Source organism: Pinus tabuliformis, chromosome 6 (genome assembly GCF_031772625.1).
Source record: "Pinus tabuliformis cultivar Carrire ecotype Pingquan chromosome 6, CPIR1, whole genome shotgun sequence".
In the NCBI taxonomy this organism is placed as follows: Eukaryota; Viridiplantae; Streptophyta; class Pinopsida; order Pinales; family Pinaceae; genus Pinus; species Pinus tabuliformis.
The window spans coordinates 223767261-223839349 of record NC_142292.1 but is presented as its reverse complement, the minus strand read 5'-3'; positions in this window follow the sequence as shown (position 1 = coordinate 223839349).

Genomic DNA, 72089 nt, shown 5'->3' with positions numbered 1-72089 from the left:
AAAAACATAGTAAAGGATCATTAATTCACTATGATGATAGGCACAGTGGAGATAGCCATGGAAACTGTTGAGACAGACAGTACGGAAGAAGGACATCCACTGAAAGATGTTAAGAAGGAGGAACCCTATGTAAAGGATTTAACCTTGGGAAAAGGAATACTAACAAAGGAGTTTTTTACAGAGGATGGACAGTCTTTTGAAGATGTCAAAAGTCTAGAGGAGTACTCTAGGAGAATAGAGCATGATGAAGAAGACCTCTTGAATGAGGGAAGTAGTGATTTGCTGTAGCAGAAAGACCTTGAGATTACAAGGGTCAAATGAAGACAGTGTTTTAATATTGTAGCACAGCATGTAAAGGATGAAGCTAGAAGAAGAGAGCATTGTGATGAAATGCTTACTAAGTGTGAAGAAGAGATTAAACTGCTGGAGAAACTAATGAGAGAACTTGACGATAGAACAGAAGCTGCAGTTATAGTTTCTGAAGAAGAAGATCTATCTCAAGTAGACATGGAGACATGAAGATTCAATAATTTGTTTGCAGGTTCATTAAAAAGCATGAATAAGTATGAGTATGTGATCAAAGAGATTGAGTAGAGGTTGTTTGAAGATGGTAAAGAGGTAGTAGGAATCAAACAATTTCAAAGTGAAGATAACTAGCAGCAGGTTAAGGAAGAAGAAATTCACTACTGTGAACCCAAGCAGGAAGATATCATTAGAATAGATGGTGTGGAAGAGAGACTAACTGATAGTCTCATGAATTCTACTGAGAATTTGAATCATCATACTAATGTGCTAACAAAGGAGAAGGAGAAAACAGAGTAGCAAACTAAATTGTTGCCAAAGGAAGATAAGGCAAAATAGCCATATGTCTTTAATTTTAACAAGTGTTTTATGAATTCAGGTTTTGTTGCAAATGATGGAGGAGATTTGGCACAAGTGAACAAACAAAGAAAGGTGAAAGAAGATAATTTTGTGGAAGAATTCAATCCATGGAATGGAGAAATTAATTTGCTGGAAAGAATACTGAATAGTCATGATTTAATCATGAAAGAGGGTAAGGATGATAGGGAGACCACAAGTAAACCAAAGAATGAAGCAAGCAAAAGAGAAGTCAGCATAGAAGATAGCAATAGTAACCTGAAACAAAAACAAAGAGGAAGAAGTAAGGAGCAGAATATGGACCAGCCCAAAGATATGCTGGACATATAAATTGAAGAAATGTGGGAGCTGATGATGAAGCAGTCCAAATGGAGTAAAATGGTAATAGCAGCAAGCAAGATCAATTAGAAGTTGAACCTGATTGATAGGAAGAAGAAAATGGAGCAAAAGACAGCAAAAGTGCAACAACAACAAGGGAACAAAGCATGTGGACAGTTACAGAACAAAGTGTGGGATTTAGGAAGACCAAGACCAAAAGACACATGATCAGGAGATCATGAATATTTTCTACTTTGGGAGTCTCATGCAGGAGAATTCAACCCAAGAGAATATCTTTGTAATTAGTAGACATAGGGTGTCATGTGTTTTAGGGGAATTAGTCTCCTAAGTTCCAAGTTAATGTAATATTTAGGCCTTTAAGTGTGGTTTAATTAGATAATGGGAGAATATGTAAATGCTCTCAAAATAAATAAATGAGAACATGAGTGGTAGAAGTCAAATCGAACTCTTAAATAGTTCCATGATTCTAGGACCAAGAGAGAGCTTTTAGGAATTAAATGGGAAGCTAATAAGAAGACTTTTCTATTTTAAAAATAGAGGAAAAGATGGTATGGATAAAGTCTCAAGGAGACTTATCTGCCACATATGTATGCATGTAGAGAGCTTTAGGGATTTTTTTAGAGGAGTGATCAGATCCTTCAATGATTCAATCCAATGTGTTCTCATAAATAAGTGAACCTGCACGTCCAATGGAAGAGGCCACTAATGTTGAGAATCGATCCTGTGCGTGACCGAGGTGTCTCAAATGTAATCTTGCTTTTACATTAATATATATTTAGAGTTATTCATGATTGTGTCAAAGAATTGAATGCATGTTTTAAGTGTTGCTTGTATGTGAATTCATAGGCTCTGTGATAGGAGGTTACTGACAGAGTTCTGCAGAACATGCAGGAAGAGGAGTGATTCAGAGGAAGATATCGAGGAATGGTGTAGCAAGGATGTGCTCATGAGTTAAGCTTACAGAAGCTAAACTGTGGAAAGCAGAGTTCTGAAGAACAAGCAGAGAAAGAGGAGCACGATTTAGAAGAATCGAAAGGAATCATCGAGTCCAATTGGAGCATCAGAGTGGAGCTTTGAAGAGAAGGAGTAAAGTTAAGCCTTTGAAGAATCCAAACTACAAATAAGAAATTGGAGGAAACGCTGAAAAACTAAGTACAGAGAGTCGAGTGGAAAAGTGAAGGATGGATGCTCTACAACCATTGGATCATTAAGATCAACGGGCAAGATTAAGTCGCATCGGAAAAAACCCTTTTAAGATTATCGGAGCAACCCTTGGAAGGTTGAGATGAGCAAAAAATGGTTAATCATGGACTGTTGGATCATGATTAGATCAACGGTGCAATCAGTGATCGAAGGTCTAAAGGTTAGTGACGATGTTTAGCAGAATTGCAATATCGCTGATAGCGATTTATTGGCAATTGACGTCGGGGCTCCAAAGATTGGAAGTGGATGGTAAGGGTGGAACCAATGATAGCTATGAATGTGAATGTATAGAATTTTAAATCCGCTATAAGGTTTCAGGGTGGAGTCCTCCATGTATTTTCTGTGTATTCTTTGTAATTGCGATAAAGTGTTGTGAGCCTTTTAAGGCTTAAATGATTCGATAGTCGTATTGGAGTCGGAGGAGGGGTGATGGTTCATATGTGTATGACCTGTTTGATATTGCGATGAAGTCAACCTCGAGGTCTGAGCTAAGGCCATAAAAAGTGGAAAGATGTGTATCGCGTATAAAACCTTTATGTAAGGTTATGTAGGAAATTAAAAGCGCCAATTGAAGGTTATGAAGGGTTCATATATAATTCCGAGAGGAAGTTTCAGGTGGGGTGATTGGTTCTGATACAAAGGAATGGCTTATAAAGGGGCCTTGACCATTTATGGTCTGAAGATTTAACTCCATTGTAGAGTTAAATACCTGGGACAGTTGTGGATGCATTTTATGAATGCAAACTGTGGGTATGTGTGGGTGTTACCCTGCACCACCAACCATGGCCTCCCAAGGATGACAGGGTAACGAGTTAGCTTATCCTTATGCTGGAGAACTAGGAAATATGTTGGGTACTCCTAGGAATCAATAGAGACCATCACATCCTCCACAATTCCCTCGGGGTTGACTGTCAAACGGTCTGCAAGTTGCACTACTATTGTGGTCCTCCTTAATGACCCTTGGAGGTTAAGCTTGAGCATGGTTTCCTTGGTCATAACATTAATGGCAGCCCCAAGATCAATCAGAATGTGTGGGACAATGGTTCCATTGATGTGGACATTGACTACAGGGCTTCCAGAGTCTAAGTATTTCGGACATATTTCTTGCCCCAACATTAAGTTAGAGAACTGCCCAATGACATTAATGGTAGGGGCATCCATTTTTCTTCTCCCTGGATGCTTAAAGCACTTCTCCTTAACCAATTTATTGTAACTAGGCACATCTTTGATTGCCTAGAGAAGGGGAATCTTTACACATATGTTTTCCAATTCTCCTAGAAGTTCAGTTTCTTTTGGGGTAGGCTAGTGTGGTTGGGCTAATCTTTTAGGAAAGGGTGGATTTTATTTAAGGTTGCTTTCCTCTCTTCTTTCCTCAACCTCCTTATGTGGAGAGGGAGGTTGGTTATCTAGGAGAATTCTCCCAAATCTCAGGTTGATCTCTTGAATTTCAACAACATAAGCTAGGTATGATGTCTCTCCACTGTATGTTTGTTGGGATTGCCTGTTGTTTGGGTTTGGATTTGGCTGGGTAGGCATCTGGGGTTGCCTAGGTGGAGCAGAGTGTAGGAGTTGTGGTTGGGTAGGTGATGGAGGAAATAGAGCTGGAACATTGTTGAATTGGTGCCTTCACCCCTGGGGTGGGGTATTCCACTAATGTTGTGGCCGATTGTAAGGTTGAAATGACTGGTTGGGTGGCTGGGAATGATATTGAGATGCATAGGACCAAGGAGGCGGTGTAGACTAGGAAGGATGAGCAAGGGGTCCCCAAGAAGGTGTAGATGTGGTTTGGTTGGGTCTGTAATATGCACGGGATGATCCTTGCATACCTTGATGGTATGGTCTAGGCCCAGGAGGTCTCCTTTGGTTAATGTAGCAAAGCTACTTAGTGACCCCTTCAACACCTTGATATACACCTTTCAGTCCAGGTAAGGAAGGGAACTTGTCTCTGGAGTGGTTTTCTTCACAGATTAAGAAAATCTCAATACAGTTTAATGGGCATTCATTCCTAGGATACCTCCTGGTGCACCTAGGACAAAAGATGGCCAAGGCTCTCTTTGCTCCCTCTTGCTTCCTTCTAATATTCATGGTATCCAATTGCATGCAAGGGTTTGCAACATCTCACTTTTGAAGTCCTCCAACATATTTCCAATTTCACCCTTGATGGGTGAGTTGGAAGACAAGGTACTGGCCATAGGTTAACTACTTCTACCCTTGTTTCTGGTTTCCCTAGAATGGTTTCGAAAGACATTCTTGATGTCCTCATAGGGTAGCTGGTAGATATCTCCTCCTGCTAACATATGTAAGGTGTCTAGGATATCCTCCCGTACTCCTCTAAGCAAGACCAACTTCAATGACTCAAGGTCAAGCGTGCACCTAGCCCTTTTGTAACTGAGTTGAAATCTCTCTTTGTAGTCTTCTAGGGATTCATCCTGGCCTACGGTCATCTTGAAAATCTCATCTTTAGTGTCCTTTGACCTACATTAGTCTCTATATTTGTTCTTAAAGGCCTACTACATCTGAGCCCATCTTATTATGCTATCTCCAGGTAAACCCATGAACCATTGCAATGCTACATCCTTCAGGGTAGATGGAAACAATTTCAACTTTTGCTCATCATTTGTATAATCATAGGTTCAGCAGACAACAAAAAACTAAAATAGGAAAGTGTCAGGGTCCTCTGTGGTCAATCCATGGAAATGAGGTAGAGCAGAGGGGCTTATATTCTTCATTTTAGTGTCCCCATTGGTTTCCCAAATGGGGAAGGCACTCACAATTCTCCCTCTATCTCCTCTGTCATTTAAGTGTTTAGGCATTAGTTTAGTAGGAATGAGTTCTTCCTCTTCTTCTTCCCCTATAGGTTCCTCAAATATGTCAGGGTGTTCACTCGAAGGGGCTTCCAATTCACCATCAGTGAAGAAGAAAGAAGGTTGACTATTGGATGAGGTGGGAGTATTTGGCAAAATTTTTCCTAAATTATCCCTAATCCTACAAGGCATGAAAGGAAATGTTTTTGGCTTTTTTTGTGAGATTGTCTTCAAAGTTGGAAAGTACTCTGCAAAAAGGAAATTGTTGATTAAATGAAAAACTACTAACAAAATGGAAACTACTTGTTGAATTAAAATTGTTGACTGAATGAAAAGAAACTACTAACAGAAAGAAAATTACTTGCAGAATGAAATTGCTGAATTGAATGGAAAACACTAACAAAAGGAAACTACTTGCAAAATGGAAAGGAAACTAGATTAACTTGTATAATGGAAAGGAAAGCAGATAAATGACAAAAATGAAGGAAAAAAACTAGATTAATTTTGAAGAAATAAACTAATGGAAGAAAGTTGGAAACTACAAAATAGAAGAAAAGAATAGTAATCACTACTACTCTGACACCTCCTCGGCAATGATGCCAAATAGTGATGAGCCCAGGTATTGCAGCAAGAATGCTACAACTCCCAGGGCTACCAGCTTTACTTATCAACCCGAGGTTCGTACAAACTTGGAGGTGACTGTGCTATATGCACAAGTAGAACTAAAGGTACTGCCTATTGTCACTACTCATTTGGCAAGAGACCCCAGGGTTACAAGCCAGACTTCTATAGGGTCAGAAGAAGCTTGATTTTGATGCAAGGAGAGCATACCTAGTCTAGGGGAGAGCTATTCTACTATAGAAATGAAGAAATAAATCATGTAATGCTAATTTCCTAAGTTGCAGAAGTAAAAGCATCAAAACGTAGACTAAGAGTTAAACAATGGAAACTAGGCTAGGTTTGTGTCTAAGTGGAAGAATGGTCGGAGATCAAAATGGTGGAAAGGGGAGTAATGAGCAACAATGCACAAGAAGCGTTGGATCGGGCGGGTGGAAAGTGAATGAATGGATGAGATCGAATTGTAGGAAGGTACATAGGCAGATGGTTGAACATGGTCAACTAACGGGACAAACAACTGAGATTATATCACAGAATAAATTGGAAGATGGACGACGGAGATTGCGGGCAAAAGGAACGTGTGGAAATGGTATTAGGTGAAGCGATAGCCAACAGATCAGGAGACAGATCGATAGCGGAGATGGAAGCAGGCAAAAGAAAACGTGCAAAAATGGGAGAGCGAGTTTAGAGGGCGGTAAGCGGAATATCATGCACCCTCAAAGCTGTAAACAGTTTTGTAGAATTTCATGCGATTAGCCTCCTCGTTCGACACATAGCATGGGGAAACCACTCATATTGTGTGCCCTCAGCTAGATAACGGTCGAACAGGAGATCCATGCGATTTCGCGGGAAGGCCTTCAGATCTGGCAAGGCAGATCTATGGTGGACAATGGATCGAGCAGGTTGGTGAGCGGGTGTGTGATAACTGTCAGATTATCTGAGGCAGATTGACGACAGGGATTTAAAGGGTGAAAAGTTAAATGCAAAAAGGAATTTGAGTAGTGATTATTCATTTGTGTTGTGTAAAGTGATTTACCGTCAAAAACCATTTAAGCATGAATTTAACAACTTCTACTCAGGAGTTTCGTGCTGAAGGGGAATGAAATGGGAATGTGAGTGAGGTTTGAATGACAGAAAGAGAGCAAATCAAGCTGATGACTATTAAAGGGGCAGAGTGACAATAAACTTAGTGATTGTGTTTAAATGGAAAACCATTTGTGAAAACCAAAACCCTGTGTTTTTGGGGTTGTTGCAGGGTTTCTTCTTCACATCATGGTCCCAGAGGGAGGAGGTGAGGCTGAAACACCCGTGAGTAGCCTTGTGGATCTTTTCTTTAATACCAAGCTAATTGAAAGCATAAATGAAGCAAACTAAATCACAACTAATATGTTTTGCACTACTGTAATGAGACTGAAACTATTCAAGCAAATGAATAGAAAACAAGAAGCTGCTTAAGTACATGAATAAGAAAGCCATAAATCTGTGTTGAACCACTGTAATGAAAATGCATCTATTTAACCAAACGAACAATCAAACCATGCATCTATGCTACTGCTGCAATGGAAATTAATTGCTTAAGTAAATGAACATAAAACAGTTGCCTAAGCTAGGATAAAAATACAATAAAGAGGAGCTTTGACTACTAGGGTTGGGCCCTAACCTAAGAGCTTTATCCCTCTAAGTTAACTCAGTGTTGGCTCAAATCAAAACCCATCTTCATTATAAAATAACTATATTACATCAAATTGTTACAAAGCAGAGTTACACAGTAAAAGTTCGAATCTTGACTAGCTGACCGACTACTGGCTAACTGACTAAAAGAAATTGAGGTCCTAACCCTCTCTATTTATACATTTTAAGTCTCAATGACTTCCATCAAAATTGCGGAGGTACAACACCCAACTTAATGGTAGCTTGTCCTTTCACTTTCACTAGCTCAACTGCCTTCTAGTAGGGAGGCTGTTTGTACTTCCACTTGCTTGGTCATCTTTTAGTACTCCTAATTTGGTTGTTTGTACTTTTAGTTGATGGAGGGATATTAAAATGGATGGGCAATAAATGTGGAGGATTTACATCCTATAATTCCTATCCCTTGTCCCATCTGAGTTTTTACTAAGGTATTTTACAATAGTTCCTTTCTTTTACCTTTTATCCCTGCATTTCCCTCGCTTTTATCCTTTATTCTTGAATTACATGCACATTAGACCACGAAGAAAAATATCCAACCCTAACTCATCTCATAAGAAAAATATAATCAAAAGTATGTAATAAGTTGTGAGAATAGTTGGGTTGACTAAGCTAGGAGGTGAATTAAGGCCAATTAAGGCCCATATAATTACTCAATGATGAGACTCATCATCTTGTATGGGTTTTTAAATAAAATAATGATAGGTGGGGCATTGATGAGTGAGATATATTTTTTGAGGTGACAATGATAAATGGAGGAAGGATGGAGATATATAGGTTTCCTTTCCTTTTTATAAATTTTTAGAAGTAGGGGAGTATTTTTGGACTTTGGGGAAGGTTGGATTCTTGAGAGAGAATCTGGAACATGCTTGTGTAGTTACAAATTTGGGAGGTCCTTGGACACCTTGACATTCTGCATACTACGTGTTGTGGTTTTAAGGCTTGGACATCCAGAGCTAGGGAAGTTGTAGAGGTTTGTTGGGGCTAGGTAGGTGGAGAGGATATACCTATTTAGTTAGGTGGTTTCAAGGAGCGGATACGAGAAGAAACTAGATTTAGATATCAAATTTAACTCAACTCAAGGGAAAATGTCTTTTCTAGTTCATTCCTAAGTTCATTCTTGTAAATTTGGCCTATACTTATGCTGATTTCTTAGTTAAATTAATTTGTGAATATATTTTGCATGGAACTTCCTATATGTATATGGGTTGATCTATAAAATGCTATGCATACTCCACTATACAATTCATCACAGTAGATATAATGAAATTATACTTAAAATCCAAAATATACACTATGAGGGTTAATTTATCCTCGGATTGTTGTTTTCATTATATACTATGTTATGATTATGCATGTAATGGATAAAATATTTAGAAAATAGAGAAAAATGAAATAAAATCACAAAAAAATAAAAAAATTAACACAAGATATAACATGGGAATCCCTTTAAGGAGAAAACCTAGTTAGAAGGTGATGTCACTCTTCTCTCTTTGTCTAAATGGAAATGGATGAAAGTACATACAAGTAAAACTTATGGCCCAGTAGTTTCTATAGTGCATAAACCATCTCTATTCTCTCTCTCTCTATCCAGTCTCAACTACTCTTCACATATATGTAATAAAATGCACTTGAATAGAATGGAACCACCTTTCCTCCTAGTGGCTTGATTATAACATAGATTAATAGGCTACTAGTGGTTAAGTTTTCCTCCTTAAACTCTAGTTTCAATATTGAATCTTATAGAGTATTCTTCATCATGATCATGTGGATGCTCCATTTTCCACGAATAATTGGTGTTGATATGACATCCTCTTGAATTATGGTAGTCAATTTTGATAGGTAAACTTGTGAGAGGCATAAATTTCTCATACAAGCTCCAATTGAGGTGATTCTTGTGTGACTGAAAATACCTCAACATGTAGATTATGTAATATAGGTTTGTAGTAAGCCAAGACCAAAATCAATGTTCATTTAAGTCCTATAAATGGCTCTTTAAGTTTTTGGACCGAAATTTTCTAAACTAGGATTGTCACCAAAAATGATCCTTTGCACCAATTCCTCCACTTTTTCCACTCTAAAAGCATTAATATGGATGAAAAATAAGACAATTATCCAATCCATATCATACCTTACCATTTTTGGAGGCTTTTGGACCTGATAATATTATACTTAATGGGTGAGAAAAAATTTCCTCCACCTTATCTTGGGAGTACCATTTAGCCTTGCTTAGAAGTTATCCTTTAAACTTAATTTTTGGAAGGTAATATTGGCCCTATCTTGTAGTTATGGACCTCTTCTACAAAACTATATATTCCATCAACTTTTCTTGAGAATCTATTCCCAAATTCTATATATAAGGGAGGTCTTATTCATCTTCTTGTTCAAGCATGGAAGGCTTACAGAGTTTCATATTGTCTACATTCACCTGTTAGCTCTGCTACATATTTCTGATACTCGAGGAGAAAAAGTAAGCTCGGTCCTTGGTTTTGCTCAAAGGAAGCCTCTACCGGTCATTCTCACCTTCTCCGTTACCTCTTGCACTCTCCTTTCATCTCCGTATCCTATGCTCTTTTATTAGAAAACCATATAAAACTCCATTTTTCTTAAGCCCCAGGCACTTAAACTCATGCCCCCATAAACCCGCACCCACGTGACCACATGCCTTCACAAACCCCTCGCTGCTATCGCAGTTGTTGATTGCCACACCCCAATTTAACAGTCCCCTGTCACATCCAATGAAGAACCTGTTCGACTGATTCCCCACCATCCGATCATCTCTGCCACGATTGGATGGCGTTCGCTCTTCCCGCGCCGACGAAGTGACAGCACAATAACACACGATGGAAAGTGGTTTCTACTGCCACACGTCATGCCCTGAGGAGATCGCACGACTTTATACCTTTACCGCCCATCGTCCGAAAGTGGTGTGATCAATACCGCTTACCACCGAAACTACTTTTCCCGCCTGTTAAATCCCGTGCACCTCCTCCGTTCGATGACCATTGGATCTACCCTCCCAAGATCCAACAGCCCGTGCTCATTACGCCTCTATATCTCCCGATACCCTTCACCGAGTTGATTCCCACCGTCTATCCGTTTGATCCAATGGCTGATGTCTTTCCTCCGCCCTGCTCGTACATTTTCCATGCAATCAGCTTGCCCTGACCATTCCATGCACTTGAAGGATGAAGACGACCGCCTACCAGTACCTGGTGCATTTCCTCCTCAACCACTGCATTCAACAGACTGTATACCCGAGAAGAAGAAGGACAAAGCTCGAGCAGATAACTCCATTCAATAGGTATGGGATTTCATCCTATACGACACTCTACCTGCCCGAGAGGACAACAGAGCATAGGAAAAGATCACATCCATCAACTACAGCAAGCAATCGCACTCAGAAGTTCTGCCAGGCAGTTAAAGTGGTTGGTGGTCAATTATGACCCCTCCACACCTAGAATGGCCAAGTGCCTCTGTAATGAAACTCTATATATACCCAAAAACAAGATGTAATTAAGGTTGATGGTTGTTGTTTTGATGTAAGGTTCAACTTCTGGAGACTGTAACTACTTTGATACTTGCAGTGTCTCGTCTTCATTTTCAGCTAATACAAGCTTCTTTGGTTGTTAGTTGCTCACTTTCCATTTCTATTCTGTTCTAGGCTGTGCATGATATGCAGCTTTCCTGAACTCTTGATGTTTAGCATTAGAGGAGCTGTCATCCTGCCTCTATTTTTAAATCTTGCATGTATCAGTGAATGTGTTATTCAGGTTTCTTTTCACTTAGTGACAGAGAGCTGCCATCCTGTCTGTACACTAGGGAATTAGATTTGGAGACCTCTTTACTGGTTGCAACCAACCATCACAAGGTCTTGTGCATCTGCTGGTGTGGTCAGTATTCTCCATATTCACCCAATCTCTTAACTGTGAGTAATTGGTGGTCTAAAGCCTTGTAGTCTGGGGATGTTCACACATGTCTGGAGTTAAGCATAGTAGAAGTGGTTATCTGGCTTGAATAAGCATCATCTCTTCCATTCATCCATTTGCAACAATAAGTTGAATTTGTAATGTTTTCAAGCATCTTTGAGCTACAACCTAGGAGAGTTTCTTGGGGTGATTTAATTGGCACCATTGCCGGGGAGAGGAGATTGAAGCTCAGCTTCCCTGGGAGAATGACAAAGATCCAAATTTGATGATAGACAAAGTCTGGACACATTTCTGGTTGTAATTATCTATCTGGTGACTCTACTGGAGAACCAACTGAGTGGCAGCTTCACATTACAGTTCTGGATTAGTTTGTGAGGCATACCCGGAGAAATCCTCAGAAATCACCATCTGACCCAGTTCCTGACCCTGAGAAGATTGCTAAGCAAAGGAAAACATCACAGAAAGGAGCATCAGGATCAGGTAAGCCTAAGAAATCTTATGCATCTTTGAAAGAAAATATTATAGCTGAGAATATAGAGCTTAAAGATATAGAGCCTAGCATTGTTAGTGAAGAAATACCCTCAGAGATTCATAAATCTCCTTGTTTAGTCATTTCCCCTTTAGATATCAGTCCAAAGAAAGCCTCTCATACAGTCCATCATATTCCTTTGTGTCTGTCATCTATTTCATTACTTCCTACCATTCAATCTGCCAGTATCCTTCCACCTATCCCAGTCATGGCAGGTCAACAAGCTCCCACAAAGATGGAAAGAATAATAGCTGCTAGGTATGAACCCCTGGTCTTTCCTGTTCCTTTGAATGCCATGCCTGTAGGAGAATATCAGAAATATATGTCCAAGTTCACTGGTACAAAGGGAGTAACAGTTGAAGAACACCTTGAGTCCTTTTATAGTTATGTTGATAACCTAGATATCAGTGAAGATGATGTGTGGATGAGATTGTCTGTCCAAAGCCTTGATGGAGAGGCTAGAAGTTGGTTCAAATAATTTCCCCCTAGGTCGATAGCAGACATTGAAGCATTGGATGATGCATTCCTGAAGCAATGGGGGGATAGGAAAGATTTTCTCTATTACCATACAGAGTTTGGAAACCTAAAGAGGGATAATGGGGAATCACTGCCTGATTTTAATAAAAGATTTAACCGTATGTATAGTAAGATACCAGCTAAAGTAAAGCCTACCCCCACCTTTGCCAAACTCACTTATGCCAATGCTTTTGACTCTGATTTTTGCCTGCTTTTGAGAGAAAGAAGATGTGCCACTCTAGCTGAAATGCAGGATGCAGCCCTAGAGGTGAAATCTAATATCATGGCTACAGAAAAGCTTAAAAGTCGTGCTGATAGAAGGAGGTAGAGAGGTGAGGCTTCTTCTTCCTCTACTTCATCTTCAGAACCTAAATAAGATAAAATGACTAAAATGATAGAGTCATTAGCTGCTAAGATATCTAAGCTGAAAGTTGAGCAGAGCTCTGGAAAAGCAAGGCTTCCAAACAAATTTGCTCCAAGAAATCAAAATCCATTCAGAAGAGCAAATGAACAATTTCAAATCATTCAAAGGGGTGAAGAGGCCCATGAAGAATAAAGAGTTAAGGCTTCTTTCCAAAATGTAGTCATGGAGGAGGAGTAGTTCAAAGAAGAGGATGAAATTCATTGCATGGAAGACAAAGGTAGTGTTGCGATTTTTACATTGGCTGCATATGAAAAATCATTACTATAGGACCAAACCAGCCAAGAGTGGGATAGAGAGGCTGTTCTGCAGACTGGTCAACAACAAAGATACAATCTAAGGTCAAAAGCAAACACTGTCAAGGAGAACCCTACCCAAAAAGCTGTTGTCCCAACAGAGCAACAAAACATCAGACAGAGAAGGCTAGTAGCTGATCTAGTCATCCTCAAAGCACCAACTCAAGAGGTAAGAGGTCTTGATAAGTCCCCTTCCCTTTTCAGTTTTGAAGCAGAAGTCCAGAAGTTAAAAATATCTATACCTCTGATAGAACTAGTAAAGAGTGAAGTTTTTAGAAACCCTATCCTTGATGCCCTTGAGCTGAAAGCCTCACAAAACCCCACTGACTACGTCAATTTGCAAGATGATAAGCCTGCAGTTGTGCTTAGCCCAATGATCAAACCTGCTGATAATAACTCCCCTTCATTCTATGTCTCCTTGACCATTCATGACAAAATCCTCCACAATTGCCTGTTAGACACAGGGGCTAGCCACAATTTGATGCCTAAAGCTGTCATGGAAGAGTTAGGCCTTGATATCACTAGACCATATCATGACTTATTCTCATTTGATTCAAGAAAGGTAAAATTCCTAGGAGTAATCAAATACCTAGCCATTACCCTAACTCAGCTGCCCATGAGGAGCATGATGATGGACATTGTGGTAGCAGATGTCCCTCCTATGTTTGGCATGCGGTTGTCTAGAGGGTGGATCAAGAGACTAGGTGGGAAAATACAAAATGATTTATCTTATGCCACTATCCTAGTCTTTGGAGGGGAAAACAGGAGATTTTATAGAGAAGCACAGCTAGCCTAAATCATTAGTGATGAGAAGAACCCTTGTAATCATCCCATATATGCCGTGGACACTGACTTTGGAGCTTGTATTCTCCAAATTGAAGAATCCCAGAAGGCCTCAATGTAGATCAAGAAACTAGTAGTCTAAGCCGAGGAACAACAAGGAAGTTTGGTTTGGGATATGTTCTTTGATGGAGCATGTTCTAGGGAGACCGCGGGAGCAGGGGTGGTGCTGATATCTCTAGAACAAGAAAGCACACATCTATCTTTTAAGCTGGCCTTTCAAGTTACCAACAATATAGCAGAGTATGAGGCTCTAATATTGGGTCTCAATGCAGCCAAAGGCAGAGGAATTAGGAACATAAAGGTGTTTGGAGATGCTGATCTTATCATTCAGCAAGTGAATAAAACATTTGAAGCAAAGCACCCAAGGCTGAAAGAATACAGAGATGAGGTATGGAGACTTAAAAATTCTTTTGATAATATTTGTATCTCATATATCCCTAGAGTAAAAAATAAGCTTGCCAATTCCTTTGCTATGTCTGCTAGCATGTTTATTCCTCCCATGCCTCCCAAACTAGTTCATGAAGTTCAGATGAAATACAGACCATCCTTGCCTGATCATGTCTAGCATTGGAAAGTTTTTGAAGATGATGCTGAAATAAATAGGTTCCTGCAAGTTATTGATGAATTCTCTGAAATGCAAATTGACCAAGAGACTGAAGCCTTGGAAGAAAATCCCCAATCCTAGCTTAGAAACATAATTGGTAAAGATAGAATCGTCCAATTGTCCAGCAATCATATACCCAAGGGTCTGGTTCCATTAGAAAAGTTGTTTGACCAAAATGATGTGCCTTATAAGGCTACCCAAAAAGAAGACCAATCTACAGTCTGTAAGCATAATATAGGGGTCCAAGACAACCAAGATATATAAATATGTCCACCCCTTTGTCTACTATCCAGAGTGCTGAATACTGCAATTTAATGGAGCAATTTGCTTATGTATTTGCCTGGGAATATAGTGACCTGAAAACATATGACAAAAAGATCATCCAGCATAAAATTCATTTCGAGAAAGACACCATCCTTTAAGCAGAAGCTGAGGCCCATAAATCATTTTCTCTTTCCTCTGATTGAAAAGGAAATCAAGAAGTTACTGGCTGCCAAAATCATAGTCCCTCTCAGATATTCAAAATGGGTAGCCAATTTGGTAGTGGTGAGGAAGAAAGTGGAGAAATCAGGCTCTGCATTGATTTCGGAAACTTAAACAAATGTTCTAAAAAGGACAATTATCCTTTACCCAAGATGGAACATTTGTTGTAGAAGGTCTCAGGGGCCAAAGTAATGTCTTTCCTGGATGGATTTTCAGGGTATAATCAAGTTGCTATACATCCAGATGACCAAGAAAAGATTGCATTCACCACTCCTTGGGGCACTTTTATGTATTCCAAGATGCCTTTTGGGTTGATGAATGTTGGAGCCACCTTTTAGAGAGCTATGGATATAGCATTTGTGGGAGAGAAGGATAAGTTTGTCCTTGTTTAACTTGATGATATAACAGTGTATTCCAGTAGCCATCATGACCATTTACACCATTTGAAGAAAGTGTTCCTGAATTGCAGAAGGTTTGGGATTTCAGTCAATCCTAAAAATTCACAGTTTTCTTTAGAAGAGGGCAAGCTGTTAGGACATATTGTTTCTGCTACATGTGTTAGAATTGACCCAGAAAGAATAAGAGCAATACAGACTTTGTCTGTCCTGAGATCAAAGAAAGACATCCAATCCTTTTTGGGCAAGATAAATTTTGTAAGGAGGTTTATCCCAAATTTTGCAGAACTTGTAAAGCATATTACCTCCATGTTGAGAAAGGGGTCGGAGATCAAATGGACTGATGCAGCAAGAAGATCCTTTGAGTCCATTAAGAAAGCTATTATGGAAGCTCCCACTTTAAGAAGTCTAGATTACAGCAAGGAGTTCCATATATTTTCATTTGCCTCTGAAGACACCCTTGCAGCAGTTTTATTGCAAGCAGATGAAGAAGGCTCAGAGCATCCAGTGGCTTTTTCAGTAAAACATTAAGGGATGATGAGCTAAAGTATGATATCATTGAGAAACACACATATGCTCTTATCAAATCTTTGAAGGCTTTCAGAATTTACATTTTTCACTCCAAGATAATTGCGTATGTACCCTCTGCTTCAATAAAAGATGTTCTAATGCATCCTGATGGTGATGGAAGAAGGGCTAAATGGATTGCAAATCTTATCGAAATTAACATAGAATTGAAGCCCACTAAGCTTGTCAGAGGTCAAGGCCTTGCCAGATTAATGGCTGAAGAAAATTGCAGAACACTAGACATAAATCTCATAAGCACAATTTCAGAAAATGGTCAGATAGAAGAAGAAACAGCTGAACCAGGGAAAAGACAGTCATTGGCAGAAAATTTAGCTTCTTGTGATTGGTACTCTGTAATAGCTCAATTTTTGCTGAAGTTAGAAATTCCTCCAGGTCTTAGTTCAAGCCAAGCTAGAACTATTACGCTTAGGGCAGCTAGATATTGCATCCATGAAAATATTCTCTACTGGAGGGACCCCTCTGGAATTCTTTTGAAGTGTCTCGATAAAGAACAATCAATGGAAGTCATGCAGCAATTTCACTCCAGCATGTGTGGAGGACATGATTATTGGAAAACTACAACTCACAAAATCCTCAGAGTTGGGTACTTTTGGCCCACGTTATTTGTTGATGTCTTTTAATTTTTTAAATCATGTGATAGGTGCCAAAGATTTGAAGGGAAGCAGCAACTGAAGTCCCTGCACTTAAAACCCATATATGCTAGTGGCCCTTTTCAGCAATGGGTCTTGGATTTCATCGAAGAAATCAATCCACATTCCAGTGGCTAGCACAGATGGATATTGGTAGCCACAAATTACTTCACTAAATGGATTGAGGCCATCCCTACCAGAAAGGCTAACCATAATGTGGTCATGAAGTTCTTGACAGAGAATATATTTACTAGATTTGGTTGTCCACATAAATTGATCACAGACAATGCAGCAGCCTTTAGGGCAAAAGAAATGGTGGACATGTGTAACTCAATGGGCATTAAGCTGGTTCATTCCACCTCATATTACCCTCAAGGAAATGGTCTACTAGAATCTTCCAACAGGAGCGTAATAAGGATAATGAAGAAGCTGTTGGAAGACAACAAGAAAAATTGGGATTCTATGCTCAAATATGCACTGTGGGCTGACAGAGTGACCACCAAGAAATCCACAAGGAATTCTCCATTCAAGCTGGTATATGGCACTGAGGTTGTATTCCCAATTCAATTAACCCTCCCTGTGGCAAAATTCTTGCAAGAAGAGTAGAATGAGGAAGGGGGCATGGCAAAAAGGATCTCTGATTTAGGAGAGGTACATCAAATCAGAGAGCAGTTGGTTGAAAGGTCTGCAGCACATCAAAAGAAGGTCAAGGAAGTGGGATGCACTGAAAGAGAAGAAAGGCAATCATGGGAAGTTTGATGCTTTTTGGACAGGGCCTTTCATCATTTCTCAGATCCAAGGGAACAATACTTTCATGGTGCAAAGCATGAAGGGGGAAGTAATTTTTGATGGCCCAGTCAATGGGCGTTTTCTGAAAATTTATATTATTTAAGGTCTTGTGGCCTTAAATTTGTAAATATGTTATTCTATATATTTAGTGTAGACTCAGTTAGACTCCATGCCCAATGGAACACTAGGGGTGATAACATCACCATTAAGTAAATGCACATGTATGGGGCTAGAATGGATGTACATGGATTCTCTCAAATTTTTTCTAGTTTGTCAAAGGGGTCATATAATAGAGCCTTTATTTTCTTAGGAATACCTTTTAGCCTCTTACTTTTTAACTATAATTGATCTGAATTGTATCATTTTATCATTTTTCACCCATTTTGATGCTTTTAGAGTGGAAAAAGTGGAGGAATCAGCTCATATGATCATTTATACCGATAGGAACTAGTTTGGAAAATTGGGGTCTAAGACCTTCTCTGAGCATTTTGAGGCATAAAATGACATTTTTTGGGTTAAATTTTGTCTACTTTAGTTTAAATCCTTATTTCAAATTCTACACGCAGACACCTTTCTAATGGTGCAAGAATAGCCCCAATCAGAGTCAGTATGCAAAAGTTATGCCACTCAAAAGTTGATCTTCTTGTTTTCACCACCATAGCTCAAGAGGATGCCACACCATCCCCCATTATCCATGGAAAAGGGGCTATCCACATGATTATGATGAAAAATACTCCAAAATAGTCCATATTATAATAGTAGGTGATCAAGTTGTGTTATAAATAGACCAGTAGGAGGAAAAGGCGTTCCATTCTTTTGGAGTGAGTTTGTTCCATAGATGAGAAAAAATAGATAAAAGGGATCAGAGATAGAGCAAAAATATCAGATTTGTGCATTGTAGTAGCCCACAGAACACAAGCCATACTTATTTTTACTCACATCCATTTTTTATTTATAGAAAGAGAGTAGAGAAACCTCACCTTCGAGTTGGGTTTTCCTCGAAAGGGTTTCCTAGGTCATATCTTCTATCAAATCATGGTTTGAGAATTTTGATTTCATTTTTATCTATCTTCGTATTTTTAAATGGCACACATAAACAATTATATGTAATCTACAAATCCATAAATCTAAAGGGAAATCAAACCCTAACAATGTTGACTTCATTTTTTTTAAATAGTTTGATTAGATCTATTGTAATGAACTATCCAGTGGAGTATACATGGTAGCTTATGGACCAGTAACCACACTTTGTCTCCCACCTTGAATGAATTCTTTGTTCTATTTCGATCATGCCCGCCATTGTATGTTTCATATGACTTTTGCAACACCTTTGTACTCGTATATGGATCTTCTTGATCTTTTCAATAATTTTTTCTTCCCTTACTCCCTGCAATATCCTCCCTCACTCCTCCTTATTTCCTAGATGCAATATCTAAAGCTGAAGGTGGAAAATATCCAAAATCATATTCACATGGGGACTTACCAATAGAAGTGTGGAGTATTCTATTATAAGAGTGTTGTATATACACCATATTTTCATTCCAATTTTTTGGATTCTTCTAATTGTAACTCCTCAAAGCCTACATAAAATTCCTATTGGCTACTGCTATTTTCCCATTTTTATGGGTATTGATTTTTTTTTACCTCTTCTTCCATTTCCTCCCATAATTTAGTCCTATATGCGCTAAGAAATATTTTTTACCTCTCTCAAACAACCCCAAAGTGCACTCAGACCTATCCAAAGAACATGTTTTCTACTTCTTGTCTATTGATGGTATTTCTATAAGGCATTAGGACACACATATTAATAAACTTGTCAACTACCATGAATAGGTAGTTATGTCCCTTCCTAGTTGTTGGTAAACTTCCCACAAATTCTATGTAAATTATTTCCCAAGGATGAGTGGATGAAGGAAAGGGATGATATAAATCCTATTTCCTGTAATTAGGTTTTCTGTTACAACAAATAATGCATCCTCTTATGAACCTCTCTACCTTTTCTTGCATCTCGAGGTAGTATACATACTGCAACTATCTTCCCTACACCAAAGTGTTGTACAACCTTGGAGGCTTTAGCCTTTCTAATATTCTAAAATTAGGAATACATAACTCATCTAACCTATAGAGTAACCCATTTCAAATATGGTTGTCCATTGTGTTGTCACCATCTTGCACATAAATTTGGCTCAAAAAAAGATAAATCACCTTATTAAATTCCTCGTCCTCTACATATTGTTCTCTATATTCATCATGGGTGAAAGGCTCCATTTGAATTACAGTTCCCAAAGTTGTGATCTTTGATGTGGTGGTGTTGAAAGCATGCCATCCAAATTGTTCATATTTTCCTTTTTAAACATGATTACTAAATGAAATTATTCTATAAACCCCATCCACTTATATTTCCTAATTTTTTATAGCTTACTATGGCCCTGTGAGTAGTATAGTGGCTGGTGGTCTATGTGAATTACTGGTGGGCTCCAGTATTGTAGCAATAATGCTACAACTCCTGGAGCTTCCTATCTCTAATTTTATCAACCCGGTAGTTCGTACAAACTTGGAAGCGACGGTGCTGTATGCACAAGTACTAGCTCTTGTCGCAGCTGTCACTTGGTCAGCTGGCACAAGTCCGCTAGGGCTCAAGCCAACTTCTATATGCTCTCAGAAGAAGCTTTCTAAATGATGGACGAAGGCTATCTCGAGGGAAATTGATCTACTTTGCAAAAGTGAACTGAAAGCCAACCAAAACATGAAACCCTAGTAAACCCTAATTTGACTAGTTTGACCTCTATGATGCAATAGTGAAAGTGAAAATGTCTAAAAAGGATGCCATTACCTCTAATGATGTGAAATGCATGAACTCAAACTACTTCTATGAAAAAGAACATTGTTTTTGTATTTTTGCTTAAGTGGATGGAGTGATTATGACTTTGTTTCTTATTAGGGTTTGGCTGTGCAGAGGTGGTGCGAAGGGAGAGAAAGCTTGGGAAAGGTCAGGATGGTTGGGAGAGGTCCCAGAGGGTCCCTAGCATCAGTCCCCAGAAGTCTACAACGTTCAGATGCTCGGCAACCAAGTTTGCAGGCTTCTACAGGATGTCTGCAGGGGATCCTACAGGAAACTAAGGAATTCTACAGGAAGTCTGCTAACTTCTACAGGATGTGTTGTAAGTGGAAGTTTTGGGTGATGGTGAAGTGATGGAACGGCTTGGGTGGATAGGTAAGGTGGAGATGGAACTTGTGATGGCTCAGGGGCAGAGGAATAAGATGGAGAGAGAGTGCACGGAGTTGATTGGTGGATAGAAGGATGGCAGCAACGAAAGGTCAAAAAGATGAAGCTACGTGGCAATGGATGAGTTGGAAGGTAAACGAGCTGAACAGAGGTCGAGTAGGTGGCTTGAGGAGAGGTGAAGAAGAAGAAGAAGGAAGTAGAATGATATGGAGCAGTGTAAATAAAACAAATGACTTATGTCTTGCACCAAAAACGAGAATTCATTAACCAGTGCTACCTGTGCTATTAAATCAATAAACAGTGATGTAAATCATGAAGAAAAGTCGTGCATGGAATTGCAATGACGAGGTATGGCTCAAGAGCGAAAGTGCATGGAAGGATCCACGATTAAACCGACTGTGTTGCAGCTTGCATGAAAGTAGAAAAGACTGCGTTTTTTTTGGTGGTTGGTATAGACTGCACCCCAATCCCTAAACAGAGATGGCAGTGATCTCTAACAACCTTTTCTTGGAGCTCCAGTGGATTACAAACCTCCTATCCGAATCTAAACAGCTGAAAGTAATTTAATCATAAACCAATCCTACTCAATCCTATTAAAGAAATCAAATCAGCAAATTGTGTTCTTGAAATGCATATCAAAACAAGTAAACAAAGTGCTGGAAAGAAAGGTAAATAACACTACAAGAAGAGGAGATCTATTGCTCTCAGGTTGGGCCCTAACCTGAGAGCTATAGCTCCCTTAAAAGCTCAGAATTAGATCCAAATCTGCTTGCCTTTATTCATAATCAAAAGTCTGATGTCATGCCAAAACTGGCTTACAAAAACAAACACCGAGCTATGCTTCAAAATTACAATATCAGTCAAAAAGTTCAAAAAGCTCCTAACAAAGGCTACGGCCTTCATATTTATACAAAATGAAGATCAAGCTGGCTTCCTCCATTCGTGGAGCTTGGCTATCCAACTGAAAGTCAAACTATTGTAAAACTGCTGATCCTGTAGAACATGTTGGCTGTCTTTAAGCTCGATGGGGAGAGCTGTTAGAGCTCGGAGTGAAGGTGAAAATCACGAGGAGGGTCATCAAGACTGTGGACAACCTCCCTATGAACCCGCAATGTCACCTTTGCTGTCTCCTTGTCTCCTTTTACGTGGTCTTTTGCTCTCTTTAATGCCAAGAACCTGAAATCATCATGTATTAGTCACGTAGATATAATGCCTGCCCTTCTTCCTACAAACAACACGAAGATACTAAGAAATGAATGCATAAGTGGTAAAATATGAATGGTTGAGCAAGGTAAGTAGGCCAATATGAGCCCAAATTGTACCAAAAATTGGGGCTCATCATCACCCCCCAGCTAAACTATTTGCTCATCCTTGAGCAACTTAGTCCAAATCTTCATCCTTCATTGCTTTCACTGCTTCCCTTGCATCCCAAGGCTCTGTGGTAGTGTCCTCTTTGTTGATATTAAACCCTGCTTTCCTGTTCACCTCTTCCCATTGTTGACTGTCATCCTCCTCTGTATTGCCTTCAGTCAACCCTAGCAGTAGTGGTGGGCTAAGTTTAAGGCCAATCCAGCTGGCCTGGAGGCTTTGCATGGATTTCTTGTAAAGGTCAACCCTTGCCAAAGCTTCCCTCATCCGAATGGGGGTATGGTACTCTCAGATTTTCAAGCGGTGTGCCAAGGTATTCCATCTGCGTGCACATGCTTGGGCAACACTTTCTCCTAACAACCTTTCCATGTCTTCAAAGTGAGCTATGGCTTGGGCCTGTTGGTCCATAAATCTCAAGGAAGCTGTGGGATCAGTAGCCAACTGTTGGTGGGCTGAGATGAGTGCCACCGGATCCTCTGGTTCTGCTCGAATGAACAGTGGCTCGCTCACTTCTCGGTTCATGACCGATTTTGCTTCAGCTGCTCTTTGATCCTCATGGTTTAACCATGAAGTGAACGCCATCAATTGCATATCACCCAAGGCAATATTGGGATCCCAGGAGACTTCATTAGGCAAAGCCAAATTGTGGAGGTAAAACTCTGCTAATTTGGCTTTGTCTTCTGACGAACTAGTACTGCACAATTCAGAAAATTGTTGTGGGTTTTGGATATGTGAAATACCTCTTTGTGCCAAGGTGTTTATTTGGAACTGTAGCCATTGATCTTTTAAGTACAATCCGTAGGATTTTTTAGGTTGTCTGCACTGTATTGCCTCCATGGCCCAACTGGCCATGCAGGCCAATTGTGTTTCCTTTTGTTGCAGCTGTTCTTTTAGAGGTTGCACTTCAATTTTTGTTTGTTGTTCTGCTTCCTGTAGAAGTGTCATTGGCTCTTCAACACTGGTGGTCAGCTCCTTTTTGCCTTGTTGTTCTTTTGTGATGTCTTTGGAGGATGTTCCTGCCCCTGCCCTTAGTTCTTGTAGCTGCAATCTCAGCTTCTGATTTTCTTCCTGTAGAAGCACACGTTGGCAATTAGCCACATGTTTAGCCATGGTGAATTCACTCCTAACCTCCTTGAGTTGCTCTTGTAAAGGGCCTATGTCCGCCACACCCTTTGATTTGGCGATCTGCATCCATGTGTGGGAACGGACTCTTTCTTCCTCTAAGGCAAAAAATAAGGGTACAGTAAATTTCTGCGGTATGATTTTGCCCGCCTCTAAAAAGGTGTAGTATGAACTCAGACTAGGCTGAGGGCTGGGCTCTGGTATATGTACTTCTTCTGCCTCTTCAGGTGGCTCTACCTCACCCTCCTTTGGTGGTGATGAGGGTCCTTCTCCTTCCCTCTTCTCTGTTTCCTGTAGCCGGGCCAGAGTGTCCTGTAGAACATTTTCAGCTTCCTGTAGCCGAGTTTTTTCAGTCAACAGGTCTAACCTTTCTTGCCACGTATTTTTCTTTGGACTCCCCTTCTCGTAGGTGACTGTGATCCTGGAGGGTGACTTTTCCTTGGGAGAAGCAGGTGTATCTTCGATGACAATCGGGCTGCTGGACGGAGACTGTGGCTTGCCCGTCTTTATCCTAACACTTCTTCGAGCTTTAAAGTATAGAGGGGTCTCCCTCTTCCTCTTTTCTTTTGGCTTAGGTGGTGTGCTGAGGCCAGCTAATACAGCTGCTGCCTCCCGTGCCAGAATATCCACCTTCTTCTCTTTGGGTTTCACCTTTTCGAGGCTTCCTGTAGAAGCCCCTGTTTTGGTAATTTTCGGGCTTCCTGTAGAAGACCCTTTCTCTATCTTCGGGCTTCCTGTAGAAGCCTGTTTCTCAATGATTTTCAGGCTTCCTGTAGAAGCCCCTTTTTCCAATTTCAGGCTTCCTGTAGAAGCCCTTGTCTCTGTTTTCGGGCTTCCTGTAGAAGCCTGTTTCTGCTTTCCTGTAGACACGGGTGTCACCACCTTTTCTTGCTTAGCCGCATGGGTTTTTCTTTTTGCTTTGGTTGCATGTGCTGATGAGGTACTTAGGCTGATGTGGACCACCTCAGCTTTGTCTGTTCTGCTCTTCAACCTCTTTTCTCTTGCCGACAAGATGGGGGTGCCACCTTTTTCTTTGTCATCCTTTTCCTCATGCTTCTTCTTTTGTTCTTTCTTCTGCACTGTGGTCGGGGTCTTCTGGCCTTTTTCTCTCTTTCCCTCAGCCACTGCTTCTTGTTCCTCACTGCTGGAGGAACCCGTTTCTTCAATCAAAATTTTAATGTCTCCATCTTTTGTCAAATTCCAGAATGATTCCCATGAGAGGGGAACCTTATATGAATGCAGCGCATCCTCCACAAGAAGCTTGATCAACCCATGGTGGGCTATCTGATCTGGTATGCCCTCTTTTAGCTTTGTGGCAAACTCAATTAGAGACTGCAACAGGAAATAAGGAATGCTCAGTTTTTGTTCTACAGGAAGATCAATCTGGTGCCTCAATTCAGTGAGCAACCGAAAGTGATATGCATACACGATGCTAAAACGGCCTTCACAAGTTATATATTTCATGATTTGCAAGCTGACTTCATTCCATGGTGGCAGCAAGCTGGTTCTTCGCACCCCATTTTTGTCCTCTGAGAATTCCTCCTCAGGTGGAAAGAATTCCTTCTTGGCTCGCTGGCTCAACTTTCTTTCTTCCTTATCCCATGGCAAACCCATCGGAAGTTCAGTGATCCGACTGATATATTGCGGGGTGAGCTTGAGGCTTAGACCTCTGAAGTTCACTGTGGCCAGTGTCTTGGATTTCTGCTTCAGAGCCTGCAAAAATTCTTCTGCCACTTCATCATCGTACCCCTGCAATTTGTCACAAAAAGATATCCATTGAACCCGTGTGAAGAGCTCTACCACTTCCTGTTTTTCCCTTAATTTGGTTGAATCAGTGGGTTCTCGTCTTATAAAGCCACTTGGCATGATAAAACAAGTTTCTTAACCAGAGGTGGTGATTGTGGATGGGATTTTGGTTTACTGAGACAGATCGTAGAATGTCATGCACATAACCCACAAAACTTATCCCTGAGGAACTCACACAGTTTAATTACTCGACATCCTGTCGAATGACAGTATAGGCACATCAGACAACAATTTCACCGTTTTTCTATGACCGGACTGTGGACGACAATCTTGCCACCTTTAATAACCAGTTGCATGAAGAGTTCAGGGTTACCTCTTTAATTGGCCACCTTTTTACGTGAGGCACCCGCTTTCCTGTAGAAAACTGCGTTCCTGTAGGATGACAGCGTTCCTGTAGAATGCAGCGTTCCTGTAGAATGACAACATTCCTGTAGAATGCAGCGCGCGGTTTTCGGGAGAGATTGCAGTCGGTCTGCGCCTTGGGCGTGCTTCTCAATCGCTCTGATAGCCAAAGGCTCGGCGTATCACACTGCAGAAGGATCAGGATAGCCGCTCGAGTTCAAACCAGTGGGTGATAAATGCATGAATGCAATCTAGCCAATTAGATTTTGAATTCGGCGGAATCCGTGGCGCGGGGGTGAGCTGTCCCCGCCGGACCGTTGGGTGACGTCACCCCATCATTCAACTGTGCGTTCAGTTGCTGCCGCATCAATTCCCGCGGATCTGCCGCTGCCTCTTCTGTTGAACTCGTTTTCTCGACGGGATTTCTCTCACGTGCGTTCTGCCCATTCTTTTTGTCACGGCCGCCACCCATACATCCAACTAGACCATTAACTGGCCGACGTGGCCGGCCAACTGACCATACTGCCGCTCAACCCATTCACCTTTACACTTAAGCAATCAATCAAAGTAACATTCATGCAATCTGATGGAAGGAAGGGTCGAGACACTTACCTGCGTGGCTGCACACGATGTTTCGGCTCTTTGGACGCTGATGAGTCGATTTACCTGCTGCTGGCGGACTTACACAGGCCCGGAGGTCCATGTTCATGAGCTGCCGTCGATGGATGGGATGCTTCAGTTGCATGCGCCCACGTTTCCCTTCATATGGCCTGCGCGGTGAATGGTATCCACTCTAGCAGGCTTAACTGTTACAGGACTCCCGCGGGATGTCTTGGAACAGTTCTTCCTCCTTGGGTGCATGCTGCACGACGATGGATGGCCTCACGATCATGCTCTCGGAGCCTCGGGCTGACTGTGATGAATATGGTGTGAGATCTCTAGCGCTTTTTCCATTTACAAGTTGCTTTTTTTTCTCGAGACTCATCGATCTGCTTTGCTGGTGCAGGTACTTTGTTGCATGTCGACAAGGATGGTGGAGCAAGATAACAACAATGTGCATGGTTGACAACAGTGGCATGCATGCGTCCAAACCGATCCTTAGCCGTTAGATCGCCTCATGAAATGAATTCTGGCCCGTTCTGAGCTTCTACAGGAAGCTTCCTGTAGAAATATAGCGCTTCCTGTAGAAAGGATGCGTTCCTGTAGAGAGTCTGCACCTTCCTGTAGAAGATCTGCATCTTCCTGTAGAAACTCTGCATTTTCCTGTAGAAAATCTGCGTCTTCCTGTAGAAGACTCAAGTTGTAATAAAATTGCACATACCTTGGAGAAAATGAGGATTCTTGGAGGAGGTGCTGGTGAGGTGTCCTGGCTGCATGATGAGGACCCTTGGCTTTGAGTTGAGAGGCTTCCTCTCCTCCATAGAACACCTGCATGCAATTTTACATAATGAATCTACTGACCTTGTTTTTCTTTTGTTTTTTTTTTTTTTTTTTTTTTTTTTCTTTTTTTTGTTTTTGAAAGATAACAGGGGCGCCTCATTGAGGTTTTCACCCTTGTCATCTGCCTTGAGCGCCTCAAAGAGGTTTTCACTCAAGGATCTTTTTCCAATCTTTTTTTTTTTTTTTTTTTTTGAAAAGACAATAGGGGCGCCTCAATGAGGTTTTCACCCCTACCACCTGCCTTGGGCGCCTCAGAAAGGTTTTCACCCAAGGATCTTTATTATTATTATTATTATTATTATTATTATTTTTAGATTCTTCAGGGTATGCCCAAAGCAGAGGCAGAACCCTTATCTATGACCAACACAGCCTTCTCCATAGTTTTGATGAACTCTTGTCTTGAGGGAGGCTTCCTGTAGATCTTCAATCGATGCCCATTGACAAGCATGGGGATGGCTTCCTCATCAATGGTCCTAATAAGCACAGATCCATTGTCATGACATTTTTCCACTGAATATGGCCCTAGCCATCTGGTTCTCAGCTTCCCCTTGAAATCTTTGTATCTGGAGTCATACAACAAAGCCCAATCTCCCGGCTGAAATTGCTTGTCATGGAGATGTTGGTCATGCCACACCTTTCTCTGAAGTTGAACCACTTCTGAGTGAAGGAGGGCCTGCATTCGGTGCTCATCTAGGCCATTCAGCTGCAATAGCCTTTCTTGTTGTGCATGGCTGAGATCTAGGTCCAGCTGAGTTGCCATCCTCAAAGTGTTGTATTCAAACTCAATGGACAGCAAAGCTTTCTTCCCATAGACCAGCTCATAAGGTGTGAAGCCGGTGGTGGTCTTCCAAGTGGTGTTGTAAGCCCATGTGGCTTCAACCAGGCGATCTGCCCAGTCCTTTCTGCTGCTGCTCACCACCTTAGTCAAGATCCCTTCTAATGCTCTATTGGTGACTTCCACCTGCCCATTTGCTTGAGGGTGATAGGGGGTGGAAGTCCTATGCTTGATCTTGTGATGAGCTAGTAGATCTTCAACCAGGTTGGAGGTGAACTGGCTCCCTTGATCAGTGACCAGCTCTCTTGGATAGCCAAACTTATAGAAGATGTTTTCTCTTAGGAACTCGGCCACCTTTTCTTCTGTTGCTGCTTTGATTGCTTTGGTCTCTGCCCACTTTGTCAGGTAGTCAGTACACACAATGATGTAAGAACTTTGCCTCGAAGGAGGGTTGATTGGGCCCACAAAGTCCATACCCCAATTCTCAAATGGCTCAAGAGTCACCTGAGGTTGGAGAGGCATCTCATCCTTTTGGGTCGGTTTCCCCATTCTTTGGCATTGGTCACACTGGCTGACATATCTTCTGACATCTTGATGAAGTGTGGGCCAATAGTAGCCTGCCTGCAGGATCTTGAAGGCAGTTCTCTTTGCTGCAAAATGTCCTCCACAAGGCCCATCATGACAAGCAAGGAGGATATCAAAGACTTCCTCCTCCCTTACACAACGCCTTAAGATTTGATCGGGGCCAAGCTTGAACAGATTGCCCCCGATCCAAGTAAATGAGGCACTTTTTCTGATGATTTTGCTCTTCTCTCTGGAAGATAGGTGCGGAGGGAACTGTGCTGAAACAAGGTAGTTTGCTATATCAGCAAACCATGGAGAGAGTACTGAAATAGCAAACAGATGTTCATCGGGCATCTGGTCATCCACCGTTCCATCCTCATCTGCAGACAAATCCAATCTAGATAAAAAGTCAGCAACAACATTTTCTCTACCTGGTTTGTCAACAATGGTCAAATCAAACTGCTGCAATAAAAGTAACCATCTAATAATACGAGCATTCACATTTGGTTTATTCATTAAATATCTAATTGCAGCATGGTCTGTATGTACAAAGGTTTGATAGCCAGTAATATAATGTTGGAACTTGTTCAGTGCATGGACCACAACCAAGAATTCTTTCTCGGTTACAGTGTAATTCAGCTCAGCTTTGGACAAGTTTTTGCTAACAAAGTAAATGGCATATGGAAGTTTTTGCTCAACCTGTCCTAAAGCTGCACCTATGGCTTTGTTCGAGGCATCAGTGTGGATGTGGAAAGGTAGGGCCCAGTTTGGACCTCTCAGGATTGGGGCTGACACCAACTTGTCCTTCAATTCATTTAAAGCCCTCTGACAATCGTCAGTCCATTTAAACTCCACATCTTTTGCCAACAGGCCAAACAATGGCGAGGCTAGCTTGCTGAAATCTTTAATGAATCTCCGGTAGTATCCTGCTAATCCCAAGAAACTCCGAACATCCCTTACCTTTTGAGGAGGTGGAACCTTCTTGATGAGAGCAATTTTGTTAGGATCCACCTGCAACCCTTGGCAAGAAATGGTATGGCCTAGCACGGTCCCTTCAGTCATTAGGAATTCACATTTTTCAGGACTAAGGGACAAGTTCATCTCAATGCATTTGGTTAGGACTTTTCCCAGATTGGACAATGCTTCCTGGAAGTTGGCCCCATAAGGAGTAAAGTCATCCATATAGATTTCCACTGCATCATGGACCAGCTCCGAGAAGATGCTCAAAACAGCTCTCTGGAAGGTAGCAGGAGCGTTGCATAGCCCAAAGGGAAGGACTCGGTAGGCAAAGGTGCCCCAAGGACAAGTGAAGGTGGTCTTATCTTGGTCTTCCAGGCTGATTTGGATTTGGTTGTACCCGCTAAACCCATCCAGGAAAGAGAAGAACTTCTTTCCTGCCAGTCCATCCAACACTTGATCTATGAAAGGTAGAGGGAAATGGTCTTTCTTGGTAGCTTTGTTCAATTCCCGGTAGTCCACACAGATTCTCCATTTCCCATTTTTCTTGGGAACCAACACCAGAGGGGACACCCATTCACTATCTGAGATGGGGTAGATGAATCCGGCATCCAACGGTTTTTGCAATTCTTCCTTGACAATGTCCTTAAGGGCTGGATTCATTCTCCTCTGGGGTTGCCTAACCGGCTTACAATCCTCTTTGATGTATATGTGATGGGTACAAACCGAAGGATGGACTCCTTTCATCTCCTTATAGCTCCAAGCAAAAGCATCTAGGTGACTGGCCAACAAGCTACACAGCTCCTTTTCCTGGGAAGGAGATAGGGAGGAGCTGATCTTCAACGTTCTCTCAGGGCCGAACTCCACATTCTTGACTCTGGGAGTGACAGGGTTGGTTGTACAAAGATCCACTAAAGTGCTAGCTTGGGCATCCTCCACCAATTTCTCTAAGGATAGTGCACTGGAAGGTGGATTCCGGATCAAGGTCTCAATCAAGTCATCCTCGGTTGGGGGGTCTCTTCTAGTGGTCTCTAAGGTGCACAGAGGTGCTGAGTACACCTCGTCTTCCTCTCCTTCTTCTAACCAGAGTGGTAAGTCATGCTTTAAGGAGGGTTGGGAAGGAGGGTATAGGACTAGCTGTTTGGACATAGGACCATTTTTGATGGTCATATTTCCTGCACGACAACTTATGTAAGCATCTGCAGTGGCTAACCAAGGCCTTCCCAAAATGAGAGGATATCCAGTAAGCTTTGCCTTAGGTTGCAGAACCAAGAAATCTGCAGGATATTCCCAAGAGTCGATAGAGACCAAGACATCCTCCACAATCCCTTCGGGAGTCACAGTGGAGCGATCTGCCAATTGCAGTACTGTCGAGGTCTTCCTCAAAGAACCCTGAAGATTGAGTTTGAGCATGGTGTCCCTGGTCATCACATTAATGGCAGCCCCCAGATCAATCAAGGTGTGAGGTATGATGGTGCCATTGATGTGGACATCTACTACAGGACTTCCAGGATCTAGGTACTTTGGGCAGATGACTTGTCCTAACATAAGGTCATACAGTTGTCCTATGACATTGATGGTTGAAGCATCTTTCTTCCGCCTGCCTGGGTGTTTGAAACACTTTTCCTTAACCAGTTTGTTGTATATTGGCACATCCTTGATGGCTTGGAGAAGTGGTATTTTTACACACAACTGCTTGAGCTCACCCATAAGCTCATCCTCCTCTGGGTTGGGTTGTGTGGTGGCTGTTAGTCTCTCAGGAAAGGGTGGAATAACCTTTGGTTCACTTTCCTGTTTATCTTCCTCATCCTCTGGGGGAGGAGGTTGGCGATCTGGTAGAGTCTTTCCAGATCGAAGGTTGATCTCCTGGATCTCCATAGCATAGGTAGGGAATGAGGTTTCCCCAGTGTATACCTGCTGGGCTTGTCTATTGTTGGGGTTCGGGTTCGGTTGAGCAGGCATTTGAGGTTGCCTTGGAGGAGCAGGAGGTAATGGCTGAGGTTGAACTGGTGGTGGAGGCAAAATGGTGGGAGGAGTGTTGTACTGGGGCCTCCACCCCGACTGAGGTGCATTCCACTGAGGCTGTGGCTGGGCATGTGAATGATATGAATGAGAAGTAGGTTGAGTAGGGTACTGAGGTGGATAAGACCATGGAGGAGGCATGGACCAGGAAGGATGAGCAGGGGGACCCCAGGAAGGCATAGGAGTCGATTGGTTGGGGCTGTAATAAGCTTGAGGTGCCCCTTGCATCCCCTGCTGATAAGGTCTAGATCCTTGTGGCCTCCTTTGGTTGAGGTAATAGAGAGGTTCAGTGGGAGCTTCTGTCCCTTGGTACATGGCTTTAAACCCAGGCAAGGTTGGACACTGATTTGTGGGATGGTCCTCTTCACAAACGAAACATACTTCAACCGAATGCAATGGGCATTCGTTCTTAGGGTGTCTACTTGTGCACCTAGGGCAGAAGACAGCCAAGGCTCTCTCAGCTTCTTCTTTCTTCTGCTGGATTCTGAATGTGTCCAGCTGCATGGCAATGGTCTGTCTCACCTCACTCTTGAGATCTTCTAATTGATTTGCAAGCTCATGTTTGGAGAAAGGGACACTAGTTGAGAGGAGGTTTCCCCTACCTCGTTTCCGAGCTGCCCTGGAGTGGTTTCTAAACACAGTCTTGATGTCCTCATAAGGCAGTTGGTAAATGTCCCCCCCAGCTAACATGTGAAGGGTATCTAAGAGGTCTTCAGGGACTCCTCAGAGCAGGACCAACTTGAGGGATTCAGGGTCAAGTGTGCACCTGGCCCGCTTATAGCTTAGTTGGAACCTCTCCTCATAATCCTCTAAGGACTCATCATTTCCCATGGTCATCCGAAAGATTTCTCCCTTGGTTTCCTTAGACCTACAATAATCCCTGTACTTGGTATTGAAAGCTTGCTGCATCTGAGCCCAAGTGGTGATACTATTCCCAGGTAAGCCCATGAACCAGCGTAATGCTGCATCCTTAAGAGTTGAAGGGAAGAGTTTCAGCTTTTGCTCATCTTAAGTATAGTCATAGGTTCTACAAAGGACAACAAACTCAAACAGGAAGGTATCAGGATCTTCAGTAGTCAGTCCATGGAAGTGAGGTAAGGCGGAGGGGCTAATGTTCTTCATTTTCATCTCTCCATTGGTCTCTCGGATGGGGAAGGCACCTTCTATTCTCTCATCTTCTCTTCTATTGTCAGCCATAGCTTCAGATGGAGTGGTCTCTAACTCTTCTTCTACTATAGGATCTTTGTATATCTCGGGATGTTCACCTATAGGTTCTTCTGGGTCACTGTCACCAGAGAAGAGAGAAGGGTGACTCAGTGATGTGGTGGGGGTGTTGGGTAGGAATTTGCCTGATTTATCTCGGTTCCTACGAGGCATGAAATGGAAAAGACTTTCTTTTTTGATTGTTTTTGCTTTTTCTTTTGTACCAGCAAAACTGAAACAGATTGATCTACAGCTAACTATAAAGATGCAGAATTAAACTGAAAGCAGGAAAGAACTAATCTACTTTGCTCAAATGAAATTGCAGGAATGGAAATGCTAGTCTATGCTTGCAGAAATGAAATGCTAATCTATGAAATCAGGAAATGCTAATCTATGAAAGCAGCAAATGCTAATCTATGAAAGTAGGAAATGCTAATCTATGAAAGCAGGAAATGTCTATGCTACTTTTGCAGAATGGAAATGAAATAAACTACTTAGCAGAAGGCAAGAGTAAGAAAATAGAAGAAAAGCAACAATTACTCTGACGCTTCCCCGGCAACGGCGCCAAAAAGATGGTGGGCTCCAGTATTGTAGCAATAATGCTACAACTCCTGGAGCTTCCTATCTCTAATTTTATCAACCCGGTAGTTCGTACAAACTTGGAAGCGACGGTGCTGTATGCACAAGTACTAGCTCTTGTCGCAGCTATCACTTGGTCAGCTGGCACAAGTCCGCTAGGGCTCAAGCCAACTTCTATATGCTCTCAGAAGAAGCTTTCTAAATGATGGACGAAGGCTATCTCGAGGGAAATTGATCTACTTTGCAAAAGTGAACTGAAAGCCAACCAAAACATGAAACCCTAGTAAACCCTAATTTGACTAGTTTGACCTCTATGATGCAATAGTGAAAGTGCAAATGTCTAAAAAGGATGCCATTACCTCTAATGATGTGAAATGCATGAACTCAAACTACTTCTATGAAAAAGAACATTGTTTTTGTATTTTTGCTTAAGTGGATGGAGTGATTATGACTTTGTTTCTTATTAGGGTTTGGCTGTGCAGAGGTGGTGCGAAGGGAGAGAAAGCTTGGGAAAGGTCAGGATGGTTGGGAGAGGTCCCAGAGGGTCCCTAGCATCATTCCCCAGAATTCTACAACGTTCAGATGCTCGGCAACCAAGTTTGCAGGCTTCTACAGGATGTCTGCAGGGGATCCTACAGGAAACTAAGGAATTCTACAGGAAGTCTGCTAACTTCTACAGGATGTGCTGTAAGTGGAAGTTTTGGGTGATGGTGAAGTGATGGAACGGCTTGGGTGGATAGGTAAGGTGGAGATGGAACTTTTGATGGCTCAGGGGCAGAGGAATAAGATGGAGAGAGAGTGCATGGAGTTGATTGGTGGATAGAAGGATGGCAGCAACGAAAGGTCAAAAAGATGAAGCTACGTGGCAATGGATGAGTTGGAAGGTAAACGAGTTGAACAGAGGTCGAGTAGGTGGCTTGAGGAGAGGTGAGGAAGAAGAAGAAGGAAGTAGAATGATATGGAGCAGTGTAAATAAAACAAATGACTTATGTCTTGCACCAAAAACGAGAATTCATTAACCAGTGCTACCTGTGCTATTAAATCAATAAACAATGATGTAAATCATGAAGAAAATTCGTGCATGGAATTGCAATGACGAGGTATGGCTCAAGAGCGAAAGTGCATGGAAGGATCCATGATTAAACCGACTCTGTTGCAGCTTGCATGAAAGTAGAAAAGACTGCGTTTTTTTTGGTGGTTGGTATAGACTGCACCCCAATCCCTAAACAGAGATGGCAGTGATCTCTAACAACCTTTTCTTGGAGCTCCAGTGGATTACAAACCTCCTATCCGAATCTAAACAGCTGAAAGTAATTTAATCATAAACCAATCCTACTCAATCCTATTAAAGAAATCAAATGAGCAAACTGTGTTCTTGAAATGCATATCAAAACAAGTAAACAAAGTGCTGGAAAGAAAGGTAAATAACACTACAAGAAGAGGAGATCTATTGCTCTCAGGTTGGGCCCTAACCTGAGAGCTATAGCTCCCTTAAAAGCTCAGAATTAGATCCAAATCTGCTTGCCTTTATTCATAATCAAAAGTCTGATGTCATGCCAAAACTGGCTTACAAAAACAAACACCGAGCTATGTTTCAAAATTACAATATCAGTCCAAAAGTTCAAAAAGCTCCTAACAAAGGCTACGGCCTTCATATTTATACAAAATGAAGATCAAGCTAGATTCCTCCATTCGTGGAGCTTGGCTGTCCAACTGAAAGTCAAACTGCTGTAAAACTGCTGATCCTGTAGAACATGTTGGCTATCTTTAAGCTCGGTGGGGAGAGCTGTTAGAGCTCGGAGTGAAGGTGAAAATCACGAGGAGGGTCATCAAGACTGTGGACAACCTCCCTATGAACCCGCAATGTCACCTTTACCGTCTCCTTGTCTCCTTTTGCATGGTCTTTTGCTCTCTTTAATGCCAAGAACCTGAAATCATCATGTATTAGTCACGTAGATATAATGCCTGCCCTTCTTCCTACAAACAACACGAATATACTAAGAAATGAATGCATAAGTTGTAAAATATGAATGGTTGAGCAAGGTAAGTAGGCCAATATGAGCCCAAATTGTACCAAAAATTGGGGCTCATCAATTACTATCTCCTTTCCCGTCATCTAGTGCTTTCAATTCTTCACAGCTTTCACTATGGCATATAACTGCTTATCATAGGTGGGGTAGTTGAGATCCACCCCATGAAATATTTCATAATGGTTTCATACAATTCTTCCTCCTTACATCAGGACCACTCCCATAGTATATCCACTTGCATCTATCTCCACTTCAATGGGTTGTTATGTTGGCTTGAGGGGGCTTGGACCCAAGTTTAGAGTTAGTTGCATTAACCAACAAAAGCCTACACTACTCGCGCTTTCGGCAACAACCTGCTTAGCAAACGCTGTAGTCTCACCTGAGACAGTATTGGGGAATGCCAGAACCAAGTTTCTGCATCGAGAAGGCTATGTGATGTGGCGGGTAAGGTGTTTCTTCATTTTAAGGCTTGATATGACCTTCATGAACCCTTATCCTCAAAATCGCCAAACATAAAGAAATTTCCAATTAAACGTAGTTATGAGCTTCGCCTAAGGATCTAATCATGCATAAAATAACAGTTAATAATAGATCGAGATCTTCATAGTGTAATTAGGACAATAATACAAATAAAGGGAATTCACTGATCATAAATACAAAAAACACATAAGTATACAATTCAGACACATAATTGCTTCAAATACTCTATTGAGCCTCATAATTCCTGCTTTTTGACACCCTTTTTCCACCTATTTTAATCCTTTTTTATCATCATAATAACTCAATGGGAAAAAACTCATAGAATCCATGGCAGGGTAGGTATATAAAAGTCTTGTATTTCATAAGTTAATAATGTTATTTATTATTAGTCTAATATTTGTTTTAGCTACCGAATTGGGATGATTTTGTCGCTAATGTCTAATTCTGCAGCTATGTCCATTGCTTCATAGGTTGTAAGGTGCTAGCTAGCGCGAGAAATATATGGGAAGATAGAAATCAATGCACTCCACGATTCCTTCCTACCTTCATGAACTAGATCGATCAAAAAATCTTCCAATTACGTGGTCTAAGGCAAAAGTCAACTCTGTCATCTATACATGTGAGTGAGGAACAATATATACGATTAACGATTTTCTTTGTTAAATAGAAAATCGTTAGTGAATTTCATTACGATATATTTCATAATTAACTTTAGTATTTTATTAAGAAAAGCTAGGCATGAAGCTTTGAACATTTAATGCTACGGGATTGATAAAAATACTTTGTAAGAAAGAAAAGAATGATGATTTTATTATGCAACTGTGAGAATTAAAACTCTGTTTTCAATTTAGTTATAAAGAATCATTCTCATTTCGATGCATGGTTGATTGTTCAATTAGATCTCGTGACCATCTGCTTGTGGATGGCCCCTTCAAGTAGTAAGTTTTTTCTATGTTTTTAAGTGGATTTCCTTATAACAATTTGTAAGTTTATTTTCCGGATGCATCCTGTAGAATTTCCTTTGTTGATTTCTGAGTTAAATAGAAGCAGTTTGATTATCTTATTAACTAATTTTCTTTATTGATTCAGAAGCACATGAATTGAGTTTAATGAGTAATGATAACAGTAGTGAGAGTTTAGATTTAGATTAAAATTGTAATTCTTAAAAGCAGAGGATTTGATTATAGGCTTTATTTCAAGCAAGCATGATTTATGATTTTGAGCAAGTGAGAATATATTTTCAATTCATTTTGGATTTTCATGCAAGAGTGTTTAGTATGATAGATGAATTGATTTCTTTAGAGAATTTAGTTTCTTTCAAATCATAATTCAGACATATAGCAGAGAGAGAGAGAGTGTATGCAATTTTGTGAGTTAAGTTTCATTTTATAAGTGTGATATTGATTTATAATTCTGACATTTTCATAAGCTGTGTGGATTTCATAATTAGAATTAATTTTCATAAGTGTTGGATTTATTTTCTTTTGTGTAGAGTTTTGAAAGTCTCTTTTGAAGCATTTGATAAAAGAGTGTGATCATTTTATTTTCTAGGAGAAATTTCTCTACTCATGTGCATTCCAATAACTTAATTTAGAATCTATATTTCAATAACTCAGTTTAATTTAGAGGTGTGAATAATCAAGGACTTCTATCACATACAATGCACTTACACTTCATCCACTTACAAGCTCTGGTCGATAATGTATGCAATTAATTTAAATTTAATTAAATTACCGAGCATGCTCCTTATTATTCTAGATCTTCAATACATATACTTTTCAGACCTTGCACACACAACTGCAGGGGCCTGCGCACTCAGTTGCGAACATACCAAGGTCTCTGTGCACACAGAAGCAAGAGCCTTCTCCTTCACCCAAACACAGAAGATCTCACAATTACAGACTCAAAAATATATCATCATCAATTTTATCTCCTCCTTAGACTTGCTAAGAATCCCTTTATATACCCTTTACCCTTACAATACCATGTTCTGCAAACCATGGGTGGAGCTCAAAACAATACAAAAACTACGGGGCTTTGACCTTCCTAAAATCCCTTGACTCATAGTGACATGTGCTACTTACACTCCACTCCTAAAAATGTGGAAAATTTACAATATCTTATCAAAATTGGACCCACGAGACCCCATCCCAATAGGCCCCCAACACCAAGATGTGACTCGTCCCCAAGTCACTCTGCTGGTACGTCCTCAACACATGCTTTGAGGTTGCTGAATTCTAACTTCAAGGCTTGAAGTTATGTTGTACTCTACATGTCAGCCTGCCAAACCTCTTCAACCAACTTCTCTATAGTTTTCCCTGCAACTTCTAAGCTCATCATCCACTACGTCTACTAAAGGGATTTTAATTTTCTCTAGACATTTTGTGACAGTTGGCTTGTTTTGTCATCCCATGACTATGTCCTTACTGAAATGGTAGAGGCCTTTCGATGCAGCTTATCAATTTGAGTTTGTATGAGTTTCCTTTCTTGGAGTCTAGTGAACCTCTACACAGGTGCTAAGGTCCACACTGTCACCCTGATCTGATCAAACTGTAGTTTCTTCTCGCAGATGTCAGTTTCAAGAATGTGCAGATATGGGTTGTCCTACAGTGAGTCCCACATTTCCATCGTACTCTCAAAAATTTTGTTGCAGTCATTAACTACAATGATAAAAACTTCCATATCATCTTTGATAGTAGCCCCACGTTCCTCTTTCTTTGGCATAGAATCTTACCATTGTGCATGCTCCTACATGCTGGAGGCTACCACCTCCTCTACTTTCTCCATCTATGACTAGAAGGAAGTTCCTACTCCCTAATCAAGTTTACCAACCACTACTAAAAGGAAGCTATCATTCCCTCACAAAAGGCTCTAACCCTCAGTCCCTATGTGGACCATGTTTCAAATCCTTTCACATTGTATCCACCAGACTCAACCACAACAGAAAACCTATATGCCACATTTCATCTAATTTTCAAACTAGACCCAAACCAATAATATGCTCAATCTAAATAACTAAATACCAAAACCTCTCTGCAATAAATCATTGAACAAATAAGTCATCAAAATCTAACTCATTAACACTGTCAAATACTAAGCCAAACCCTTCCTCCTTAACATTGTCATATTTCAAGCCAAACTCTTTTCTTATCAACAATTCTTATCTACCATATGAAGATATCCTTGAAAATCAACAACAAAAAGACTCTCAATAATTCCAATCTCTTAATGTAAAACAAGATCCCTTATCGCTCATCCACACAACCATAACTCAAACTCTAGTTGTACCAAACTGTATGTTGGCTTAGGGGGTCTTGACCCAGGTTTAGAGTTAGTTACGCCAACCAACAAATCCCTACACTACTAGCCCTTTCAGCAACAACCCATGTAGTGTAGGTTGTAGTCTCACCCGAAGAAGTATGGCGGGATACAAGAACCAAGTTTCTGCATCCAGCGACTAATGTGATGTCTTCCAATGCCCAAATCTTCCTTCATGCAGATTGATACACTCCTAGGGCTCACTGCTACAACTCTGTCAAAATGGTCTTAAGACCTTCGCGAAGGTCTACGATCGATCTTTGTGGACCTCTAACAGTCGATATATCTACTTACATGCATTGGAGAGCAGTCCTAAATTAGGGTTCACACAGATTTAATTAAGCTATTAGCAAACATCATAGAATTCATTAGAGTCTTTGCAAAATTACTTAAACTTGCATTGCACACATCATTAACAATTATTCAACAGAATCGTGCAACATTCAATCAATATTCCATAAAACACATTATTCATAGACATTATATAGTCTTTAACGGAAACAAAGATAAAATAGATATACACAAGAATTATTCGGTAACTGTCTTTATTGATCTTCATTTCAGGATGACAAACTCAAAACTACCCTGTTGAGTCCCAAACCTGCACTTCCCTATATACCCTTTCAGCCTTCTTTTTCCATTTACTTCATCCACCAAGCTGTCAAATCATTGCATATTATTCTAAAAAGAGCTTATGAAATGGTTTCCTAACTATGTTTATGACTGTTGTTTGATTTAGATTTTTCTTCAAACAGCTGCGGAAACTTGTCACTTTCCGCAGCCAGCTCAAGTTTCCGCAGCCATTCTGTTAAAGGCTATGTTACAGGTGTCCAATGGAGAAACCGGCCGCATGGGCAAGCTACAAGTGACATGTACATGGAGCGTGTCCCCTCAGTTCAGCCAAATCACTCATAAACGATCATGGTCAACGACAGTCAAAGGAAGGGCCAAACAAGGAGTTTTGCGGTGGCACGACTCTGTTTTTCCCACGTGAAGGTTTGAGTGGCATGATCCTCAATTTCCGGAGGTATTGACACACTTGTAGATCAACCCGTGAACTGAATCGAGCAGCCACCACTCCATGGATTTAACTGTCATGATGACCATAACGCTAGATCTCAAGCCGTGGAGATTTACGTGTCTCTTTGGCAGCATAGAATCTAGGAATTAGTTGCAGCATTTTCACTTATAAATAACGCGTTGGTATGCGCTGGATAGTTAGCTTTTGAGATGTAATTTTTACTGTTGTTATAAGCCCACTATATTGTTCTTTACTTTGTCTTATTACTTCACTTTAATATATGAGAAGACATCATTCCTGAATTCAATTTGTGACTAAGAATTGACTGGCTGAGGTTGCAGAGGGCCCCTGTACACCAAAGCTCTGTATAGTTTTTTACTTGCTTTCATTTATTGTTTTTATAATCATTGCTTGTATATATATTGCATTGTTCTGATGTTCATTGCTGTCCATATTTCCTTTATGTTTTTTTCATAACTGTTAGCTGATCAGTGCTTCTCTTACAGGTTTTTGTAGGTAGCCTGGGCAAATTTACATATTTTTAATAACTACTGACATGAGATCATCTTGTCCTTTTTGCTGATTTTCATTTACTGAGTTTAATTCCAGCATTGTCATTTCTTTCAGTTTTGCTTTGCTTATTTACTTTTCTGCCACTTAGACATCATATTACTCATTTGTTTATGATTTCCTTTCTATAGCCAAGCGACTCAATTAGTGAGGAATCAGAATATTACTTGTTGTAGTATGATTTAGTTTGCTTTCCTACAAGTTAGAGATTGAATTGCTTATGTCATTTTCAAGAATTGAAATATGAATGAGTAGTTAAATCTTAGTTTCCTTTTATGCAATTTAATTTCCTGCAATTTAGATATCATATTACTCAGCTTGTTTATGATTACTTCCTATAGCCGGAGCGAGTCGAAAGGTGAAGGGTCAGAATGTGGGTTGAAGTAGTGTGATTTAGTTTGCTTTGCTTTTAGTCTTTGAGTTACTTTAAGTTTAGTTTTTATTTTCTTTTTCATACAGCAGTAAGGATACTGGGCCATTGTCACTAGTTCACTATTTTGGTACATTTATTTCCTTTTGAGAATTGATTTCATTACAGTTAGTTTGAAACCTTCTTTTTGAGAACTTTTAAGTTTGGAAAATCATTGTAGAAATCACCATTATCATCCATACTTAACTTTCAATTTCGCCATCTCACACTAGGGAATCCACAGAAGATAAACCCAAAAACAAACTAAAAAACTCAAAAACGACAAAAGACTAAGAAAACGGTTATCTTGCACATACAATGCACTTCACTTCATCAGTTTATGACTCCCAGATTGACATTTTAAATAGCAATTTAGGACACACAAAATTGACCAAACATTTTGGCGTCGTTGCCGGGGAAGTGAAACTAGGTAGCCAATTTCTTAAAAAAAAATAAAATAAATAAAATAAGAAAATTTCAAGGAAGGAAAATTGATAACCTCTCAAAGTATGCTCTCCTCTTGCACTTAGTGTGATTTGGAGGATCAGAAAAGAGAAAGTTATTGGTTTAATAGTTTCTTGAGTATGCTCCCTTCTTGCACCTAGAGTGACCTGGAAGATTAGAAAGAGAATTATTAGCCCGACTTGAAGAAAAATAAAAAAATGACATGCATAGAGCAAGAGATTTTAGGGGAAGGTTTTTAGCTAGAGCCAAGAGTTCGATTTTCACAACTCCATCTACTTCAAGGAATAAATAAGAGACACCTCCATCATCTCCAACTCACACTCCTAGCCTTAGGATTCCTGGAATTCAAGAGGTAGTAGTTGAATTAGGAGACTCTCCCACACCATCCATCGAATCTGAATTAGGAAAAGATCCTTTCTTTCCTTCTACAGGGAGACACATTGTAATTGAAGAAGTAGAATCACCTAAGGAAGAAGAGGGATAAATTCCTCCTCGTTCGCCATTAGTAGAGGAACCAGACGACTCTGAATTCTCTGAGGAAGCTATCATGACAGAGGAGGTAGTTAACGGATTTGGTAGAGGTAGATGTAGAGGAGGGGGAGGAGGAAACAATGGAGGAGGTAGAGGTAACAATGGGGGAAATAGGGATGGAGATAACTCATTCAGATTTCCTATAGTCGATGAGGATTCTCGAGCAACAATGAAAAATATTTCACCATCTGTCCTCCCAAACTTTCATGGGTTAAGAAATGAGGATCCTGAAACATTTCTATTTGAGTTTGAGGTCGTGTGTCGAACTTATGATTATCTGGAAGACTCTCAAAAACTCAAACTGTTTTCTTCAACATTGAAAGGAGCTGCTTTGAAATGGTTCATGGGATTACTCACCCAATCCATTAGGACTTGGAATGATATGAAACAAACATTTTTGGATAGATACCTGGACTATTGTATGCCCACCAATCACAAGGATGAAGTATTCAAAATGGTGCAAAGAGAGGCTGAAAACTTGGAGGATTTAATTGAAAGATTCCAATACAACCTGAAAAGAGAAAAAATGAGTAACTTAGATGAGGAAACCTTGAAAGCCCTTCTATTAAAAGCCATTATAGATGAATGGATAGATATTTTGAACATGATGGGAAAAGGAGATATATCTCAACTTCCACTTCATGATATAGCAGAGCTATGTGTCCATCTCTCAAGGGGAAAATCTAAAACTGGAAAAGGGCGTAGAGATCCTTCTCTCATTAGAGCAAACAAATTTGCAACTGGATCAGTAAGTAGGGTTGAGATTGGCAATATGCTTGATGAATTCAAAACTGATATCTTAGGGAGTCTTAGTGAGCAACTAGACACCCTTAAGATACAAAATAAGCAGAAAGTAGAAGCTGAAGCTTTGGCCATATTTTGTCCAAAATGTAGAAAGAAACATGCTCTAAAGGAATGTCCCTTAGATGCAAAAGTTGTAGAAACATGTGTGATTTGTTCAGAGAATCATGAGACCAAGGATTTTCCTTCAATTCCTGGGCTCAAAGCTGTCTTTCAAGAAGATCCAAATACAATTGAGTCTCTCTGTTTTGTTGCAAGGAGACCTTGGCAGGGGCAACAAAACCAAGGATTTAACAACTCTATGAACTTTCAAACCCCACCAAATTGGAATCCTTGGCAACAACCTTGGTCCCAACCTCAAAATCCTTTTCAATCATGGGTACAAGGCATGCAAAATCCTTATGGGAGATTTGCTCAATTTTATCAATATCCTCCATCTTTTCAAAACCAACAAGCTCCACAACTTCCAAATCAAAATCCACAACTATCATTGCCATTTCCACAACAACAACAACCTTCTCAACAGAATCCAAATTCTCAACTCTTGCTTCCATTCCAACAGAAGCCAAATCAACTTCCTTCCCAGCCATTGCCAAACCCCAACAATAAAAACCCTCAAAATGCTTACATGGTAGAAGGTCAACAATTTCCTACCTATATGATTGTTCCTCTCAATGATGTACAACTCAGATCTGGTAGAGTTTTAGATAAACCTTCTATAGATGCCCAAAAGCAAAGCATTTCTGAGGAAGATTCTCTTGAAGCCAATAAAGGTTCTGAAGCATCTCTTCAAAACCCAAGCACTCAAAAAGAAAAAGAAAAAGAGTTAACCCCCACAACTCCTATAGTTGAGCAACCTGCATCTTCATCCACACCTCCTTTTCCTGAAAGATTACAAATTGACAAAGGGGTGGAAAAACAAATCTTGTTGCCTGACTATGATTTTCTAGATGAATTGAAGAATGTCTGTATCAAGATTCCCTTGTTACAAGCCATTAGAGAGATTCCTATTCTAGCAAAAACAATAAAGGAGTTGAGTCTTAAAAGACCAGGAAGGAAACCAAGAGATACAAGAAGAATCCACCTGGTAGGAAAAATTGCAGATATCATGATGGGAAAAATTACTATGCATAAGTATGTAGATCCCGATAGTCCAATTGTCAAAACACATATCAATGGGGTAGAAATTCCAAATACTTTGATTGATTTAGGGGCTGCTATCAACATTATGAGTAGACAGACTATGGAACAGCTAAAACTTTCTAATCTTCTTTTTACACCTACTTTACTGCAACTTGCAGATCGATCAATTATCAAACCAGATGGTGTATTAGAAGACATTTCGGTCTCCTTAGACTCTTGGGAATATCTAGTAGATTTCATGATTTTAACTCCCAAGAGTAATTTAGGAGGACACCCTCTCATCTTAGGAAGACCTTGGCTAGCCACAGCTGATGCTTTTATCAGTTGTAGGTCTAGGGATATGTATATTTCTGATGGTAATTCGACAAAGAAATTCAATCTGTATCCTCCAGCAAAAGCAATTACAGAAATAGGAAATAATGAGTGGGTTGATGATGAGGATACTATACAACCTGTCTTTACCATTTCTGAAGTCAGTGAAGATAGTCAAATTCTAAACACATTAGAAAACTTTGAAACATCTTCAGAATATGACCACACACAATTTCAGTTAGATTCTAACATTGAGTATCTATCATCTAGACAAATGTCTCTTTTCTCTATGGAAGAGTTTGGTAGTTCCGCCATTGAGATCTTTCTAGGTAAAACATTAAATATCAACAAAACTTGGAAAGATCACAACAGGGAGAGCTAACCAAAATCTTGCAAAAACATTCTACTGCATTTGCATGGGAGTATACTGATATGAAAGGTATTGACCCTAAGACTTGCATTCATCACATCTACATCGAGGAAAACAGTAGACCAATCGGACAACCTCAAAGAAGGATGAATCCAAACCTTAGGGAGATAGTGAAAGAAGAGCTCCAAAAACTACTCAATGTAAACTTCATTTATCCAATTTCAGATAGCCGATGGGTTTCTCCTTTGGTTATAGTACCTAAAAAGAATGGTAAATGGAGGGTATGCATTGATCACAGAGAATTGAACAAAGCAACTTTGAAGGATCACTTTCCTTTACCCTTTATCGATTAGGTATTAGATACTTTAGCAGGCAAAAAGTATTTTTCATTTTTGGATGGTTTTAGTGGCTATAATCAGATTCAGGTAGCACCTGAAGATCAGGATAAGACCACATTTACCTGTCCGTGGGGAACTTGAGCTTACCGAGTACTTCCTTTTGGATTATGTAATGTACCCGCAACATTTCAAAGGGCAGTACTAGGAATCTTTTCTGATCTAATCCATGATTGTGTAGAGGTTTATATGGATGATTTTACAGTTTATGGTAATTCGTTTGAAGAGGCATTAGAGAATTTGGAAAAAGTCCTTATAAGGTGTAAAGAAACAAACCTATCATTGAGTCATGAAAAATGCTTTATGATGTTTACTGAAGGGATTGTTTTAGGACATCATATTTTAGGGGATGGGATTAAAGTTGATAGATCAAAAGTTGAAGTCATCTCCAAGTTGCCTATTCCAAATTGTCAAAAAGATGTTAGAAGTTTTCTTGGATTTACTGGATACTATAGAAGATTTATTGAAAACTTCACCAAAATATCATCTCCACTCTTCAAATTACTTACAAAAGACTGTGAATTCAAATGGGATCCTGATTGTCAATCTGCATTTGAAACTTTGAAAACAAGAATATCTGAAGCACCCATTTTGAGAGGGCCAAATTAGAAATTTCCTTTCCATATTTCTACAGATGCTTCAGATACAGCTCTAGGAGCTGTGTTCGGTCAAAAGGATTTAGTTCCTTATGCCATTTACTACACCAGTAAAAATTTGACTCCCACCGAGTTAAACTATACTGTGACTGAAAAAGAGTTCTTAGCTATTGTTCATGCAATCAATAAGTTTAGACATTATATAACAGGCTATGAAACTTTTGTCCATACTGATCATTCTACAATTAGATATCTAATGAAAAAACCTGTTACTAATGGCAGAGTTACAAGATGGCTCTTACTTTTACAAGAATTCAATATTACTATGTTGGATAGACTAGGGAAACAAAATACAGTAGTTGATTTCTTGTCTAGAATCCAAAATACTAATGAAGATTCTCCTGTAGAGGATAAGTTTCCAGATGAGTATTTATTTGTAGTAACTACTAAGACTCCTTGGTATGCAGATATTGCTAACTATTTGGTTACAGGAAAGCTACCTCCACATTTATTTCCTAGTGAATAAAGAAGAATTATTCAGGAGAGTTCGAATTATTCATGGATTTCTAATGAATTGTTTAAAACAAGGCTAGATTGTGTGATCAGAAGATGTGTTCGAGAAGATGAAATGCCTGACATCTTCAAGGCATGTCATGATGAACCATGCGGTGGAAACTTTGCTGACAAAAGGATGGCCTATAAAATCCTTTCTTTAGGATATTATTGGCCTTCCCTTTTCAAAGATGCAAAACAATATGTCAAAAGGTGTGACAGCTGCCAAAGAGTTGGGAGACCGACTCTTTCAAATGGAATGCCATTACAACCACAGGTACTCATCGAAACCTTTGAAAAATGGGCTTTAGATTTCATTGGACCCATTAATCCACCATCTAAATAGAAGAAGTATATATTGGTATGCATTGATTATGTCACTAAATTGGTAGAAGCCAAAGTATTTCCTTCTGCCACTGAAAATTCAGTTGTTCATTTTCTTTATGAGGATATTTTTACTCGTTTTGGTGTCCCAAGAGAAATTGTGACAGATCAGGGAAGTCAATTTACATCTAACTTGATGGAGAAGTTGATGGAAGAATACAAAATCAAGCACAGAAAATCTACTCCTTACCATCCGCAAGCAAATGGCCAAGTGGAGTCTAAAAACAAAGTTCTTGAGAGCATCATCACCAAAACTGTCCATCTACACATAAGAGATTGGGCAGAAAGGCTTCCTGAAGCCTTGTGGGCCTACATAACTACATGGAGGAATACAACAGGACATTCTCCCTATGAACTTGTTTATGGGAAAGAAATCCTGCTCCCCATTGATTTTCAAGTCAAGACTTTCAAGATGGCAGTCCAGTTGGGGATGAATCTATCAGAAGCCCAAAAGCATAGAATGGAGTAACTGAATGAGCTAGATGAGATCAGACAAGAAGCAATTTTAAGCACTGATCTAGTTCAACATCAGAGAGCTAAGTGGCATGACAGATACATCAAAGAGAAAAAGTTTCAAGAGGGAGATTGGGCGCTACTGTTTGATTCCAAGTTTAAAGACTTCAAAGGTAAATTTCAGACCCATTGGCTTGGGCCATATGAAATTGACAAAGTCTTTAACAATGGAACGGTAAGAATCAAGACCATTGATGAATTTCAGACTCCTCTTATTGTGAATGGCCACCGATTGAAAATTTATCATAAGCCACTCTCAAAAGAGAAATTTGTCAAGATGTTCCAAGAGAATTCTGCAATAAGGCTGGTGGAGAAGAATCCTTCTTCCCTACCAGCCTAGCCTTTGTTTCTTTTCGTTAAAAAAAATAAAAAATAAATAAATTGTATAGGCCTGAAAACCAATCATAGATTGGCGGTCTTATACATAAGATATAGAGTGAAAATCAGGGACACCTGACACTCTATATTTTCCAAAAAAAAAAATCTCTCCTCTCCTTCTTTTTCCATCTTCACTCCACCTCATTTGCCATTTCACTCCATCTCCATCTCATTCATATTTTCATTTCACTTCACTCCGCTTCACTTTCACTCGATTCCACTCATTTCATCAATAAAAGTCCCTTTCAAGACTATTTTCACTCAGTTAGTTCTTTTCTAACTATCTTTGTTCAGCTATGTGGGTGTTGTCCCAGTTTCTGCAGCTGCAAGTAGTTTCCGCAGCCAGAAACGATTTCCGCAGCTACCACCACTCTGTTTTTCAAATTCACTGTCAAAATGTTAGTGCAATAATCATGAAAATGCAGGTGTAATTGAGAAAATGCCATGAAGACATGGAGCATCTCCAAGACATCAGGGAAGAACATTTGGTTAAAAGCTATGAGCAAGAAATGACAAAGTTTCCAAAGGTATGAGCAATTTTTTTTTATCAAATAACAATTGAAGTCATGATTATGCATAGTTATCAAATCATAAAAAGTTCTACTATGTGCAATGATTCGATACGATAGCTCCATTACCCACTCCTATTCCACGATATTACTCCACACACCATGCATTCATTTCTTAATGGTCTCATGATTGATTTTCAGGTTTAAACTCAAGTTGACTGCACTTTCATTTGCCACCTGCACTCATGAGATGTGACCAATCCCATTACGGCTCCTCTCCACCGCATTTCCCGCAGCCATCCATCAAAACGTGTGATATTCCGTACGCAGCCGTTAATTCAAAAAAAGATCTCGACTCCACTCCGTTCACTTACCATTTCATTAAAGATCATCCTTTTCATATACACACATTTCAATTTGTGAACTTATTTGCTACTGCTCATCCTCTGTTCCGCCTGTAATTTGAAGCATTCCCGTTACCTGCTACCGGTTGCAGCCACTGCATTTTACCATAAACCCTGCAACTGAGCTACCTTCCCTCTGCTAAATCCTCACACGCAATTGAATCCTCAGTTGAAATTCAAAACAGAGGAAGGAATGGGAAAACTACTAAGGGCAGAGCCAGAAGGACCAAAATATTTAGAAGGTTACCCTCAAGCAAAAGATTTGCTGAAGAAAGCCAAATGGTTACGCTTCATCCAAAAGTTTAAATGCTATAATAAAGAGGTAACCAAGGATTTTGCATGGTCTTTTGATGGTCAAATGGTGGAGATTGGAGATTTGAAGCTCACGGTGACCGAAACAACAGTAGCAGCTGCCACAGGCTTACCCCAGGAAGGTGAGCGATGGTTCAAAAACAAAAGCGTGGATGAACAGGCATGGAGAATTATGCTAAGAAACCCAGGTATGGACACCACTGTGTTTACTAAAGGAATTCCTGTTCATGCATTGAAGGAAGAATGGGCCAGTCTGCTGTTAGTTATCCAAAAATTTGTCACTTGTGAAGGATGCTTTGGTTCAATGTACATGTACCATGCTAGACTGTTAATGAATTTATTAGAGAATCAGACTCTTAATTTGCCTTATTTCTTACTGTTGAGTTTGAAGAAGATGAGTATTACAGTCCAAAAACACATAGGCAATATAGAACCTCATCTATATCATCATGGACTTGTAAAAATTCTCATTGAGGACCAACTGAAGAAAAACAAAGATACCTGGGAACAATTCTTGATAAGAAACTACTTCCAAGAGCCATCTGAGGCCTCTAAAAGTAGTACACCAAAGACACCAAGAAAAAGTAGGAGAAAAGAAAAGAGTACCATAGTCCAAGACTCCCCTACTACAGAAACTCAAGAAGTTGGTCAAAAAGAAGAAGAAAACAGAACTAAAGACAAGAAACAGAGAAAAGAGAAAGGCAAAAGGACCATCCAAGAAGTCTACCAATCACCTGAGCCATCCATAGAGGAGGATTATCAACCACTGTCAGAAAGATTAGTACATCTTCAGGCTGCTATAGCAAAGAAAAAGGAAAAAAGGAAACAAAGTATACAAGGAAAGAGTACTAGTCCACCATACTTAAGGAGAAGCACCAGGCTAAGAGGAAAGGGGGGTAAAACACAAATAAAACAGTCCCACTTCATCGACCTGGGTGGAGAGACACCTGAGAAATCTCCAGCTGGCCATAGTCCACCTCATCCTCAGCTAAGCATTGAAACTAGTCCTCCACATGATGAAAGCCCTTCTCGGCTAGAGCTAGAGAGCAGTCCTCCTCCTCCACAAGATTTTGAACTTAGTCCGAGAAAGACACCTGAAGTAGATCCCAATCAACAGGAGGTATATGACTACTTGGAATCTTTAGAAAAATCAGCTGCAGGTCCGAGTACCACTCTGCCACTAGATGCATAAGTTTAGTCCTTAAAGCAGGAGGTATTTGAATTGGAGGTCCTAAATAGGCATATCAAGCAAGAAAATGAAGCACTCAAGGAGCAGAGAAATGTAGATAAAATTATTCATGATAACACTATGCTTCATTTGGGACTATGGCAAAAGAAAAACAAGAAACTGAAGAAAAAGTGCAAAAAGTTGAGCAGAGCATTGATCAATCTCAAATTCAGATGTCTAATAAGGAAACCCAGGATGGTGGTAGCACCAAAGAAGAAGAAAAGAGGGCTAGATGTCCTAGCAGAAGCTTTAGAACATATGGATTAGAGGGGAATGACTAAATTTTGGTTGCATGAGGACATGCAACACCTTCACAGTGGGGGTATGTTGAGTCCCAAACCTGCACTTCCCTATATACCCTTTCAGCCTTCTTTTTCCATTTACTTCATCCACCAAGCTGTCAAATCATTGCATATTAGTCTAAAAAGAGCTTATGAAATGGTTTCCTAACTATGTTTATGACTATTGTTTGATTTAGATTTTTGTTCAAACAGCTACGGAAACTTGTCACTTTCCGCAGCCAGCTTAAGTTTCCGCAGCCATTTTGTTAAAGGCTATGTTACAGGTGTCCAATGGAGAAACTGGCCACATGGGAAAGCTGCAAGTGACATGTACATGGAGTGTGTCCCCTCAGTTCATCCAAGTCACTCATAAACGGTCATGGTCAACGACGGTCAAAGGAAGGGCCAAACAAGGAGTTTTGCGGTGGCACGGCTCTGTTTTTCCCATGTGAAGGTTTGCGTGGCATGATCCTCAATTTTCGGAGGTATTGGCACACCTGTAGATCAACCTGTGAACTGAATCGAGCATCCACCACTCCATGGATTTAACTTTCATGATGACCATAATGCTAGATCTCAGGTCGTGGAGATTTACGTGTCTCTTTGGTAGCATAGAATCTAGGAATTAGTTGCAGCATTTTCACTTATAAATAACGTGTTGGTATATGCTGGATAGTTAGCTTTTCAGATGTAATTTTGACTGTTGTTATAAGCCCACTGTACTATGCTTTACTTTGTCTTATTACTGCACTTTAATATATGAGAAGACATCATTCCTGAATTCGATTTGTGACTAAGTATTGACTGGCTGAGGTTGCAGAGGGCCCCTGTACACCAAAGCTCTGTATAGTTTTTTACTTCCTTTCATTTACTGTTTTTATAATCATTGCTTGTATATATATTGCGCTGTTCTGATGTTCATTGATGTCCATATTTCCTTTATGTTTTTTTCATAACTGTTAGCTGATCAGTGCTTCTCTTACAGGTTTTTGTAGGCAGCCCGGGAAAATTTACATATTTTTAATAACTACTGACATGAGATCATCTTGTCCTTTCTGCTGATTTTCATTTACTGAGTTTAATTCCAGCATTGTCATTTCTTTCAGTTTTGCTTTGCTTATTTACTTTTCTGCCACTTAGACATCATATTACTCATCTGTTTATGATTTCCTTTCTATAGCCAAGCGACTCAATTAGTGAGGAATCAGAATATTACTTGTTGTAGTATGATTTAGTTTGCTTTCCTGCAAGTTAGAGATTGAATTACTTATGTCATTTTCAAGAATTGAAATATGAATGAGTAGTTAAATCTTAGTTTCCTTTTATGCAATTTAATTTCCTGCAATTTAGATATCATATTACTCAGCTTGTTTATGATTACTTCCTATAGCCGGAGCGAGTCGAAAGGTGAAGGGTCAGAATGTGGGTTGAAGTAGTGTGATTTAGTTTGCTTTGCTTTCAGTCTTTGAGTTACTTTAAGTTCAGTTTTTATTTTATTTTTCATACAGCAGTAAGGATACTGGGCCATTGTCACTAGTTCACTGTTTTGGTACATTTGTTTCCTTTTGAGAATTGATTTCATTACAGTCAGTTTGAAACCTTATTTTTGAGAACTTTTAAGTTTGGAAAATAATTGTAGAAATCACCATTATCATCCATACTTAACTTTCAATTTCGCCATCTCACACTAGGGAATCCACAGAAGATAAACCCAAAAACAAACTAAAAAACTCAAAAACGACAAAAGACTAAGAAAACGGTTATCTTGCACATACAGTGCACTTCACTTCATCAGTTTACGACTCCTGGATTGACATTTTAAATAGCAATTTAGGACACACTAAATTGACCAAACATACCCTACACACTCAACTGCGGGGGTCCGTGCACTCAGCTGTGGACTCTACCTAGGCCTTTACGCACTTACTTGTAGAGCCTTTCTTCTCTTATCTGACCCACTTCTCTTTTCCATCACTTCTTAGCCATCATCAATTCCTATCAAAACATATCTACCTTAAAATCTCTAAGACACACCTGTTTATAGCCTTTTTCATACAATGTCATGGTATGCGGACCATGGGTGGATCTCAAAACTGACTCATACTTTACATAAAGAAGGGGTTAAACCCCCTTGAATCCTAATCATCCATGTGCTCTGCATTCAAAAATTATGGAGACTTTACATCAATTACAAAATTGTACCAAAACTTGGGTTATCTTAACCCCAAAACTGACCTAGGGGACCCCATCCCAAGAGGCTCCACCTAGATCACTGCAACTTCAGCATCACTCTACGTTGCTGCTAGCTTGACTTCTTCGAGCAATTGTTTTGTGGCTGGTCCTTCAACAACTAGCCTCATCATTTGTTGTTTCTTCTGCAACCCTTTTAGATTATCTTGAATAATAATCGTGACTTGATAAGCTTCCTTTAAGCATGGCTACAGCCTGGCCTTTAGCAAGGCCTCCTTCTTTTGTGCTTCCTCTACTTACGCCAGGAGCTGCTTTCTATCCTATAATTTGGCAAGGCACTGTGGTGGTGCTACAGAGCACACAGTTTCCTTGACTTCATCATATTTCCACTACAGGTCTCTTACCTCTGTGTTCAGCGTCTACAGGTTTGGATCCTCTTGCAAATTGGTCATGAGCTCCATGGCTTGCTTGAACAATGTTGTATAGTCAATGACTGTGGTATCCAGGGTAGCCATTCCTACCTTTATCGTGGCTCCACGCTACTCCCAGACCTTTGGTGGAGTCGTAGGCTGCAAATTTAACTACAGGTCTGTAATCTTCATGTTGAGTTCAAACATGACTTGCCCAACCTCTACTTTAGCCTCATGCACACCAGCAACTAGTTTTTCTATCTTTGCTTCTAGTTGTGCATCCTCCAGGATATGAAGTTCAGGCATTTACTTGCATGCCTCCACTACTTCTGACTCCAATCATGAACTATGTGCTTGTAGCGTCTCCTTTTCCTTTAGAACCTGGGTCTTTTCGGTAAAAATTTGTTGATTATTGACTTTAATTTCACTGACACCACTGAGTGCTCATTGTTCTCTAATTCGAAGCTCTTCCACGACTCCCTATAGTAATGCATGTAGTGACTCAAGTGATATCGCAGTAAGGTTCAGTTCGATTTTTGTGACTTTGTTAAGGAGTGCACACCGTTCATTAGTTTCAATGTGGACCAAGCCTTCAGGCAAGGGGAAGACTCTTACATCCTGCGGCCAGGCCATCTCCGTGTCTACACTTTTTCTCCATGCCAAATTTCCTTGTGCAGTGTTTACTTTCCTGACATCTTCTTGATCTTGGTTGCTTGGATCTGTAACTCTTACAGATCCTTCTGAACACGCCCCAAGGTCTACATGTATTGCTGCTAGAACTGTTGTAGCACGTCTATTGTGGTGTCCTTGACTTTATCGCCAATCTCATCAAGATCAATTTCTGTTAACACCATGGGATCCACCTGTGTTTTCTGAGATTTCTATTTTTTTCCGCATTCCACCCTGCTGCCCCAGGTTATGCCTTTTAAAAATGAAGGGGGTGCGATGCCCTTCCTCACCTCCATCACCTTGTCCTAAAAGCTCTTTTGTCTCTGTCTTTGGTGAAGGTGACTTGTCACCTTTCTGGGACTCACGCTGGTCTTTGTCTGCCTGCTCCTTATTAGCACATTCCTTCTCAACACGAGCCTTCTCTGTGACTTCCTTATTTTTCTATGCAGCTAGGTTACGTGTAGCTTGCTTAGTTTCCTCCTTCCTTTTTTGTGCAATAGAACTTTCTGCACCCGCACTTGGTCTAGTAGCTAAGTCTGATGGGGCGTGGCACTCTATACGCCATCTTGCAACCACCTCCTGCACCTCTGTTTCCATCACCAATTATGGTAAGTCATGCCATTTTTTCTTTGGATCCTTCTGTGCTTGGATGTATACTCAGTGGAAGTCAGCCTTGAATGTCACTTAGGCTAAGAGTTGTGTGAACAAGGTTGGGGACAGTCGCGAATGCTGATTGATGGACATGCGAAGAGTCATTTCCATAAGGACCCAAAATACCTTCGTTTCTGTAATTCGCACGGGATCCTTTATAGCCCATAAGGAAGCGAATTGTGTTGCCTTCAGAAATTCTTTCCCAAGCATAGGAAATTGGTTGTCCGTTGGCAATTCCCATGCAATAAGAATAATCAACAGTGATAACCAAGTGTAGTGAAACATCTTGGTTTCATCCTGGGCTTCTTGGCAGTTCGCTAGGAACTCCTGACAGATGTATCTTGACCAATTAAACTGTACGCCCTTTGTGCACTATGCAGCCAGGGAAATGACTAGCACCGGAACTTCATCCGTGCAACATTTACTCATCACCTTGCCTACTAAAATTTAGGTAGACAATTACATTGTCGGGTCTGTTATAGACAGAATTAAATACCCTCGTGACTTCTTCACAAGGCCATAATCTCTCTTCATTCTTTCTGTGAGTTATTTCTCCCTAGTATTTCCTCCAAACACCCTATCCAGGTTCAAGCCTTCGTACGACAGGTGTGTGATTCTGTGAATTAGCATGTCTGTAATGGGTATAGTTCCTTCTAGCGATATACAACCATCGTGCACCAATGTGAGAAGCCGGTGCACCCAGATTGTGTTAATGGGGGTGCGGTGATAATGTGGCACCCATAGAATATTGAGCAACCCTGATTGCTCGACACCGCATACTCATTCCTCTGTTTCCAGTGATGTAACACCCATTTCTTCATAATAAACCTTCCTCATATATTTGTGTATCACCAAGTGTGGGAACTTAGTGTGATTTGCGAGGTCCTAATCCTCCATTTTTAACAACGGGACCCTTGTGAGCCGAGGGCCTTCAAAAGGGACTTGCACAGGTAGCAGGGGTGTGGATATTGTAAATTTCTTAGTATCTGGGTACTTTGTGACCTTTTCTTTTCCCTTCCATGGAGGTATATACTTGGGTGGCCTTGTTATGGGTTATGCTCCTTCAGCATCAATATCCTTTGTCCCTTGGGCTCCTTCCAGCTCCAGGTACACTACTATCGTTTGCTTCTTATCTTTCTTCTATCTCTGCATTGTAGTATGCTTCCTTGGGGATGCGCATACCTTCACCGGATTTTTCTGCTTTTCCTTTGCTATAGGTTGCTTCTCTTTTATGGCAGGTTTTTCGTCTTTTTCCATGTTCTATTGTAGCCTGGGCAACCTCAGCGTCATGGGCACTACATGCGTAGCTTCTACACTTGATACTTCTAGTCCTGGAGCATCGGACACAACTGCTTCCAAACTTAGGGCTTCAGTGGGGTTGGTGGCAGTCATTCTCTCTAAAAATAACTCGTGGGCTTAAGGAGAAATGTTTGTGTGTGACAAGAATTCTTCCCAAAACGGTCGGCCCATAGGTGATAAATAGAAAAATTCAGTAGCAATTCTGAGAGCGCAAAGTGTTCTCTATTGGACCAGCACGTGTAATTTATAGGGATTTTTGAATTCGAATCTGAGTGTTCCCTCGAATTTCTGATAATAAATGTTGTTTTGGCAGCAGATCTTCAAATATTTTTTCCTTAAATGCCACCACCCCGCTCCACTTAACCATCTTCCAGTCGTCAAGTCATGAAAAATGACTCCAATGGTCACCTTTCTGCTAGCGACACCTCCCTCCATCGTGCAACTTCTTGCGTACAACTTCATAGGTCGCAACTTCATCACTTTCCACACAGCATGCTCACTGCATTGTCCTTCAAGCTAGGCAGTGTAGCTTATAGTCCCACGCTCCCTTGCAACTTCATAAAGTACTAAGACTATCTTGTTGCCATATAGTCATTACATAGGATCCCCTGTATACAACTTCAATCTGCTCCCATTCACTCTTCCTGAAAAGGTTCCCCATTCAGCTTCACGAGTTGAATTGCGCCTCCATCTATAATTTCTTTGATGATATATGGCCCTAGCTAATGCATGTGGAATTTACCTAGAAATTTGGTGAATTACTATCATATAACAATACAAGATCATTTACCTTGAAAGTGCGAAGCTTGATATGGCGATCATGCCACAATTTTTCACGTTCCTTCTGTACTTATTAATGAAATCCTTCCAAAAATCAATCCTCTTCGAGCTCCATCAGTTGTGTGAGTTGTTCCTCTAAGGGCTCGCGATCTGCCATACCTATGATGACTTCTATGCACATATTAGGCACAATATACTCCATCAACATTACAACTTATACACATTATACCAATTTGAATGATGTTTTCCCTATCAGCTTCTTACAAGTAGTCCTATAAGGCCATAGTACTACTGGTATGTTCACATCCCACTCATTCCCTGCGCGTTGTAGATCTTCATCAGTGTGTTCTCCAAAATATTATTGAAGGATTCAACAGTTCCATTTGCCTATGGGTGATATGGTGTACTCTTCTGATGGTAGACCTGGAATTCTTCAGTCAACGCGTTGATCGTTTCATTCTGAAAGTGTACCTTTGTCACTCATCAACACTTTTTGGCAGACAAATCTGGTTAAGACATACTCAAATAAAAACTTTGATGTTGTAGCCCTTGTACAATCCTTAACTAGTTGTGCTTTTACCCATCTCGCGAGATATTCCATTGCAGTGATGATATAACATGCACCTGTTTTCTTTCCCGGGGGCTGAATTGGCCCAACGAAATCAATCGCCCATTTCTCAAATGGCTGCAAAGAGACTTGAGGATGTAATGGAAATGCATCCCTTTGCAATGGTCTGCCATTTCTTTGACATGCATCACATCCCTTATAATACACCTTGGAATCCTTATGTAGCATTGGCCACCATAGACCCACACGCAAAATCTTCTGCACAGTTTCCTTGCTTGCACACTGACCTCCCGCAGCTCCCCCATGAGCTTCAGCGAGAATTTTACCCCTCTCAAAATCTAGCACATATCTTCACATTATTTCATATGCACCCATCTTATACAAATTTCCCACAATAACGGAAAGGTTGGTCATACGCACTACTAATTCCTTTTTCTGCTGACTTGTATATCCTTCTGGTGCCATCCCCGTAGTCAAGAAGTGAATAATATCAACAAAATGATTATCCACTATGTGCATCGTAAAGTTCTGTGCATCTGGCAACCCTTTCTCTAGATTAGTGGGCTCCTCGCCTCTCTCAATCGGTGATAGATGGTGAGGTCCTACATTTAACCTTCTTGGCTTCACAATAACTTCAAAGTCATGTTCTTGAAATAAGAGTAACCATATCTAGATCTCCCCCCCCCCAACACAGGCTTATTGAACAGGTATTTCAAGGAAGAATGATCTGTGTACATTTTGAAATTCCCTCCTAATAAATAATGCCTAAATTTTTGCAGTGCATACACCACATCCAATCCTTTGTGCTCAGTCGTTGAATAATTCTTTTCAGCCTTTGATAATTTCCTACTGGCGAAGGCTATAGGATGGTCCATTTCTCATTCACCAGCATGTGTTAACATTTAACCCAACGCAATGCAAGAGGCATCCACATGTACGTGAAACTCCTTTTTCCAGCACAATGACCATCTCTTCTTTCAATACATATAGGTTGCGTTGACATTCTTCATCCATACAGAATGTTGCGTCCTTCTTCAGCAGTTTCTCCATGGGTGTAGTAATCTGATCATATGCTTTGATAAATTTTCTATAATATCCTATATGTCTCAACGTCGTGCGCAACTGCTTAACATTCCTCGGGGCCTCCAAATTCACAATTACTACAATCTTTGCAGGGTCCACCATCAATCCTTGCTTGCACATAACGTGACCCAGCAAGATCCGAAAGGGAACTCAGAATATACATTTCTTCAAGTTGAGCATGATATGGTATTTGTGACATGTATCCAACATCAGGTGTAGACTTTCTACATGGCGCTTTACTAATCTGAACACCGCCTAGTCATCAAAGTACACTTCCAAGAACTTATGAATGAACTCCTTGAATGCTACTATTACTACGTGGGAAAATATCGCAGGCACATTATTAAGTCCAAATGGCATAAAAATGTATTGAAAATAACCCCATTCTACTGTGAAGGTCATTTTTCTCCTATCCTCTGGTGCGATCTTAATCTGATGATACCTAGAAAACCCATTAGTAAAGGAGTAGGCCTTTTGTCCTCCAACATTTTCTAATACTTCATCGGTAAACATGGTTGGAAATGGGTTGTGAACAAACACATCATTAAGCTTCCGTAGATCTACGCAAATCCTTATCTCACCCTTTTTCTTCTTCTCTTGAACCACCATCGGTCTCACCCCATCAGATTCTCTGATTGGCTCTATAATGCCTACCTCCAACATCTTATCCTGCTCTAGGTGAACCTTTTCTTTGTATTTAGGATTAAGGTGATATGACCTCTGTTTAATAGGCTTCGTGTCTGGCTTTAGAGTGATTTTCATAACACCCAAATCACCAACTATACCCTTCAAATCATAAAACTTAGTAGGAAAGAGGTTTGATTTTTGCAGAGTAACTCAACAACTTTATCCACAGTAGCGTCATCCCAGTGATATCCAATATTTGTGAACTTTGGTTATGCTTCAGTACCAATGTTTACTTTCTTTGTTTTCAATGACGCGGTGATATCTGGGTTTTCTATGGGGGCCTTCAACTTCACGATGCCCTTCTGTCTCAGGAATATTAATGTTTCTTGGATCTTCATCTTCCTCTTCAGCGGTCACATTATAGCATTCCAGTGCATGGCGCAGCAGGGTGCTCTGATCTGGTTGGGTTCACTCCATAGGTTCTTGCGGCATTCTAAAGATAACCGCCTTAATCTCTTGTACTGCTTCATCGATGCTTGCAAAGCCATCTTCAAAGATGAAGTTCAATAAGAACCCTTCCCTCAATATATCACACTCTACGGTGCCATGGCGGAGCTTCGTTTCAAGATACCAGTTCATGGGAATTGTATCCAAAATATGGCAAAATATGTGTACCCACTCTAGCTGTGGCTTTGTTCCCAATCCTTTAGTCCATTTTTCTAGGTCTTTACACAGATCATCCCTTCCATTATATTTCTCAGTCAATATATTGTTAGGATGTTGAAACCATAACTCATCATTCTTCTGTAATCTCACCATCCATCAAAGCTATCCTTATGTGTACCCCACCATTAAATCTTGAAAGTGGTGATCCTCAGGGACTTCATGCTCAAATTCGTCCAAAAACTTCTCTACGTCAGTTAAACCATCATATTAGGGTAATTTCCTTACCTCCAACGAAACACAACACAGTGATTTCGTCATCATATTGCATCACAGTGTGGATACTTCATGCAAATGATTCTTCTAATGCTCCAACTCTTCGTTTGAATTAGAGGTGCAGGAACTCTCCTGATCCCATGAAATCTGTCCCTCTGCTGTCAGATTGATCCAGTCCTGGTCTCACGCTATTATTTTATAGATTTGATCCAATTCATCATCACTTTCCTCATAGTCGCAGAGTAGTTCAGTATCTCGCACCCCTTCTATAGGGTCCAACGATACTACAACCTGAAGTGATTTCCTTTCAAACGACATTGTCCTCTTCTTCAAATTGATGACCCCATTCATAACAATGGCCCAGTCAATTCCCAAGAGTAGAGAGTATGGATTACTATCATCGACGATCTCTATGACCTCAAGGTCAGCCAACACGCTCACACCTTCTATATCAATTGTTACTCCATATAATCGTCCCATAGGGATAATTTTCTGCTGGTTCACCATTTTGAGCAGAATCAGAGACCACTGCAGTGTAGGTCTCCCCATCCTTTCCCATGTTTGTTTCAGTAATACGTTCGCATCAAACCCCAAATCGAAAATGACCTCGTCCATCTCATAATCACCTATCTGCATGGTGAGCCTCATCTCACACCCTAGTGTAGCCTTATGTTTTCCAATCTTTCTAAACACATGGTGTCCATCAAGGACCTTCTCTTTGCTGGCACATTTGTTCATTGATTCCTGCATGCATTCCACAGATTTTTTATCGCACAGTAGGTTTATGCAGGTCTCCAAAAACGTAGTGAGCACAGAGGGATCAACCTCTCCAAGTACATTGGTTTCTTGTACCTTGTCCTCACTTCCTGAGGTGGAGGCGCTTTGTAGCTTAGCCGAAGCACATGTCTGTCTTTAGATCTGTTTGAGATAGGGTCGACACCCTAGCTCTCAAGCTCGGAGGGAATTAGCTCTAATGGAGTGTTGCCTCGCCGAGGGAGCGCTTCTCTCAAAGTTCCTCTCCTTATCAGTCGAGCCTCGTTGCCAGTTTGGGTTTTCTTATTGGGTGGGGGGCTTATGGTCGAGCAACTAAAGTTCCTCTCCCTCTCCTTAACAGTCGAGCCCCTCACCCATCGGAATGAGTGAGTGACTCCATCCCTCTCCTTGACAGTCGAGTGTGCTTACGCACCCTGCCGGTCCTCTCCTTAACAGTCGAGCCTGCTTACGCATCCTTATGGTCGAGCCCCTCAGTGAAGCTCTTCTTGGCTTCCATAAATGTTTCCTTAGTGTGATTCAGATCAAAGCCAATTTCCTTCTCTGGGGCCTTGCATACCCATCCATCCTCTTTAGGCTGTTTACCTTTATCATTTCCAGTCGTTATTCCACTTCTCAACATTATATTCATGCATTGATCTTCCTCACGGGGCTCAACTCTCATCATCTGTAAGTTCTGCATAGGTTATTGAGGCTGCGCTTTATTTTCCTGCATCTTAGCTATCAGCACTGGGCACTCTTCTATTTTATGGTCAAACTAGCTGCAGTATTGACATGATGGGCATGTCTGATTCTGACATTCTCACACGTAGTGCCCTGCCCATCTGCAGTTGTAGCAACTGATCTGACCAGGCCCTCCTCCTCCTCGACCCCGTCTGCGTCCCTAATAACCTCTTCATGCTCCTCTGGTGCCCTGCTCTGGAGGCCAAGTTTCTACTTGCATCTAGTATCTAGGTGTTGTTTCCATCATCCGCTCATATCTGCGACAATGATGCTCATCGTGGCCCACTGAGTTGTAGAGGTTATAGAACAACTACTGGGATGTACAGACATACTTTTTAATTAAATGAAAATTATCTGTCATATGTTTTCCAGTAAATTGTCAAATAACACACCATAGAATAACCCCCATGCTCATCCCTACTGGTGATTCTGGCTTCAGGGGAATTGGTCCCCTGCTTAATATAATTTGAGTACATAGGACAATGGTCTTTATCATGCCCCTGGCTTTTGGACTTCAGACACCAGACTTCTGCGTGCACCTCTAGTTTAGTCTCCTTGTATTTCTTTAAGCTTTGTAGTTCTAAGTGTAAGTTCTATAACTGAGAGTGGATTTGTTGTACCCCCAAGGTCGCATCCTGAATAGACATTGCATGCAACCTCATCGTGATTTCAAAGGCTTATTCCTATGTTCCTATTTTTTGTTGTGACAAAGCAATTCTTAGGTGGGGTAGAAACGAAGCTATAAACCATTCACAATGCTGACTATCTGTGAGCTACATGTTAGCTTCTCGAATCTGTCACTTCAACCTTTAATCTAATTCCCAAGGCATGTCATCAACCCTCATCATGATTGCTTTGAATCTAATTACTGACTGTGAGTCTGACTTAGGATTACTAAACTCTTTGTTTAAATCCTCCTTAGTCTCTGCTAGCGATGCAAGAGGATTGTCAGAACAATACTTAATATACCAGGTTAGCACGCGATGAGGCAAAGCGGTAACCAACTGTGCCTTCTTTATATTGTCATCAGTAATATGTTATGTTATCCTCACATCATTCACAACAAACCAAAACTTCTCTGTATGTTCACTCTCGATGCCCTTGAAAATCAGCGACTTCATTGTGTTCACGATATTGAATGGTGGTGGTGGAGGTGGAGGCGAAGTGGATGGATGATTTTTTCGTGGAAAACCCTGTGTTATCAGCTGGAAAACACTTCACGTAAAAGCTTGCACGCTCCTTCATCGTCGCTTGAAGGAGGTCCGATCAATGGACTATATTCTGGACCTGATCTCTCTCTATCTCTAAAGAGTCTTCCGCTTTGCGTAGCTCTGAACATCAAGGAAATGGCATAACCTGTTTTTCACATAACAACATTTTAATCCAAGTATTCAATGATCTTAAATACTTACCTCGCGGTCCTTTGAAAAATCGTCGCTCCGCGTCATTGTAGCTGATTGAGGTATCAACTGCAAATTCTGTAACAAATCCTCCTAGAATTCGATTGAGCCAATGATCAACATCCCACGCAATCTTGTTTTCATAGGTTTCTAGTTATTGCACTAGTTCTAGAGTCCACACCATAGGACTATCAAGCTTCCACCTTCCTTGATTGTGTGTTAATTTAGCTAACCACTCATACAGTTCAATGGGAAAAGTGTAGAAGAAAATTTAATGTATATCTATATACATATACCTGTTTAGCACTCTTCCTTCAATAGGTGCGTATTAATTTTTTCTTGCACCGCGAACTCATGAATTTTCTGATCCAACCACTTTTCAGTTTCCTTCTTGGTCAGATTCCAATGATGTGACATCACACATCTCTTTCAAGCATATCTCGATCTCGGAAATGGAACCATTTTTTGGCTTAGGGGTTCCTGAGCCAGGTTTAGAGTTAGTTGCACCAACCAACAAATCCCTACATTACTGGCCCTTTTGGAAACAACCCGCGTAGCGCAAGCTCCAACCTCACCTGAAGCAGTATGCGTGGATGCAAAAACCAATTTTATGCATCTAGAGGCTAGTGTGATGTCTTCTAGTGCCTCAGATATAACTTTGTGCAGATCGATACACTGTTAGGGTTCACTACTGCAACTCTATCAAAATGGTCTTTAGACCTCTGCGAAGGTCTATGATTGGTATTTGTGGACCTCTAACAGTCAATATATCTACTTACACGCATCAAAGAGAGGTCCTAAATTAGGCTTCGTGTAGATTTACTTAAGTTATTAGTAAACATTAGAGAATTCATCAGAGTCTTCGCGAAATTACTTAAACATGCATTACGTACATCATTAATAGTTATACAACAAAATAATGCAACATTTGATAAATATTCCATAAAACACATTATTCATAGACAACATCTAGTCTTAACAGAAAAAGATATAAAATAGATATACACAAGAATTCTTTGGTAACTGTCTTTATTTGATCTTCAATTCAGGATTACAGACTCAGCTGAAGGGGTCCACACACTCAACTACAGACTCTACCTAGGCATCAGTGCACTCAGCTAAAGAGCCTTTGTTCTCCTATATGACCTACTTCTCTTCGCTATCACGTCTCAACCATGATCAATTACAACCAAAACATATATACCTTAGACTCTCTAAGACACACATATTTATAGCCTTTTTCATACAATGCCATAGTCTGCGGACCATGGGTGGATCTAAAAACTTACGCATACTTTACAGAAAACAAGGGGCTAAACCCCTTTGACTCCTAATCATCTATGTGCTCTGCATCCACAAATTGCAGAGACTTTACATCAATTACAAAAATGTACCAAAACATTGGTTATCTTAACCCAAAAACTAACCTAGGGGACCCCATCCCAACACTGTTAAATATTATAAGGTCCCACCTTACCAGCCATCAGTATTATACTAAGGCTGACTCAAAATGCGATTCAAGTTTAAGTTTTTAAGATGTAAAAGTTGATGCAAGGTTATACAACTATTTTTTTATTTTTATTTTTATTGGTATTCTTTACACTACATACTAATTTCTACTAACTAACTAACCCATGGTAATATTAAACTTCTCATTAAGGCTACAGGGCCATGGTTCCTCAAGATCCAAAACGTACAACCATAAGTCTTAGAATCACATTTAAATGATAGAGTCTTCAGTGGGATAAACAATATCAATATTTAGAAACCACAATTTCCAATAAGCTAATTGTTCATTCTATTGCAATTAATAGTGTTTAAGAGTGACTAATTTGATTTTGTTCTAGATAATATGCCTATGAATTCTTTGGTAAAACAAATGGAAGAAAAACAAGATAATTCAACTTCTAAAGGAGTGGTTTCCAATTATTATGAATTCATATGTGAGCTAACAATTACAACATTTCACCTAACCAATTTGCCTTCCAAATATTTTTAATTCAATGGAATCATCATGCTTATTCTTTGAGATATTTCCAAAAACACCTTGGTTGGAAATCCTAAATTTACTTGGTCATTTTTAAAGAAAATTCATATATGTAGCTAGCTACAACCATTGAAGCATTATGTTAAACAGTTTGCAAGCATGAAATGCACAGACATTGAGGAATTTTTTCAAACACGGACAACCACAACCCTTAAGGCGATTTCACCAAAATTAACTAACATGAATCTAAGATTACATAATTTATTTTTCTTTGTCAGTAATGCCAAGAAGTGAACCTAATACATAAGTAGAACTGTCATCCATCTTGATTGCTGCATATACAAAAATTTATGCACATAATGACTATAAATATTTAATAATTTTTACAAATAACTCGCAACAATGTAGCTACAACCATTGGGAATTTTGAACAATGGTTAGTAGTCACAAAATAAGATGCTAGCTATTAAACTATCAAGCAAATAGATGCAAGTTTATTAAACTATCAATATATTAACCATTGATACTTTAAAATAATAATTCCAAGTTTATATAACATAATGGTTTCATAAAAAGAGATTACCAGGTAAATCACAGCTACAAAGAAAAAGCAGCAAGACAAACCATGAGGCAGCAAGAAAAAATCTATAAAATATAGAGGATTACAAAAATGGATTCTAAAACTCTGCTTTTTGAAATCAAAGTTGGGGCAACATGGTCAAAAGGTACAGATACCCCCTAAAGTTAAAATAAATCAAAACAGAATGGCCCAAAAATGCGATTATGTAAAACCACAGCCAAAAACAAATTCATGCTATCTCATTTATCCCTTTTGTTAAACATATACTGTGCAAACTTATCTAGAGTTGTAAAAAGAGAAGGAAAAATAAAATTTGTGCTATTAACATCTTTTCATAAAAATCATGGTAGCTTGAATGCTTCAGCCATTAAGACATGACGTAGATCAACTTGCAATGAAACTATACAAAAAAAAACTTACATAAAATAAACTACAGTTATTGCAAAATTCCTTCAACATTTAGTATGCAGCATTTGATATACATCTAAGGTTCATTCAATAACCAAATAAGCAAAACCATGTAATGAACTACAAAAATAAACACAATATAATGTTGTCAACATACCTGGCAGTGAATTTATACAACTCAAAAAATGGGAGTATGCTCCAGCTCCAATATCCTTACCAACTCATTGTGATCCACCCGATTTTCCTGCCAACCATATCTAGAAAGAACTTCTTCCCCTAGAACCCCCAAGCTGCAGAAGATCACAAGCAGTACCAAAATAAAATAGTAGAGAGATTTGCAAGGCAAACTAAGAAAGGAAATTTTCACTTCCTCTCAATACCACTCATGGCCGACCTTAATAGTTGGAGATCTTAGGATTTTAACAATATTTTCATATTTATTATGGAAGCAATTGGCTACACTCCATATCTCTCCCTCTCACTATTTTCCTCAAGTCTGTTCCACTCTTGGCCTCATAATCCACAAGTGAGAATACATGAGACTCATATATAGGAGGAGAAACATATTATTGTCATAAAGAATGAGTAATGTGCATGCATTGGATTCCATTTAGAGGAGTGTAACTTATCCCATTAAGGAGAGGTATGCATGCCTTAGTTAAGGAGAGTGTAAAATATGCATTAAAGAGAGCGTAAGAGGAATATCTTATGACATATTTTTAATGAGTGAAAAGGAATATGCCATTCTTTGATGAGTGCATAAAATAGACTATAATGAAAAAATTAAAAGAGAGAGAGAGAGAGTTACATAGATCTATGAGAGTCATGAAGGAGATGTGTGAATTGATTGAGGAGATAAAATTGACTTGTAATTCATTTTTAATGATAATATCATAGTCTCGTAAAAGATAATAATAATATTAATAATATTGAGGATTCAATCAATATTGAACTATTAGGATTGATTAATGATAAGTTAATTCGTTTTTCTTCAACTCCAATTGATTACCAATTTATGTAAAGTGATTTACTATTTTTGGAAAGTTGTGCTTGAGATGCTGGACATGACTTTCTAATTTTAGAAAGTCATTCCAGAATTTCGAGAATGAAAATTTATTTAATTAAATTCATCCATTATTGGTATTTTTATTTTGGATAATAGGGATTCCACACCCCTATTTCATGCATCTCCGTGCCTTAGTAGATTGAGGACTTCGCACCCTGATCTACTCCAAAGATCCAAGATTCTGCAACTTGATCTTTTTAAATATTCAGGACTCCGCACCATAAATATACAAGACTCTACGTCTTTATATTTCTTGGATTTAGGACTCCACGCCCTAATTTCCATTCCCTCTCATCTACTATGCTTTGAAACTTTGTGTTTCTCCTTATGGTACTGATTGTGAGCTTTTACCCATATGATGGTTCCTGGCAAGGCCTTGTTCAAAGACCTGCACACATTACAATCTCATAGATCAAAGGAATCAAATGAATTTCATAATGAAATTAACTTAATCACATTTTACCCATAATGGTGCATGGCTTCCACAATCATTTTGGTTTTGAAGAAATGACTTCCACAGTCATTCATAATTGAACATCCTTGTTGGAAAATGACCAGGTACCCTACCACATCCTGCTTAGTACAATATTAGACATATGTAATCACACAAATCATGTATCATCCATAAATCATAATTAACCATCTATTCCAAATAAGCATGATATCCATGGGTATATGTGTCTCAATCTTGGATCACCATCCATGTCATACACCTAGTTCATAAATCAGATACAAATAGAAAAACATATGTATAACATTTTACTTAACCAAAACCATCTAATACAGATAATCAATGATGCCACATATAAGAGGAAATATAACTATATAAAACATTGTTCCCCAATCCAGTGATCAATCTGTCATACATAAACATAGAAGGAAATATAACTATGTATGTAAAAAATTATTCCTCAATCAAGTCATCAACCTATCATATATATATAACCCTTGATAGGAGTGACAAAACTATACTAGAAAAATATGACACTACATACTCCCCTTCTTGGAGAAAAGTTTTCCCGAAGTTTAACTAAACAAAAAAGGAACTCAAGACGCATAGAAGATGCATCTTCCCAAGTGGCAGAACTAGGACTGTACGGGTCCCATTGGACCTTTACATGGTCCACCATGTTACATTTGTGCTATCGAGTGCGATGGTCCAAAATGCAAATTGGCTCTGCCTTAAGAGTTCCTTCATCCATTACCTGTAATTGATGTCAATCTAAAATGTGAGAAGGATCATGAACATACTTACGTAGTACCAAAATATGAAATACATCATGCATACAATGAAAAAATGGTCACAAAGCAAGACGATATGCCACAGGTCCAACCCTTTCGATGATCTCAAAAGGCCCAACAAATCAAGGAGAGAGCTTAGATCCTTTCCCAAACCTAATAGAGATTTTATGAGGTTTTACTCGAAGAAAAACAAATTCCCCTTCTTTAAAACTACGATCCACTCTATTCATATTAGCATAGCTCTTCTGTCTATCATGTGTCTACTTTAATATTTTCCTTATACAACACACTTGTTCTTCCATTTCTTAAAGAATTTAAGGACCTACTGAGATTATGTCCTCTAATCTATCCCAACTTAAAGGTGTTCTGCATGGTCTTCCATACAATAACTCATAAGGCGCCATAGCAAGGGAGCGGTGATAACTGTTATTGTAAGCAAACTCCACTAGAGGAAGATAATCTTCCCACTTAGATTGTTGATCCATCACATACATTATAAGCATGTCCTCTAACACTTGATTTACTCTTTCAGTTTGGCCATCAGTCTCCGGATCATAAGCTATATTGAAATTTAATTGTGTCTAAAGGGCTCCCTGGAAACTAGTCCAAAATCTTCTTGTAAATATAGAGACCCTATCTGAGATGATTTTCTTAGGAAAACCATGAAGTCTAACCACCTCCTTGATAAACACTTGTGCTATTTTAGATGCTTTCTAAGTATCTCTAATGGGTATAAAATGTAGTATACCTAGGGGAGATAATATGGAGTACAAAGGGAGGTACCCAAGGGAATAATATAATAATGGGATGGGTCATAGTAATAAATAAGGTGGTTAACCCATATCATGTAAGGGACCACAAGTAATTAGAATAATGTAATGGGCCCATGGTATTAGATAGATGGTATTGAGGGAACCATGGTAATGACCCATGGTATTGTATGTATGAGGGCTCTATAGAGGCTAAAGACTCCCCATTGAGAGATGTCAAGGATTATTGTATGAACGAGCATATGGCTTGTGGAGTGTTCTGCTTCCTTAAGGAGTGAATGTATGGTGTTTCCCTACCTTAAGGGTTTGATATCAATAAAAAAGCATTTCTATCTATTTCTATCTTATTATTTCTTGGGGTTAACCACATTATTTATTACTATGGCCCATCTCATCATTACATTATTCCCTTGGGTACCTCCCTTTGTACCCCATATTATCCCCCCTAGGTATACTACACAATGGATAGAATGTGGTCGAGGAGTTTACCAAGGAAGAGGTCGAGATGGTGGATCTCGTCGAGGACGTGGATAGATCATTTTCTATAACTATGGTGAGGCAGATCATTTTGTGAGAGACTTTGAGAACCCCACAACAAAATGTAAGTATTGTGCTCTATCCATGCAAATTGGTGGAGAGGCTAGAGCATATGGGATCTCCAAGGCCTATAAATGGTTTGGACAGATTGTATCTGGTTTGGGAGATATTAAAATAATTGATATTTTTAATGGAGTTCCTAAGTCTAAACTTAGGAAAAATAAAATATTAATGGGTATTAATATAAAATAGGGCTAGAAGGTTCCAAAATTCATGGATCAAGCCAAATCTAATCTTAGCCATTGATTAGATATTTAATCTTGATCGTTCAAGGACCAATGAGAAAAGTATAAGAGGAGGCTTTAGGGTCAATTGGTAGATACACTAGAGTGATCAGTCATTCGATTTTCTAGAGCGGAGTTGCTAACCAAAGTCGAATCAGTGATCAGCAACAATGTGTAGTGAGTACTAGATAGAGAGGCAGAGACAGTGTCGAGAGACCAGCAGAGAGGCAGAGAGTGAGATGCAGCAACCAGAGTAGGCCACACAGAGCTCAGCGAAGACAGCATAAAGATCAGAGGGACTGCATCATCCACGTTGAGCTAGCATGACTGACACGGAGGGTCCCAAAGGCTGTGTAGTGCCTCAGAGGGCTAGCGCAGAGGGTTCTAAGGCTGACGTAGAGTAGCAAGAGGCTAATGTAGTGCTTGAAAGTTGCTGGAGAGGGTTTCGTGGGACATGCTTTCTAAATACATGTTTCTGAATAGAGAGGTATTAATGCTAGTTTTTTTCTCCATCCGTTGAGCTAGTTTGGCACCTAGTTCTACTCAAGGAAATGCTGCATAATAATAAACCCTCAAAGTAGCTGCACCAGTTTTCTCGCATTCGGTTTTTCTGGGAAAAATTGTCTAAAAATAACGATGTTACTTGTGTGCTTGTTTTGTTTCATATTTTGATCTATAGATGTTGAGATTGTATTGTGTTTATTTTGTTATTTATATGTTTTAAATAACTTGTTCATAATTAACAAGTAGAAGAAATAAACTAGAAGAATAAAGGTTAAATTTCTAATGGATAGACTTAGAAATTTAAACATGGTATCAGAGTGTGGTTGGAGATCACAGGAGAGATGAAGGTATCAACTAAGCAGAGCATTTGCACCAGAATCAGTTGTCCCACGTGATTGAAGATGATCCTTGCAGAAGTGATAGAAGAAGGGTTGGCGCAGAGGGAATGCGTCATCAATCTAGGGTATAGAGAGGCCAGTGCAGAGGTTGAGGAGGGTAGAAAGAGGCTCACGCAGAGACCAAGAGGGTTGACACAGTTTGATGAGGGAGTTTTTTTCCCAATGTCCGGATTGCACAGAGCTTAGAGGCTTATTCCTTCAGTTGTTGGGGCATAGGAATTTGTGGGTAGTTTGTGGGAATGAAGATGGTGGGGTATTGTGGGTAGAACAGTACCTAACAGGGAAAAACCAAGGTAGAGGGAGTTGATACCGAGGTAGATTTCTAGCCAAGGAATCTGGATTAGTGTTGCAGGTGCACAAAAGATCGGAGAGGTGCAACTTGACGATTGGCAGGAGGATTTCTAGAAGGGAAATTGTGGCTCAGAGGGAGTCTAGCAGAGAAATTCTAGGTGGGAAGTAGAGAGACTCAACAAGAGTTGAAGAGAGAACTTCCAGAGGGAAGTAGAGAGCTCAGAGGAGTCGACACAAGAGCAGAGAGATGGCCATGAATGGGTTGAGGGATCAAGACAAGCTGGACAGGACATCCAACTTTGTGATCTTGAAGGCCAGGATCCTGTCCATTCTAGATAGACATCACATCAAGGCCTTTTCCTTGAGAACAATGGTGATCCCAGTTGACCCAGATGAAAATGAAAAGTTCGAGGAGGCAATGGTCAGGGTGAAGTGCATCATCCTTGATGGGGTCAATGATCATGTGGTCCAATATATTGCCAAGAAGGAGATGGAAAAGGAAATGTGGGATGCCCTGAAGAAATTGTACCAGCATACATCCATGCAGAGGAAGATGTTACTTGAGAATCAGTTGCAGTCATACCAGATGCAGAAGGGGGATTAGATAGATCACTTCCTCGATCGGATGAAGGAGATATGGGACCAACTAATTTCCATAGGGGCCATGTCGGATGAAGATATGTTGATGAGGACCGTAATTAACGCAGTCTTCCAGGAGTGGGAGACATTTGTCTAGAGCATACTAGGGAGGGAGGATCTTCCAGTCTGAGAAGAACTGTGGGCAGCTCTTCGCCAAGACGAGATCATGCAGTTGAGCAAGATGAGAAGTAGAAGCAAAGGAGTCTGGATCAAGAAGGAAGAGGAAGAGGATGCAGCTCTGGCATCTATGGGAAAGCAGGAGAAGAGGAAGAAGAAGGACCTCTCCAAGGTCAAGTGCCTCCAATGTGGGGAAATGGGTCATTATGTGAACCATTGTTCGAGGAAGAAGAAAAAGGGAGAGGCGTCTGACTCTAAGGAAACACTAGCGAAGGCAGAGAAGGAGGTCGAGGAGGATGATGATTGTGCCATGAGTACTCATGTGCCACTTGACAAGAAGTGGTGAGACATTGAGTTGTAGTCAGGAGGAATACAGGCGATGAGGGGCAAGATCCTTGAGGTACCCAAAAAATGTCGTTTAGGGCTTCAAAAAACATCCCAGTTTTCCCATAAAACATCGTTTAGGGCCTCAAAATGGCTCCGGAAGTTCAGGACCTGAAAAACTGCTAAAAATAGTAAATTGTGCTACAATTAAGGAAACTGAAAAGCTGAAAGAAACAATGGTGGAGGTCCAAGTGGACTTGGCAGGTGGCCACCAATATCTAGCTGGATCATTCCTCCCCCCCTTAGGAAGTAATGGTGCCCTGTTAGGGTCCCACCCTAACCCCCTTATTTATGTCATGGGATCACGTCATAGTCAAGAGTCAATAAAGCCCATATTAATATTTGTAAGTGGTTAACCCGCAATTAATGACGGGACCACAGTTAGTTGCAAATGGGCGGTAATATTAGATAGATGGTAAATGGGCGATAGTATTAGATAGATGGTATTAATAAAACCCACGGTATTGGCCCATGGTATTGCATGTATGAGTCATATATAAAGGATAGAGACTCCCTGCGAGGAGTATCGTGTCTTGTTTTGTAATCGAGCTCTGCTCTATTGGAGGTTGCCCCCTCGAAGAGGCCTGTGAACATTTCTCTCTGAGTAATAAAATCATTGCTATTCTGTGTTCTGGGTATATTTTCTTCGCATATTCTGTGTTCTAGGTATCTTTTCTTCGCATATTCTATGTTCGGTATTACTTTGCAGGTTAAGAGCATAACAAGTGGTATCAGAGCACTTTCCAGGGCTCGGTGGGATCTCCAAATTTTAGCAAATTTTTTTTTTGGCTAGAGACGTGTTCCGGCGTCTTTAA